We start from the raw sequence: 72089 nt of genomic DNA, 5'->3' as shown, positions 1-72089 counted from the left end.
GATTTAAAAATGCTTCATTTCCTTCCCTGTGTATATTTGTATATCATATCAATATGCTTTGTCTAGTTTCTTAATTTCAGACTCAAAATAATGTATGATGTTATTCCTGAAATATACTTAAATAAATGTTAATGTCAGCGATGTTTTCTTTCCATTATTTTTCAACTTATTTAAAATTCATAAAATAATTAATATTTTTTTTTCCTTTTTTTTAAATCCCACATATACTAGTAATTGATGCCAATGTTGTACAAATATATCAAGGACGTTTGGCATCCTCTGCCAGCTTTTACCTAAAAGATCATCGAAGAAGAGAAGTATCTGCTGGATGGATTTACCTGTTTCAAATATTTGTTGACGCTTTATCGTTAATCTGTACCACCTTTTTCAGGAAGACGATATCTCAGTAAAATAAGGGCTAACTTTCAGTTTTACATGTGAAGTTACACAATTTCATGTGTTTACCCATTTATTCAAAAAGGACATATGACTTCTAAACACGCAGTTATTAATTTGTCGAGGACGTTTAATGACATTTATAAATGCATTTTTTTTCTCAGATTACATAGCAATCCCACATTATTACTGTCATTCTCTCAGTGAGTTACGGAGTTTGGTTATTTATTCATATTCTATACAGTGTTATGACAGGGAACTTTTTTATATTTAAATTTCCAATGTCTTTGTTCGACACAAAATTTCAAATAGTCAATACACTTTATTTCTCCATCAATGCACTGGTTCATCGAAAGACGCGGTTAAAAAAAATCACGTGCAGGGCGGGAAAATAAAGATAAAAGTCGGGGCTTCCAGCACATTAATTGGCGGAATCAATACCATGTAAATATAAGGAATAGCTGTCAGATTTTTCAATTTTATGACGATGCTCAATCGATTGACCACATCATGAAATAGAAAAATAAGACAGTTACAAGTATTCCCTAAAGATATGTAAGGTATGACCAACACTATAAATAGATTGCATTTGAATAATAGCAAAAGACATAATCGCATTATTTTTTAGTTGTTTGATTGATTGATTGTATATTGTTTAACGTCATTCTCGAGAATTTTTCACTCATATGGAGACGTCACCGTATGCCGGTGAAGGGCTTCAAATGTTGACTTTTACTCGGCACTCAGGGCCATGGAGCAGTGAGGGATCTTTATCGTGCCAACGCCTGCCGCTGACACGGGGCCTCGGTTTTTAAGGTCTCATCCGAAGGACCCGCAACTTTCACTTCAAAGTGCCGAGCGCATGGCGAAGGAACAGTTGCTACCCATTTTATCGACTGGGTCAGTCGCGGCCGAGATACGAACTCACGACCCCCCTATCACGGAGCGAGCGCTCTACCGACTGAGCTACCGTGAACGGTTTTTTTAGTTGAAGTATATCATTGAGAGAGTTTGCAAGATTCGAGTTCCCAAAGGTCAGGGCTATATCCTGAGGCGAAATAGTCCTGGTAGAGGGGACTTTGAATCTTCATAACTCCCTCAATGATACACTTTAACCGTTTTATGATACCGATTCAAAATAAAAACTAGTGGATTCAGATAGCTTGATTTTGAAGCTGGGATTAGCTTACTGAACTAACACACGGGGATAAGTCTATTTAGATATTATACCAATGTAAAAGTTATCTAGATGATTACAAATAACCGTGAATTACTTTTCGACGCAGAGATAAGCCCACATGACTTACAAACGTAGGTAGTATATTTACAACGATTTCTAGGGAAAAAGTCACATCTTAAGCAAAAAGGTTAACTGGCGGTTCTAAAAATTTTTCTAGCGGCCGCCAGATTTTTTTTTATCCTAGAACTAACTTACTGGCTTCAATGATATAGCGTATATTAATAAAGATAACTAATGTAAAATTAATGAAAGTAATTTTTTAAGGATTATAACATAGTACATGTAAATATACTGCAATGAAACGTCTTTCTGGGTTATTCTCATGTCCCAGAAATGAGGTTGAAAATCGTCATATTTGCTAAGTTACACAATTTATCTCTTTTTTGACCGTCGTGCAAAATCCGTTTGTATGTGAATATTTCAGCTTTTTCTTCAAACCATTTACGACCAGTAATTCGTCTAACCTCTGAACCAGTTGACACCAATTTTAACGTAAAACATCATTTCTATAAGTGAAGAAATTATAATGGTTTTAGAATTAGGATTGGGCTCTTACGATGAAAGTGCATCAAATATTGATAAAGAAGCTCAATTCTCCTGTATCATACAATGTAAGTATCATGTGATTCTTCCAAACCTTTGAAAGTTGTGGCCCGAAAGTGGGGCTTCAATAAGAAGGCGGTGATCTATTTATTTCATAGTGAAAAACATTATTATTTTGAGAATACAGCTCAACAAACTTTTTAAGCTCACATGGTTTTTCGCACAAGTTAAGGTCGAATTGTTGTAATAAAAAATTACCATTTTCGAACTGCAGTACAATGACATAACCCTCTATTATATTACATATATAATGTCAATCATAAATGTCTTTTAAAATTATTATCTAAAGTTTCCAAAGTGGATATTTTAAAGGGGAATTTAAAAATAAATAGTAGGATGTTTCGACTATACGATTCTACCATATGTTTTTACAAATTGTATAAAACAAGCTTTCCATGATACCATGTAGTTGAAAATTTTAAATTTTCTTTTTCAAAGTGAATATTTTTAAAAAAATCTTCACTCATTTACCATACTCCTCTTGGTTTTGTCGAAATGTAGCACCGAAAAGGAATAACATTGCAGAAGGAAACAACACTTAAGGGTAGCATAATGAAGTATTGTTTATATTTCTTTTAAAGTAAACTCTTTCTATGAAAAGGACAATTCTTCTGCATTTACGGTTTGAAATTTTAAAATTTTGCATTGGGATGAATCTCTCGTTATTCTAGATAATTAACATAGAAAGCAATCAAACAGATGAAAAATACTATTACCACCCCGAGTTAAAGCGTCAAAATGTTTTAAAAAAAAATACAAGTTACGCTAGCTGTGTTTTGCAAATGTCTACGTTTCTGCGAAGAGCTATTGCTTTAAAAAAACGGATAAAAAGACAACTGCAATTGGCAAAAAACCAAAAAAATTCAAATGAGAATAGTTGTTATTTCTCAGCAGTGAATTTATATTATAGTTCTACTTATTGGTTTGTGTGAATTATGTTTTTAGTAAATGAAATAAAACTCAAATTATGTAAACAAATACATGTAAAACGCATTTTGTAGTCTCGATACACAATATTACATCATAACAATGTGACCTTAATTTGAGTGAAAAACCATGTGAGCTTAAAAATTTTGTTGAGCTGTGTAATCTTCATTTGTATTTAATACACAAATTAAAGATTTCCTTCAAAATTGTATACTTCAGGACTTCTGCATCTCGGGTTCTATAGCTCTATTCACCAGAAAAGTTTTTGCGTAAGATATAAATTTACAAATCTCTTACGATAAATCTTATGTACTTTTCATAAACGCATTCGTAGAAGTTATTCAATAAGTGGATGAAAATAAAGTAAAGTTTTCAACATTTGTCAGTAAAGCACATGTTAGGCCTCCTGACAACACATACCGATTGCAAACAATTGTGATGCAAGGAAGTTTGAAATACACGTCACAAGCTCTAGTCTGTTAAAAGGTAGGTCATACGAAAATATTTGGTGAAACTTACATCTTAGATATTTTGTAATCTATTTCATTTAATTTATCGGCAATGCTTGTGAAAAAAAAACATGAATTATTGACGTTGCTTTAGAAAGTTCAATTTATCTTGTAACTTGTTTTTGTGATTACTGTATACAGGTAAATTTTCGCCCCTTTTTATATACACCCCTTTCGCTCTCTTCTTGATTGGGCGAATTTAAAACAAAGCGAATTCAGATAACAAAGCATAATTTGCTAACAAGGACTCTGATTTGATGACCTTAAAACGGGACAATGTTGTTCTCAAGTGTGAAAGGGCAAAAATAACACGAGGCAAAAAAAAAATCTGAAAACAGTATATTTTTACTATAAAATCGATTTAGAAATACTTAAGAGAGGGATAAGGCTCACGGAAAATTACAACAAATTTCGCACTTTCTAGAGAATTCTTTTGAAAAATACTTTTATCGTAAGTTTTAACATAAATTTATAGTAAGATATAGTGAAAACGATTTATCATGTTTTTTTTTAAATTTCTTTTCTCTGCTCCTCTGTTTAAAGATTACAAACCAAGTAACTATTTTCATTGTTATTCTGAACAAGGAAGTTCTTGAATTGTAAATTCCAGTGTCCAGATAAGACGTTTCCATCGATTAAAGTAATAATCGTATCACAAGTTCCATCATTGAAAACTTTAATAAAAAATATTATAAAGATTTTCTGTAAAGTAGTATTCTGTTTTTTTGATCAGAATACCATATCTGTTTTAATTTAATTTTAAGATAAAAGAAACTTATATCAACAAATGTTTATTCATGCAAGTAACAAAAATTAAAAAAAAAGAAAAACAAAAAATGACATAATATTTTTGTTCATAGACTCTTTCTTATATTGCCAAAAAATAAAAATGTAAAGAATATGCTCAGTTTGTTAGTAGCATGTTTATTTATTACAGGCATTTAAATACTATCTTTAACTGTTACAGTTCTAGTCCATATTTTTATCACCAAAGAGAGCGAGTAGAATTAGTTTTATACTGTTATATATTTATAAATATATTAGGGATGGGAATCAGACACTGAATTTTTGTTAGTCTGTTAACCCAAAGACTTTTCGACTACTTAATCAGATATTTGTAACAAAATACACATTTATAGATATTCTTAAAAAGAATAATTTTGTTTCCTACCAGAAAAAATAACAAATTGAAAAATGAATAAAACATGAGATACATGTAACATAAACTGATAAGTTTTGTGACCAGATGTGACACAAAGTCATCCTTAATTGTCACCATGAACAAACTTGAACTGTCAAAATGGCATGTATAAAAATATAATTCAACAGATGACTGCAATAGATAAACAATGTTATCCGTTTACAATACTTGTCAGTGCCTTAACTTATATCCTTAAAAAATATAAGCAAGGCTATGTAATAACATGCTATTTAAACAGCAACTGACAAACCCGACACCAAAATTCGGAGAGTCCAACTTAATAATCTGCAAATAAAATAAAACATTATTATAAAAAAACTTATCAACATTCATAATGTTTCTAAATTTCAAATAAAATTTTAAGAACATTTACAGATATGTCTGTTATTTCTCATTGATCTGACTGATTATTTGGTTAACAGGTTACAGTACTCCTGAACAGGGCTGAAATTGCAATTAGAAGTTTAAAGAAAGATGTATAAGGTACACAATAAAAATGTAGTAAAATTCCTAATTTATTGCCCCGAGATTCCATTTTTTTTAAAATGGAACACTGTAAAACATCTATTATTTCGATAACGATATCTCTTAAGCCGATAAAGTTCAGAGATATACCAGGGTTCTCAATAAGCCGTTTTACCTGGTGTCACGCCACATAAAATATGGGATGTGCACAATGGTAAGCAAACTAGAAGTGTATGCTTGTGTGTCTAGTGAGGAGGGGCAATGATGCGGTCTTTTCTTTACGTGGTATGTAATACTATGAAGAAGTAGAATCAATTCATTTTATTATTAGAGAATGAAAGAGAGAGAGGGGGGGGGGGATTTTTTTTTCTTTGCTAACTACTCAATTAAAAATCCAACTCAACCTGGCTAACAAAACAGTGTGTTTTACATTTTACGTTCTTGTCCTTTGCTTAGTCTACAATCAATAGAAACAAAACATTAAATTCCAAAAAATATGCCATTACATTTTGCAATATTACATTTTGCTTTGATCCCAATGCAAAATCTAATGACGCAAAATGTAATAATCGTAAAGAGTATGTTGTTACATTTTGCGTTATGACATTCTGCTTTAATTTCGATACAATTTGTAATAACACAAAATGCTATAATCCCGGTTTATTTCATTTTACGTTTTTATTACATTTCGCATTGTTACTATTTTTTTCAATTCACGACAATTACAAATAAAATTGAAAACATCAGTGAAATGATGGTTTAATAGTTATACAGATACATGTAAATATGTTTCTAAAAAAAAAAATTGCAATGTCACTGCAATTCAAATCATTATACTTGTATAGTCCTTGGTCGTTTATCTTTTAATGCTTAGAAAAGTACCGTATATACTCGCCTATAGTCGGTATTTTGGGAGTTAAATATTGGTCTAAAACTCTATGTCCGACTTATAGGCGAGTCATAAAGAGACTGGTATTTTTCTGGAGGCTAAAAGGTAGTATCTTATTTGCATGTCCGACGATTATCAAAGAAAATGTCTGGATATATAAGATAATTTATGTATTCTTGGATTTTACATATAAATAACAACTATTTACATATTTTAATAATTTTAAGTGAGCATTGTCTTTTTCATAATTTAAGATTAAATATCAGTGTCATTTCGAAAAATATTAATTGAAACCAGGTTAAAACATCAATGGATTTACTTGAAATTGTCACCAGATTTTGGCAAAAAATTGTACCGACTTATAAGCGGGTCAATAGCAAACCCACTAAAATAACGTCAAAAAATACAACCGACTTATAGGCCGACCGACTTATAGGCGAGTATATACGGTAATTAATCCTTCAAAATATAATTTTATGACTCTAAACTCCTTTTTAATGTACAAGATGACATTTCCTCATTGCGTTATCGGCTATGTGGATGTTATCTGGCATATTTGGTGGCGGGCTTGCATATATATTTTTCAATAAATACTGTAATAAAAAGAATGGAAGATGTTTATCATGAACAAGAATGAAGACAGATACGAAATTAAGCACAGTGTGTCTTATTAAGGTGTTTGTGAATCTAATAAAACATGCTATGTCAAATTTCTTATATTTTGCCAGTTTTTGTCCAATTAACATTGCTGTATGTCGCCTCTTTCTTCATATTTGTTATTTAGGCATTGAATTTATACTCTGGGAGCACTTTGGTCCTACAACAAACTTGGTCGTGCCGACAAATTGAATACCTGGCGTTAGCGGTGTTAGATATCTGTATGTCTGAAAAGTATTTGAGTGAAATAATCACATCTTTGACATTTCTTTCCTTACCAATTTACCTTTAAATTTTGGCATTATTGATATAATTTATCTACTCATTTTACCCAACAGCACAAGCTAAAAAATAATTAAGAACTGCAAACAAAAATTATATTCAGACTTTATTTTGCTTCAAGTAAATGTTCTAAAAAGTACCAAAAATCAAATTCAAAATCAACGTATATTTAAACTATTTGACTTATATCTTCAAAATGAAAGCAATTTTTTATCTTGAAAAACTATATAATGGAGCTCAATGTTAGTAATACGCCATTTTTGTCGTTTTTTTTTTTTTATTTTCCACCATGCATAATACGTAATATCTTAAGAAAAGTATTTGTGTAAAGATGTTGTAATTCATATAATTTTTGTAAGAAATAATTTTTTTTTAATTTATAAAAATAAATTTATTTTAACAAAGAAAAATGTATACATTTATGAAAAAAATAAAAGAGAGATATATAGTTTTCTTTCATTATGTACTGTTGCGTCATAAGTATTGACCTTTCCGCACTAAGACAAAGCCCAGTTAGTACTGACTAACATCTAAATATGATACAATTTTGAGGAAAACAAGCATTTTGTTTTCATTAGTAACATTGTACGCTGATTAAATCTTTTCTTCTTGATTCTGTTACCCCACTCCCTCTCCTTTCCCCGTCAACAACCAATCCATGAAGAACATAGGAATTGCTTAACATAAATGCATATAATTTACGCATTTAGGTTTAAGTTCAGATTTGGCTGAAATACTGCCCCCAACCCCCCCCTCCCACCCCCCCGCCCCCCCCCCTCACCCCTCCAAAAAATAGACAACACAATTAACCAACAAGACAAAGCTAATCCTTTATTTAAGAACACAAATGTACTAGTAAAATTAAGAGCTCATTGTCATATGCTGAATGACGTTTTTCATACCAATTGTTGGTCCATTTTTATAAACTGAATTGACAACAGATTTTTCCGTTATTTCCTGATCATGAGAAGGAGCACACGACGGGTGTGACCGTTTAGCAGGGAATGCTCACTCCTCAATGGCACCTGCTCCCACGTCTGATGTGTCGGAGGTCCGTGTTTTCTCTGCTTCTATTTTGTATTCTTGTATGAACTTTGAGATTGTATACTGTTAGTTATGTCCATATCTTTCGGCGCCCGCGTGGCACAGTGGTTAGAGCGTCTGCTCTAAAGTCGCGAAGTAAGGAGTCAATCCTTACGTCGCGGGTTCGAATCCCACTGTGGGACGTGGAGACCAGTCCTTCGGATGAGACCGTATAAACCGAGGTCCCGTGTCACTGTAGGTGCTGGCACGAAAAAGATCCCTCCATGCTCAATGGCCCTAAGTGCCGAGTATAGGACAAAATGTGCAGCTCTCCACCCCCAAGTAATGGCGTCTCCATATGAGTGAAAAATTCTCGAGAGGGACGTTTAACACTATACAGTCAATCAATCCATATCCTTCTTCTCAAGTGTGTAGTTGTCCCATGTTTCCTTTGGAAATTGCATAAACTTTATCAAATTCAGTGGCTACAGTACCCGCATCGTTATTCTTTACAAATCTATCGTGTCCTATCGTGCGTGTATCCTATCGTATCGTGCGTGTATCCTATCGTATCGTGTTTTCTGTTTACCGTGTTTTGCGTTTTCTATCGTGTTTTCCGTTTATCGTGTTTTGCGTTTATCGTGTTTTGCGTTTATCGTGTAGATCGTTTATCAGGTTCTATCGTGTATCGTGTTTTGCGTTTACCGTGTATATTCGGAAATCCTCGCTTTTTATCTTTTCTACAAGAAGAATCTACCGTGATATTCCGAGTTTCTTTTTCGTTTTGTTAACTAAAATAAGATTGTTTTAACCAAGAAAGAGAAAAGATAGTTTAATTCCTTAGTTTTTCATCATTGAAAGAAATATTAAAGCGTGGAAGGAAAAGAATAAATATATGAATAATATAATTAATAAATTAAACAATTAATAATAAATTTAATTAAGAAAATAATCATATCATAGACAATCAGAGAATCAAAATTAATTTTTGAAAATGAAATAATCGAGTCCCTTTTTTTTAATTCATGGAAATCAGTCACGAGGGGTTGATTCTCGGTAAGTCACAGAAAATTTTAATAATAATTCGCAGAGGATTTATATGTGTCTTTTTAAAATAAAATCTTCATTTTTTTTTTCTTCCGATCAATCGTCTAGTAATATTAGGAATGTGTTTTCGCCTCTGATCTGCATGTACATGTATGCACAATTATTTAAAATCTTGATTTTAAAACAAATAATAACGAAGCTTTAAGCATTTAAGACATTGATCCAGATAACTTTAACACAGATTTTCTCCGTATATGTACAATTTTTGGAATTTATTTTAGCACTATCTAATTAGTTAAATTTCTTAATACGTCTCAATTCAAAAAAGAATAATATCAAAATTATAAAATGTAATGCATGAAAATGCTCTACCCGATTTATCACACAATTCATGGCAGTTACTATAAAATAGAAGTTTTACATTAATTTTATCTGGCATTAGAAAATCTAAAAATAATAAACAGGGAAAAAACATGATGGATTTCAACAGCTTACGTTTTTGGCGTGGAAATAAACTAAAATATAATGCACCAGCGTATAAAATCGAAGAGCTTTCCCTACCATTAAGCTGACACTTATGTGTACCTATCTAATCAGCACACTGCCTTTCTGTGCGGTCAACACCCCTTCCCCTTCTCCCCTAGCCCCCTTAATGATAGCTCGGCACGTGTGTATTCACCGTCAACATACCTGAACTGCTCTCTCATCTTGTGTCAAACAGTATCTATATTCGGGATTGTGTTCTCACCTTGCGTGAACTACATGTACACTCATAACAGATTTTTTTTTTCTAAATCAATAAAATAATTGTACATTTTATGAATTTGATGAAAATTAGCTTGAATTTAGATAAAACAAAATCACATAACTCTATCCGCTGATTTATTTTATCTGTAGGATGTTTCCATAACTTTTTGCAAATAAGTCTTTTAATGAAATTAAAAAAAAAAAATACTGCACTTATGGTACATGAACTTTCGGATCATCGGTTTTTCTTTCGGATCACCGGGTTTTCATCGGGTTACAGACAGAATTAATTCTAGGAAACAATTTCTTTGATCGTAGAAAAGATTGAAATAATTCTAACATTTTAAACTATGAGGATTTGCTCGCATTATTTTTTCTACGGTATTTTACTATAATCAAAAAAAGAAGTCTGATTCCGCCGTGACCATGCAAGACGAGTAAATGTATTGCACCCAATCAATCTTTAGTATTAATCGATTTCATTCCATACGAATATATCTTTATTTAAGAAGTCAATATTTATTTTTGGCTACATGTATTTGGTTAGATGATGTTTATCTAATTTTAAATTGGTTAGGAACTTTCAACATCCCGCCCTTCGAATACGCCGTATAAGAGATTACCGGGTAAGTCTAAAATAATTAATTTTCAGGGTTTAATAATTAATTTGCATTAGAAACAGTACACACAAAGTTTAGTAGAAATGATTTATAATTATTTAGTCGGAAAATACGCATTTTACCCTTTTAATATTTGTTTTTAAATTTTTGTGTTTTTTGTTGTAAAGGAAAAAAAAGTCATTCAATGTTCGTTAATTAATACGAGGCTTTAAGTATCTGATATATAAACGTTTACATGTATATAAGTTAGTGCTTAGCGTAAACGTACATGTACATGTAGTTGTAGCAGGTTCATATTCTGTTGACACAGTTTAATGTATTAATGCAGAGCGCCATTATATTAACAATTATTAAGATTTCTACTCAGGAAATTAATTTTCTTGAAATATACGAGGGTTGTTCGAAAAGTTCGTGGACGATGCCCATCTTCGTTATATTACTCACTGGAAATTCAAAACAAGCACATTATAATATGTAAAAATATTTGCTTTGTTGATGTGTGAAATTTCATTCCATTCGATTTAACACAAATAAATTTACTTCATTTTAAAATCAACATGTTTTGTACCCGTGGAGCACACAAAACGGCAATGTAACGTCAAGACATAGCGTCGAAAATTTATAATAGATACTATACCTATACATTTCACACAGAATATTCCAATGCCCATTCATTAAACTATTTTTCTAATTCTTGAAATTTGTTTTTTTTTTAAGAATTGATCTCATATTGTATAATTTTCTTTTGTAAAGGTTTCAATTTTTTTTAGAACTTAACTCTGCTTTCTCAGATTAGGCAACTCTGAAGCGCCTTTGTCTTTCATTTACGTTTCAAAATTTAAAGTTTTCAGTAAAATCGTTTCTTCACAGGTCATCCTCATCCGATACAGAGTCCCTTTCACTCAAATATTGCATGTACTCTTTGTATATACATGTACAACTCGCTTGTGACATATTTTCTTGATTCTTTTAACATTTTTAGAGTTTATTCAGGATTTTTCCTGAGAAAAACACTAAATTGCTTCGGTACCTGCTGCTCCGTGATGTTCTAAAACGTCATCATTTTTGTCCTTTTCAATAAGGACAACTTATCTTCTCAAGTTGATTTCTTTTCAACAAAGCAAAATATAAAACCATCATTTGGTACACGTATCGATGTAACAAATTTTAATTTGAATTTCTAGGTAGTTTTACGGTTTTCATCCAGTTTACAGAGAATATGACTATAGACATTATTTATTGTATTGTCTGTAACTGACTAAATTTTGACCTGCTCCGCGATCCGATTTTTGCATTTTTAAAATCTGGATAAGTTTTTAATTAATCATAATATGTTGTCAAAATTCATAAATATCATTTGGATTTATTGTTAAATTATTTCTACCAAATTTGGATAACATATGACGCCAAATAAAAAAGATATGGCAGTTGTCCACGAACTTTTCGAACAACCCTCGTATAGTTCTTTAAAGCTGATTTCTTTGAACCAGTATTCCGGCCGGTCTTCTACATGTATTTATTCCCTAAGATTTTAATATTTAATTGCGATTTTTGGATATATACCGCAGATTGTAAGCTTTAGACATTAAATACAAATATTTATTTTATTGCGTAAATTTCTTCCGTGAAGGAGTCTTAGTTCAACCTTAAGATGAGAATTCATTTACACAAATAATCGTAAATCCACACCCTTGAGTAGAAATAATAATTAAAAAAATTACAGTCTCCATTTCATAATAATCCATTTCATCAATGTCAAAAAATATGTATAAAGACACAACTTTTGTAAAATTACCAGTCATCTCAATTTGTTTTATAATGATTAAATGTACTGCATAATTTAGATTTGAAGCTTTGCAAGTACTTAAAATAAAATATTGTAGTAACTAAACAAAATAATATTTTCGTCTTGTCAGAAAACGTTTCGCATTTTGAAACAATCCTATCAGGTTTTGCGTTTATCCTATAGTGAAGATTGTTTATCAGGTCTATCTTGTTTTGCGTTTATCGTGTTTTGTGTTTATCGTGTTTTGCGTTTCTCCTATCGTACGTGTATCCTGTCCTATCGTGCGTGTATCCTATCGTATCGTGCGTTTATCCTATCGTATCGTATCGTATCGTGCGTGTATCCTATCGTATCGTGTATCCTGTAAAGAATAAGGATGCGGGTACTGTATCAAGGTAGCTCCGTTGCTCATGGAAAGCTAATAGTTTTTCTTTGTGCACATGTCATAGAAAAATTGAGACAGAATAATCTGAATCAAGGGTAAGGACATTGCTTTTTAAGGATGTGACTGTATCCCTGGGATATATGCACCTAATCATTTTTATTCTTGCTCTTGCACTCTTCACTTCCTAGGTTACAATTATAACTTTACTAGTACATAATTGTAGCAAAGATTTGATAATTTTATTTAATTTGGGTATAAAAGTTAATTTGGGGTTTGAGTAAATAAGGGAAAGATACATTTCATTTAAGGAAACTGACAGATCATTTATCAATTAGTGCAATGATTGAACATTCATGTAAACTGCTTATTGACAAATATATTTTCTTTCATATATTGGTAAGTATCTAGAGTTTAAAGTGTGTTGTTATTATATAGCTAAAAAATTTTCACATAATTAAAAATAATTATTCCAGCTAAAAAATTCAAACAAATATATATATATATATATATATATATATATATAACTCTGATTTATGGACTAGGGAGACCAGACCTTTATATATGGCTTAAGGAGACAATATACATTTTTTTTAATTATGCATTTTTCTAAAGAGGAATACCAGATCCATGATCTATAGACCACCATTTAGCCTACTCTTGCCTCATTTTTTCATTAAACCTGCCTACTAAAAATATATGAAAAAAGTGGTCTCCCTAATATTTTATGTTTCTCTCATATGGCTTATGGAGACCAGTGTATATTTTCATAAATATAACTTCTGGCTTAAGTAGACAATTCTTTTTCACAGTAATTTTGTTGTTTATACATTAATTAACAAATTGTATCCATCCAAAATAGTTGCTGATGATCATCCTTCAAGGTTAGCTGAAAGAAATTTGTGCTAATATGACTCAACATGATCAGTTAGGTTAGGTAACCTTGTACATGTTGTATATAAAACTATAGTCATTGCATTTAAATCTTACAGAGAGAGAACAGTTTATAAGCGTACAGTAGCTTGTTGTTGTTGTACAGTGGTAAGGGCCTTTGCTCAGGAGTCTATGAGTTAAGAAGTTAAGAGTTAAGAAGTTGATCCTTATGTCATGTGTTTGAATTCCACTCTGGGAAACAAATATCTATATCTGTTTAAATACTTTGTGATTGAAGAAAATTTCTATTTGTTTTCAGTCTCTGTGATGACTCTTTGAAAGTTTTCCAATCTAAATTAACAATTTTTTTTCACAGTTAATTGGATATAAAAGGAATCGCTGTCTAGCTAGAAGTTGTAGACTATGCCAGGGCTTCTATTAACTAGACAATGATACCTGTAATACAGTTGACCAGTTGAAACCATGACTACATGTTATGCATTTACAAAAAATTTCAAAGTTATGATTAAGATAATAAGATTCAGTAAAAGCTATGCCCCATATGCATGAAGTTTAGCAATATGTGGATGCCATGTTCAATATGCATATTTGCAATCAATAAACATGCAGAGACCAAAAACAAAAAAAAAATCAAAATAATTCAAATGCTTAAAATTATTTTATTTTCACCGCATATGAAAATACAGTCACATAAGCATATCCTTTGCTTATTAAAAAAAAGTAGTTGTTTAACATTTAATACCATACCAAACTACAAGATAGTGCATATTTGACTATTTAGACTTTTATTTCATTGACAGTTCAATATACATGATATACCAGTCCGATGTGCCACTAAACTAGAATAAGCTACATGGTACTTTTTACTTTTTTACTTCTTAAAAACAGAATAGTAATCAAATCAAAATTATGACACATCTAGTGATTGCATGTACTAAAAACTTTTATAAAATATCAAACAATTTATCAAAAGAGCTTATACAAATTGAATAATACATTCAAAGGTACAAAAATCAAATGGTTTTCATCCATACTTTTACATTAAAGATGCACTACAATTAGTTAACTTGCAACTTAATGATAAATTGAACTTATTTAACAATTAATTTACATGCAAGTTTACACACATGTACTCATATCTGATTTTCTAGATGAATTATTTCACAATATCAAATTTGGTCTATAATAGTTTTTAATCTAGCTAGGAATTTCTCATTCTTACTTAAATGTCATGAAATAATTGAAGTATGCGAGCTACAAATTATATATTTAAAGATTGTACTAAAGTGTTTATTGTATTTATTATACATGACTGATGACCTAGTAAGACATACCAGTTAAGTCCAGATTTCAGCTCAAAGGCTTCAAGATTTCTAGTGGATCTTTCTCTCATCAATATTTTTCACTGAATATTTTCAGTTTTTTTTCAAGACACTGTCTTTTGTCAAGGTCTGTAAGCAGTATGATGCAATCCACGAACTCCTTGGGCAATTTTAGAATTTCTGAATTTCTCTCTTACCTGGAACAAATAAAAGTTTTAAAGTTCAAAATACATTAAACTTTAATACATGAAGAAAACTAATAAAAGTAATGATGATTGTAATAGAACTTTCAGACGTTAGGAAGCAACTTCATGTACCTAATTTAAAAAAATCAAAGATTGAAGTATTGAGAGTCACCTGTATTCTTAACAAGGGATATGTTTATTTGACAGACAGATGAATGAACAGACTGATCACTATGAAGCATCAAATCTTTTTGAAATAATTTTACTGTTGATATTATATAGGAACTAGAGTATTTTGAGGAATGTATAAGTAGCCTGCTATGTGGCTTCATTAAAGAGATAAATAAATCTAAGAGTGGCCAGATATTAATATAACATAAGCATGGAGCCTTGGAGGTTCATGCATTTGTCTGCAAGGAAAAAAGGACCAAACGGAAAAGACTGGGATAGAATCTGGCAATCAAATGAATAATTTAATTGAAATTATGAGAAATAAATATTTATCATTTTATTAATACACATGTAGGTGCTTCCAAAAATCCTCAGAAAGAAAGGGTTTCAAAGTATAGTATCATGAGCTCATAAAAATGTATAAATGCTAATTAAACTCTCTCAAAATTTGAAAGCCATAATTTAAAACAAACTGTACAGAATATGTTTTGTAAAGAAGGGCAAGTCAAGTAAATTGTAATAATAGCATATTCATTTTCAATGACAATCAGTGCATGAGCTAAATAAAAATGCGATTGACTTGGCGCTTTCCTCTTGATTAAATAACCAAATTTATCGGCAATATAATTTTGCGAAGTAGGTCAAAGGTCATGGGGTCATTAGCCATGGTGATTTACAAAAGCCCTAGTGCCAAGAAATATATTTGCAAAATGTCAAAACCATACCTCTTACAGTTCTGGAGATGTAAAGTGTGACAGACGGACAGACAGGCACCAAGTAAAGTTATCTCTAAGTGTTGTTCTGCTCTGAAAGTGACACAAAAATGAAAGTAAGTCAATTTTTGACCAATCATATAACTTCAGTGACAAAAAGTACTCTAGTTTAAGAGTTGTACATATATGTAAGTTTATTCTAATTATTTGAGAATATGTTGACACCATTGGTCTGATATAAGTAAACAAACAAAAGAAATAGCAATTTACTGACTGTAAAACATTGAACTCAAATTTTAATCAGTGAAACCAGAATGAAAATCTTATATATATATATATCAAAACTTCATAATTATAAGAAGGATATTGAGATAATAAACAGTATTCAATATCAAATCCATAAAACAATACAAAATAGGAGCAGAGAAAACAGACTTCTGAAACATCAGAGGTGGGATCATGTGCCATGGAGGAGTGAGCATCCCCTGCTGACCAGTCACACCGGCCGTGTGCTTAACGTCACGACCATCAAATAACGGAAACATCCGTCGTCAATTCAGTGTATAAATAACAACTAACAATTGGTATGAAAAACGTCAGTCAGCATTTGACTCGATGATAAATTGTATTTGCTGACAAGCCATAATATCAACCATAAAACTTACAAAATGATGACCTGGAACAAGACTGCTGATATTCTTGTTTCATTAACTTGTTTGTCAATAATTTACCTCCATTTAGAAATCGTTCGTATAGCATTTAAGAAACAGACAATTCGTTTAATGATTTTCAAAGTATCTTTGGAATTGGGTTTGACTAAAATGACGTCAAATGTGTAACCGGCGCACAGAGATGTTATATTAATTGTTTTGGATATGGTTTATATACACCAAAGACGGGAAAGAAGAGTACATAAGTGACATTACAAACTAGATTTTAATAAAGAAGTAATTTTAAATGTCTTGAGATTCAATGAGAGTTTCTCCTCTATACCAAAAATAGTATGTATACTAAGAATAAGAGAACAGTTATTTATATCAGGCAATGCAGTCACAATGAAAAGCTTTCTCGCTAGTTCATGCTCATTTTACTAATTCACACATCAGTGCATTAGCCAATCAAAGCATGTCAGATATGCAGATTTACATGCATACACATGTACTTGTCTTTATTCCATATATGCAAATATGGAAAATATGCAAAAAAAAAATATGGAAATGGTTACGAAGTTACAAATACTTATACTAGTTCCTGTTTAGTATATTGCAAAAGGAGGTATTTTGAGGTCTAAAGAAAAAATCATCTGCATAACCAGCTACTTGAACTGAAAAGTAGGCGAGTACCCGGTTACTAAAAATCATCCGATTTGACAGCACTAATCGTAGGTCAACTCATACTATAGCTAGTACATTTAACTAAAAGTGCTCCCTTGATATATTATACTTTAATTATTTTCTACAAACTTATTATACCCTGAAAAAAAAGAATAGAGAGTTTAAATGACCAGGACTACAAGTATAGAGATTAATCCCTACCTCAAAAACAGACTGCCATGGGCAGTCAGCAATTTCAAACTCTGATATGAGATGCTAAACATACTAATTGTCCAAAATTAACAATTTAATACTTAATGCATATATAATATATTAACATTCTTAAATTCATGATTCGTATATGTAGATTGAGACAGATGATAAAATAATTTCTAATTCTATATTTCATGATAATTTGGCTGTTGACTTGTGTGCTTGAATTGAAAGAACAAGTCAACGACCACTATCATTCAGAGTATATTTTGATTTTCACACATTAAGATACTTACACACATAGATACTTAAATTTACATAATATACAGTATGCATAAGGGAGACCAGATATATTATTACTGCATTAAGGAGACCAACTACTATCCACATGCAAATCAGCATTAACAACTTCAGATATATTTCAATACCCTAGTTAATTACATGCTTTAATTATTACATGAACCAAATTTATGAGGGACATTAAACAACAAAGAAACCAAAAAAAATGCATGTCAGTCTTTAGATTTATATAATACAGGGTGTCTGAAAAGAAAGGTAACATTTTACCATTTTGATTACTTCGCTAAATCTCGAGCTATTTCTGTGAATCGGATATCATTCGAAAGGGCTCAATGCGCCAAAAGCAGGTCAACCCAGGTCAAGTCGGAAAACTCTACAAAAATGTGAATAAGCTTCGAGAAATGCTCTCTAAAAGTCACAAAAAATCAATTAGATGTTCCTCCTCAGAGACTGGAATCCAAAATACTTGTGTTCATGACATATTTAGGAAGGATCTCAGACTTTTTCCATACAAAATTCAGATAATGCAGAGTTTGAGTATTTCAGATCAGGTTCAAAGACTTGATTTTTGCGTTGGGCAGCTGACGTTGCTGACAATTAAGCAGATGCATTTCAAAATGTTTGGTTTTCAGACAAATCACATTTCCTCCTCTCTGTACATATATATAAACAAAACATGAGATTCTAGGGAAATGAACAGCCTCATTGTTACACAGAGAGACCATTGCAAAGTGAAAAATTAACTGTTTGGTGTGCCATATCATTACATGGAGTGATTGGCCCTTACGTGTTTACAGACACTATTAATTCACAATGATACCTGTCAATTTTGAAAAACAAATTTGTTCCTGCGCTTCGAAAACGAACAGCAAATATGCAAAATGTATGATTCATGCAAGATGGTGCTACAGCACAAACATCATGTAATATTGAATTAGATTATCTCAATGAAATCTTTAGTGACAAGGTAATTTCCCAGCGATACCCAAAAGTGCAGGAGTGTGGACAATATTGGCCTGCACACAGTCCCTATTTGAACCCGTGCAAATGCTTTCTCTGGGGATACCTCGTCTTGCGTTTACAAACTAAAACCGGTGGACACAAGATGCTTTTGTCAAATATTAAACGAGACTTTAAGATCAGCAAAGAAATGTGTCAAAATGTTATTAATAATTTCAAAGTGCGAGTTAGGGAAGGGAAGCTGGTGAAAGGACGTCACTTAGAGAACGTCATTAATTATTGAAATGACGATTAGTACTATGTACATAAAATGCTGCAAAAATAATACAGTAAAACTCGGTTATAACGTAGTCGCTGGGACCTTTGAAATTACTTCGCTATATCCGTAATTTGTTATAAACGTATAAGAAATCCATTAAATTTTTATAGCTGGGGATCCAAAATGACTTTGCTATATCCGTGAATTCGCAATATCAGTGTTCGCACTAAACGAGTTTTACTGTATTCTTTGACATATTAATTAAATTAAGCTATCAGATTAAACTTACTTGCTTGCTTTATATGTGTACATATTTTGAAATAAATTCTTCTATATTAAAACTGCATTCTAAAAGTTTGAAAGTGTTACCTTTAATTATTTTCCGACACCCTGTACATGTATATCGTATGCATAAGGGAGACCAAATGTATTATTACCTATTATTATGCTTCCTGTCAGTTTGTCTCTATACAACCCATATCCTACTATTCTGACATAGTGGTCTTAGGATTTAAATAGCATAAGCATACTATGCCAAAATAGTGCATGGACTTCCTTACTGAATAAAATTCTTCAAAGCTCACGCCGGGAAACGAACTCACAACCGTAAGTTTGTCAGTCCGATGCCTTATCGATTATGCCACAGACACGATCACTGATTGGTGGCATTTAATTTAATATTTAAACTTAATTTATCCAATTGACACAATAAGGAGAAATAGACAAATATTATTTGAATAGTTTCCAACTAATTACATACAGACTGTTAGATGAACTGATGTCATGGAGTCATTAAAAGCTTTTTTATTTAACTCTTAATATAAGGATGTGAAAGAAAAATTTCAATGAGAATTGACGTATGCAAACAAATCAGTCGTAATAACAAAACAGAAAATAAAGATGAGTTGCTTTGGGACAGAAAATCCTGACTTATTTAGAGAAAATAATCTTATATCCTAAAAAAAACCTAAGCAACTTTAGCATGAAAATTTTGAATGAGTTCTTGCAAGTGCATCGTGTTAGCACCGATATTTTCAGGAAAAAGTCAAATTGCCACATAAATAATCATAACAGTCAGCATAATAATAACAATAGTGTTGCATTATGCATGATTGTACTATGCCTAAGCAGTAGGCAATGTTTGACACATAGTGCACTCACCTCTGGCTCGTGCACCATGTCTACTATTTAGGCATAGTACATACATAATGCAACACTATTATCTAAATGTAAGAGACCAATCCAAATGTAAGTCAATATTCAAAACTTGAGATTTTAATACTCTAGTAATTATATGTTTTGTTAAATAAACTAAATATAAGAGGTTCATTAAACAACAAACAAAAATACATGTTGATCTTTAAATTTGTATAATATACTGTATGCATAAGGGAGACCAAATGTATCATAACTGCATTAAGGAGACCAACTACTTTCTACATGTAAATCAGTATTCAAAACTTGAGATTTTATAATACCCTAGCAATTAATTTTCATGTTTTCCAAAATGTTTATCCCAACACGATAGTTCACTAATTTACTTTAAATTGTTTGTATTTAGATGACCTTCATCAATTTATCTCAGCCAGAATTAAAACAAAAAAAGCTTATCACACAAGTGGGCAAACACATGAACAGAAAGATGGATATGATGATTCCTATGTACATGTATACATGCATGCTTATAATCAAACAATACACACTGGTATCAAATTTCAATTCAATATATGCAACCTCTGTGAAGAAAATTTAGCAAAACTAGTGATGGACTACCAAACCTACCAACAACACAGCAGCAAAGCAATATGTCTTCCCTTTTTAGAAAGGGATGCAAGCATAATTATAAGTGTACTTTTAATTGAATTAAAAACAAAATTACCCTTTGTCAGAATATAGATAAGCAGGAAGGCTGTTTTTCCTCATTTTTTCCATGTTAAATTCAGACTGTTCTTCGAAAGAATCTGGCATACACCCCTGCAAGAGTAAACAAGGAAGATAATAAAGAGCTCCTAAATCAACTGCACATTTTTTTAAAAAGAGAACAGAGATAAGTTGTTTAAATAACCAGGACTACATATACAGAGATTAATCCCTACCTCAAAAACAGACTGCCATGGGCAGTCAGTAATTTCCTACTCTGATATGAGATGCTTAACATAACATTGCTTAAAGGCACAGATTTTAAGCAACGCCTTCAAAAATACCTGGTCTAGGTAGCCCTTTCAATCAAGTGCGTGAAAGTCCATCATTGGATGCTGGAACTTGATTGTAATTTACTTACTGGTCTCTGTGTATACCCTGCACACCTTGTTTGGGACTCGTGGTGACCCTCTAATTAACTTTTGATCCTTTGATTTTTACTGAACATGGTATACAGAAACTGTATTACTATGAAAATTTTATATTGATAATATATGAATTAAATATACCTTTAGTATTATAATATAATATGCTTTTAAAAAAATTAACCTTTAGCACATAAAACTTTTTTTGAAATTGAAATTTCGATATTAATTTTAATATGCTAAATGGTAAACCTAAAGTGGAGATATATTTCAATACCCTAGTTAATTACATGCTTTATTACATGAACTAAATCTAAGAAGGAATTAAACAACAAAGAAATAAATAAAAATACATTCCAGTCTTTAAATTTATATTGTATGCATAAGGGAGACCAAATGTAATTTTACTGAATTTAAGAGACCAACTTCAATCCACATGTAAATCAGTTTTCAAAACTTGAGTTTTTTGTATTCTTATGAAGTAGAATATATGCCAAATCTTATGCGTGAAAAGAAGAAAACACTTGCTGTGGCCTTCAACTCGATCTTCAGATATATCGACAACATGTTGACAATTAACATTGGTAGTTTCCATTCCTACTTCAATACGATATATTCAGGAGAGCTTGAGATAAAAGATACCACAGACTCTGGCACATCTGTTTCTTACTTGGATATTTTACTTGAAAAAGATGTAAATCACTGTTAATGGTAACCTAACAACCTAGTTATATGATAAACGTGACGACTTTTGTATCGTCAACTTCCCTTAAATATGCAGCAATATATCTTCATCACCTGCATACGGAGTGTATGTACAGTGAAAACTGTCTAATCCGACACCTGAATAATCCGATACACTGTGAATTTCGATGTTAAATTCTTTTCCATTTGAGTAATTTCCTTGTTTTAACACTGTGCAGTCTGACACTCTGTCTATTCCAACACAAAACTGCTCTCCCCGTGCATGTCGGATTAGACAGGTTTCACTATATCTCAGTTGATTCGATATGCAAGAGCATGCTCTACATACAAACAATTTCTAAAAAGAAGTAAATTATTGACAAGCAAGTTCAAGTTGATGAAACAGGAATATCAGCAGTCTTGTTTAAAGTCATCATTTTGTAAGTTCTATGGTTGATACAATGGACCTTGTCAGCAAATACAATTTAACATTGAGTCAAATGCTGACTTACGTTTTTCATACCAATTGTTAGTCCTTTTTTATACCGTATTTGGCCGAGTATAATACGCATTGATGTAAAATACGCACCCCCCTTTTTGAGTCTGAAACTGGGGAAAAAAACGCAGTTCGGATGTATTATACGCAACAGAAAAATTTACCAAGCGATGTTCTGAACTATGAAAATCACGGTAATTTGTTACGAAAATCGGCGCGAGGATTAGGTGTCAAAAATTTACTGAACACACTTTATTAAAAATACACACTTTATAACTTTCTCTTAATCCTGACATTCCGTATCGCGGCAATCTGGAGAAAATTATTTATTCATTTATTTCAACAAAGCACAAGATAATGTTGCTTAAAAGTATTAACAGGTTTTTTTAAAGAATAGTTACGGTGATTTTGAAATTATGCGTTGCCATATTCTTAGATGAAATAATTTTATTTCAACAAAGCAAGAGATATTGTCGAAAGTTTTATCAGTTGTCATATTTAATTTTGGTTCTAGATAATCATGCTTAAAATTATCTTACAAGTTACAATATTTTAACAAGAAACGAAATTGAAACATCAAAGTATTTATTTCTTTAAGAAGACTACGATTTTCCTCTTCAGAATCTTCGCGGATATCTTATTTTCTAAATGATACCACTTTTATTAAAAGTTTTAGCATAATTTAGATTTCATTTCTCAACTCTCAATTATTTAAACAAGAGGCCGATAAGTATAAGATAAGGTAAAATTACATTTAACAAGTGTTTAATTGTTTAAGTGCCGTAATCAACACATGTTCACCATGCTCACACATACGAAAAGTCATAAACCGACCCCCAATTTTTAACAAAGAAAATAATCACAGCAATTAACATGGCAGTAAATAATCAGTGCTCTAACTGTAAAAACATTGCTTTGGAGTCGGTAGACAATTAATTGCCCCGAGGGGTGTTGATAGGTAATTAACATTTGACCAGCGCACGTGTGTCACAACATTGGCTTCCTTTCATTGGAACGTATGGAGGGGTGTTAATATTGTTGCAGATTATCACTGAGTTATTTTAAACCTAAAATTAATATTAATTTTATTGTATTTCATCAAAAAATGATTTATTACTTTGTCTGGCAGATAAGGTGCATGTGCACTATCATTCCGGAAGCACGTGACATAGCTATGAGTGAACGTCTAAAAATAACATCGGTAATGGCGGCCTCCTCGGAGACAATCAACATGCAGCTCAAATTACTTTTAACTTACTTTTTCAAGTTATTTGGGCATAAAAAGATTATGAAAGTGACATTTTTAAGAAGCATACCTTCAAACAATAACTTTCCGAAGTTTAAAATATGGCAATTAACAAAAGAAATTGCATATGTCTCTAGGTAATTCTACGGTATGTACGTATGATAGCCGTGTTTCACCTGAAAGAAAAACTTGTCAAAATCCCATTGTGATGTAAAATACGCATCCCTTTCTCACAGAAATTTATTTTAGGAAAAAAGTGCGTATTGTATTCCCCTAATTACGGTACATTGAATTGTTGACGAATTTTCCGTTATTTCCCGATTATGACAAGGAGTACACGGCGGGTATGACTAGTCAGCAGGGGATGCTCATTCCTCCATGGCACCTGATCTCACCTCTGATGTTTCGTCGGTCCGTGTTTGCTCTGCTCCTATTTAATGTTGTTTATGGACTTCAATATTGAATACTGTTCGTTATCTCCATATCCTTATTTTATTACTCTAGTAAGTTTTACACTGTATGCTTTGTTAAATAGACTAAATATAAGAGGGACATTAAACAGGTCGAGGAAACTACCTTATATGAATATTGTGGCGATTGCGCACAGAGGTTCTCACAGCAAACAATGGTGAATGAGCCGAAAAGCATGATGGTCTACTACATGTTTATTTTTACTAAAAAACACATGGGTCAGGGAAATTTAGGATGCGATTTCAAACGACTACAGGAAAGTCAGCAAACAATTTTTTTGAAATGTGTTATGAAAAATACGTAGATTGGGTACTAATTAAGATTCTTCATGGTGACATTAACAAAATAAAGTAAGTTTTCCTTGTTAAATAGTACCTTGAAATACCCCTCTACTGCTCACAAAGTTTGCACATTGATAAGTTTTTTAACTTGATAATCATTAATTTGCTATGTTACTGGTTAAATTTATTCAGTTGTTGCTCAGTTATTTGTAACTAGAAATTAAAATTCGCATTTTATAAAGAAAAAAAAAGAATATCTTAAGTTGCATTTTTTTATTATTTACCTGTAAGTTATATAAACCCTCATGCACACTGATCACAGAACGTGAGTAGCATATATTTTGAAGTTGTATACGTTGGAAACATTGACAATACGTAAGCACACCTCAGAGTTGATTGTTTTTGGACCAAGTAATAGTCACGTAAAATGACTTTTCACTGACAGCATAACACAGGGAAAGCTGTCAACAAACGGACTTTTAAAATGGAGTGGAGAAAACCCTAATTTTTACCATTGTAAATCATTTGTATATAAATGTGAGCATGTAATTAGTAGATAATGATATTCATATTGTATTAAGTGTGTAAAATGCTTGGGAAAATGCATCACGTTTTTCCAAGAGCAATTTAAAAAACTGGCCTTTTAGAAACACACATGTAATATTTTTTTAGTAAACCATAATGCAACTCATTGAGCTGATTGGTCGATTTGTCAGTCACGTTGGTTCCTCACTAAACATGTAAATTTATTCCAACTTCACAGAAAATAGTTTCCTCGACCTGTTAAACAACTAGCAAAAATACATGTTGATCTTTAAATTTATATAATATACTGTATGCATAAGGGAGACCAATTGTATTATAACTGCATTAAGGAGACCAACTACTATCTACATGTAAATCACTTTATCAGTATTCAAAACTTGAGATTTTAATACCCTAGTAAGTTATATGTTTGTTAAATGAACTAAATCTAACAAGAACATTAAACTTCCCGTGAGGATCAGGGTTAGAATAGGTCCTCAGTACCCCCTTGCTTGTTGTAAAAGTTGACTAAATGGGGCGGTCCTTCGGATGAGACCGTATAAACCGAGGCCCCATGTCACAGCAGGTGTGGCACGATAAAGATCCCTCCCTGCTCAATGGCCCTGAGTGCCAAGCATAGGCCCAAATTTGCAGCCCTTCACCGGCAATGGTGACGTCTCCATATCAGTGAAATATTCTGGAGAGGGACGTTAAACAGTATACAATCAATCAATAAACAACAAATAAAAATACATGTAGATCTTTCAATTTATATAATATAATGTGTGCATAGGGAGACCAAATGTATTATAACTGCATTAAGGAGACCAACTACTATCTACATGTAAATCAGCATTCAAAACTTGAGATTTTATAATACCCTAGTAATAAAGCTACATCTTTTCCAAAATGTCCATCCTAATACAATAGTAATTTACTTTAAATTATTTGTATTCAGATGACCTTAATCAATTTATCTCAGCCATAATTAGAACAAAAAAGCTAATCATACAAGTGGGCAAACACATAAACAAAGAGATGGACATGATGATACCTATGCATATATTAACCCATGCTTATAATCAAACAATATAAAAAGTGATCAAAAAGTTTGCGAACTAATTGAATAACTTCCATAAAAGAAACAATATATTTTGTTTCAATGTCGATTATATTTTAAATTATTCCTCTTTGATTTTAATGCACATCAACCACCTGTTACACATGCACGAATCACATGATATTGGTGGTCACGTGACCCCCTCTGTAGCGTTCTGTCACAAAAATTGAAAGATTTTTCTGAGTTTTATATTTCTTTCCATGTGAGTAAATTTTTATAACAATAACAGTTAATTTGTTAGAAATGGTCAAACCTTGGCAACAGAATGGGTGGATAAGAATATCCTTTCAAAAAATAAGCATGGCGACCATTAAAACACAAATCTTCTGTCTCTGGAGACCTTTATTCAAGGTGAATAGAGAATGGGTGCCTCCTTTTTATCATATCTAATATGTTTAAAATGTAAAGTAAACGATTCTTAGGTATTTAAAAATTATATTATTCTTCAAATATTCAACTATTTTTCAAAGTGTAAATTGGAGGTCTTTGATAGCAAAATGCTTAATTAAAATCACATATCTTTTCAAACTTGCTTTGACTGGACAAGATCACGAGTATCATTTTTAACCTTCTGCCTTCCTTCACTTAAACGATCAATCCAATCATTAATCAAATTCATAGAACCCAATTTATCTTAATAAGCTGTGTACAAATTATCATATGATACTGCAGAGGGATTTCTAAGATATACAATAAATTGTACAGTCGTTTGTTGAACGAGTTCGACTAAGACAACCATTAATCGTCACAAGTGACCTATATAGTGACGTTATTTGCACATTGTGACGTCACAAACAAGGAGAAAAACTTTTTTCAGCATATGCTATTTATAGACCTTGTGTATGGCTATGTGTGTAAGAATTTTCATTCTAATCTGAATTGTGGTTTTGTAGATATAGAGATAGTTCGCGAACTTTTTGATCACCCCTTGTACACCAGTACCAAATTTCAATTCAATATGTGCAACCTCTGCGAAGAAAATGAACTAGTGGTGGACTACAAAACCGACCGACAGACAGCATCAAAGCAATATGCCCTCCCTTTCTATGAAGGGGTGGGGGAGCATAATCATATGTGCACTTCTAATTGAATTAAACAAAATTACCCTTTGTCAGAATATAGATTTGTAAGCAGGAAGGCTGTTTTTCCTCATTTATTCCATGTTAGATTCAGACTGTTCTTCAAAACATTCTGGCATACACCCCTGTAAAAGTAAACAGTGCATGTAATAAAGAGCTTCTAAGTCAACTGCATAAATTTTTTTTTTAAAAGATCCACTCTAATATAATGTAATTTACATTTCAGTAGAATGATCAAGAAATCAATTGTAAGCTTTGCCAAGCTATTGGTCAAGAGCTGAGGCCTTAAAATGCATGTAAATCTAGTGCGTCTGTCTTTGTATCTGATTCTAAGGAGACGTAATATGCATGTACAGTAAATCTTGTTCTGCTATCTTTGTGTTTGATGCCAGTGGCCTTGTTTAATTTTAACCTGCTAGTGTACATTTTAAACATCTAAACTTTTAATTTTATTTAACTATGAAATGAAAATATAAGTAAATGTGGGATAAATTCTGCATCATCAGTTTGCCTATCACGCAAATTATCCCACGTTCCCAACCCTCATTGATGCCCTGGCATACTCTACTAACTAGACTGTGATTCCTTAAATAAATCAATACATTACACCAATTGACCAGGTCAATAAAAAATCTGCAAATTGAAAAAATATAAAATAAAAGCCGCCCGCCCGCCTCGATTTTTAAAAAAAATTTGGATGAGAATCTAGCAATTTATTTATCATGGCCTAACTTAAAATTTTTTTTTTCAAAATTCATTATTTATAGTGTTATTCTGTTATCAAAATAAAAAAAACTATACTGCATATACTGGCTTTTAATGTGGACTGGTGTATTTTTTCAGGTTATTTCAAGTTTTGAAGGGATTTGGTATTTACCTGCTTATAAGGTGGTGCAACTTTTTGACAGAATACATTGACCATTTCAGATCAATGCTCTGATGTTTAACTTGGATTGGAAATACTAACCTTTTTATGATTTGCTTATAAGTTTGATATAGAGTTCTGGACCAGAATTTAAATCCCTTCAAAATACTTATAAGCATGATCATAAGTGAGTATATACATTAACTGCTTTATACATGCATTAGGTGGACCAAATGCATTTTTGCAATATTACAAAAGACCATTGCAGCAAATGAAATCAATGTATGAATTGTATTCAAAACTATAGGTGTACTAATTGTCTAAAGTATATAGCATGACTACATACACAAAGACTTTAACTTACAGGATATTTACATATACCCACATGCCTAAATGTAACAACATGTAGTTTCAAAATTAATAATTTCAAATAAGTTTAAATTAAAGGGTTTAAAAAAATTTAAAAATAAGTCAAAATATTTTTGCTTTCTAAATATGGATGAGAAATGTCTACATGTAAATCAATCTAATCAAAATTATATGTTCCGAATCTGCTACCGCTTCTCAAACATCTAACAACATCTCATTCAGTCACGTCAGAGTGACCTTTCGATTATGAATGCACATAAAAAATTTGACCAATCAGATTCAAGCTTCAGTAAACAATTCTAAAATTAGTTCCACAGCTATATATCATAATTGATACTGTCTTACGTTAAATTCAAGTTATTTCAATATGAATTCAATGTATATTTCACCAGTCTAGCATCCTTAAGTGAATAACGCAAATGAAAAAGCACAAACTATACAAGATATCCCGCATGTCACATTCATAAATAGCACAGCTTATGCAATGCATATTTTGTTTACTACGAAACTCCTCGGGCATTTAACATGTTTAGGTTTGGCAGTGTAAAGAGGAAACCTATTTGAACTATAAGCCAAGATTTCAGAGGCAACGATTTCATTGGATAATGATTTATCGAAAGGTTGCTCTGATGTAATCCAGAATGGAATGTTGTTAGAGCGGATTCGGAACATCTAATTTTAATAAGATTGCATATAAATATGGATAATAATTTTTCTTTCTTAACACATTCACATGATGCATAGGATATAAAACTATTTTTCTGAGTCAGAAAATAACAACATATTGAAAATATGAACCTATTTCCAGTAAATGTTATTTATTCAACGTGTAAGATAAATGTACTTAATATTTAAACAAGAAATAAAAACAAAAAAATTAATATGAGTTGCAAAACAATTATTTCTTTGTAGAATTCTTGCATATTGATTTTTATGACTTTTTGATAGACTTGTTAAAGAACACAATTAGACGCATTGTAACATTATCACATTATAAAATATTGATGGTTTTTGCTCAACACACAGCCCTAACAAAAATGATATACAAAAAAAATGTACAAGGATTCTGACATTTGATTGAACTAACACAGGACTTCACGTACCTATCAATTATACCGAAATTTTCATTAAATAAAAAAATACGTAATAAGTATCAAAATAACACAAGGAGTGCAACGCATTCTAGGTCACCTGGGAACCCCTCGCTTAATATCAAGGCTGTTGCACAATTAATCTTCAATCAAAAATTATAAAACACAAACCAATCTTTTTGGTAGGGACCATTCTTTATGGCTCTTAATGCATGATTTCAAATGCATGTTTTACAGCAGCAGCGGTGACATTTCTCCACAACTTCGCTCAAATATCCGTTGTCCGCGACGCCATGACGTGACGTCACGGGCGCATCCATTTACCCCAAGAGGAACAAAACTGCTTGAAATGCTAATCTAGACGATTGAGGTTGTATGCAAAAAGAAACCAGAGACAAGTACTTGTACTCGTTTCTAAATAATATCGTAATCTCTAGTTAATCGTGTATGATTGTTTATTTTTTTTTCCTTTTGGGTAAGTGGACCACCCATGATGTCACGTAGGGCTGGGCAATAATATCGATATTTCAATATATTGCAATACAATGACAAAAAATATCGTATCGCAATACGATTTTGTAATATCGATATATTGGCAATATGCTTAGATTAAGGAATTTTGTCATTAAATATAAAAATGAACCTATAAAAGTTTGTTATTAAACCAAACAGTAATACAGAAGTTGTTTGTGGGAACATTTTAGAGCATAACTTAAATGAATTCAACAAGATTTTTTTCTGTGTTGGTTACTTATCAAAGTTATGTACATTCTGCATGTAAATCAAAGTAAATATAGTAAGAAAGTGCCATTTTTATTACATTAAAAATATTGCAATACATATTGCAATACAGTTAAAAATATCACAATATATCGCAATACGAAATTTCAGGCCAATACCCAGCCCTAATGTCACGTCATGGCGTCGCCGACAACTGTTGCACTCCTTGTGTTATTATTATAGGTATTACGTATTTTTTTTTATTTACCGAAAATTTTGGCAAAATTGATAGGTACGCGAACTCCTGTGATCATAAACTGCACTTTCATTTTCAAACTGTTGTTAGGTTACTGGTATGACTACGTTGTTTGTTCATTCTTGTTCATACAATTTATAAAAGAGTATATTAGCAAAAGTAATTATCAATTTACCTTTCTTGGAACAAAAACATGTTGACCCTGGAGTTAAGATTTCCTCTTTTTCCACTGGGGTCCACAAAATTCTATCATAGACCCTGCAAATAGACATTAGGTATTTAATGGAAATAAAAAAAAATGGAATTAAGATCCATATATTTCTAACATGTCTATTGTCTAATGACTGACATAATGCAAATTCAAAGTAAAATAATAATATATATGTTTTAATTATAACTTAAGCAGACCAATTGCATGATAACATCCTTCAGGAGACCAACTTTAATCAACGTTTGAGAACTATTTGCGAGAACAATAAATTTGTTTATTATACCTCTGTAAATTTGTTCAGTATAAAAACATGACGAATAAACATGCTATCTTTTCCAAACAGCCCCTACTGTGAAATAGTTTTTGTGCTATCTGCCCATGGTGAAACAGTCATCAAACTATTCACCGGCAGCATTCTGTTTCCCTCGTTTTTCATCTCGGAAAACTTCTGGTTTTATACGGATTGTGACGCGTATATATATTATGACGTAACAAAAGTTAAGTCAGCATAGGTATAATATGGAATATCATAATTGTGGACTCCCAAAAGTTAACAAAAGTTAAGTCAGCATTGGTATAACAAAAAACCTATTTACTGGCTATGAGGACAATAGCAAGTTTATTGTCCCCCTCGACAGCAAACTATTTCCATGATTTCCCGAGGTGAAAGTGCTGTCTTGGGGAACGATAAACTTGCTATTGTTCTCATAGCCAGTAAATAGGTGTATGATATTTTACAGCATTAAATATGAATATCATTTGACATTTGATGAAAGTAAAGTGAAAAATTGGAATTACACTTTTTATGTTTAAGTTTTAAGTACCGCGATATAATGAGACACCAGTAAACATGTATTGTCTACTGATAGTCCGAAATTTCTAAATAAAAAGAGATCGCTATAAATCTATATAACAGTAAAGTTACTTAAGGAATCAATGTCTAGTTTTGAGGGTATGCCAGGGCATCAACAATAGTGGGAAACATGAGATAATTTGCATAACGGGCGAAGCCTTTTATGCTTAAATTATCCCAGGTTTCCCACTATTGTTGATGTCCCTGGCATACTCACTAAACTAGACAGTGATTCTTATATTTCCATTTTTACTTGAAAAAACCATCTTAAAATAAATCGAAATACCGTCTTATTGAGTAGATTTGAAATGCACAAAAAAACCATCAAATTTTACTATTAAAATATAGTCCCAAAAAAAACACGAAACAAATTTATTGATAATTTAGTTACTGTCGTGAAATATAAACATTTATAGAATAAACAACAAAAGAATTTTAAATTATGATCAAAGTAATCTTGTTAACTTTAATTATATATGTGACCTAGATTTAGGTTGTGGCAAGCACGAACATATATAGGCACTATGTCACTTCTCCGCCGCCATATTGAATGGAATATTGCAGTTGATGAAACGGGGGTTGGTCAGCATGGTCAGGAAACCGATTTGTATGGGTGTTAAAATAACATTATTTATTTTGTTTGTTGAAAAGAAATATCATATCAAATTATTTAGTTCAACAATTTAACAAAACATCTATTTTTTCTTTAGTATATTTATACACCAGTGATATACATGCAGGTTGACACCTGACATTTCAGTAAAAGAGATTATACATACCACAGGGTATTACCATGAAATTAACAAGATTCACTTTTGTAGTGTTTATCACAGAGAAAACAATTGGAAATGGAAATATATATGGTAAACTAACATAAAACAAGATTACGAGAATTATGTTTACAAGGTCTGTAGGTAATGTAAACAGGTAACATTTCATGTAAACACACGCTGGCTGGTGGCAGAGTCACTGCAAATACATGAGCCATATTCATGATATTAGGCCTAACCAACTTAGGCCTATGAAATTTAAAATGTAGTCTCCTAAATATTCATCTGCACACAGAGTATTCCATAAAGATAATAATTTAAAAAGTGTCAATATAAAATAAACAAACCTCAAAGTTGTTTCGAGGCTCTTCGTTCTTCCCTGCAATCCAACATTCTGGTTCTCTGTCACTGAAAATACAGGAAACAAGGCTAGGTTATTCACTCGTGCACAGATTTGTTGACTTAATTTTTAAAGTACGAAATAAACTTATTGTAGAAGTTCGGGCTTTACGGACCGTGGATATCGGCCTGGATAGCTCAGTGGTTAGAGCACCTGACTAGTAATACAGGGGTCCCGGGTTCGATTCCCGGTCCAGCCATATGTTTTCTTCGTGCATTTCTCCTTTCCTACTACATTTGGTGGCCAGTGTGGGGGGCCTTGTTCAGGTTACAGTGTATGTGTAAATTAGTAATTCCTGACAGGGCCCTAGAACTTGTGTCTTCGACCTGTTTAAGGAGGGAGGAATGTAGAAGTTCGGGCTTTACGGACCGTGGATATCGGCCTGGATAGCTCAGTGGTTAGAGCACCTGACTAGTAATACAGGGGTCCCGGGTTCGATTCCCGGTCCAGCCATATGTTTTCTTCGTGCATTTCTCCTTTCCTACTACACTTATAAACACATAAAAAAGAAGCAATTATGCTCAGATATTAAAGAAGAACACGATAACCTACATAAAATGAATGCACACGAATCACAATTTATCAATCAATGTTGACAAAACACGTGTGGGAAAAGTCGGGTGAAATCAACCGACATAAAAACAAAAACAAACGGTAGATCCGTGTCCGGGCGATTCCAGATGTCGTGAGACGATTAAAACAATACTATCTCCAAGAAGTAACAGTATTTATTACCCACAAACCTGGTTACACACAACAAAGAAGGACCGGAGAGGAGTCTGGCACAACATCAACATGTGTTTAGTGGATGTAGTTATAAAAACTTGGCACTTCGAGCCCGATGATATTTATAGAAAAAGGGTACTTGTACCACAACAAAATAAAATAAAATAAGAAATTAATAATTTTGAATTGTTTTTAAAATAACCATAAATGGTTGTAATTTAATTCTATATCCATTAAAAAATGCATATAATACAAAAATGTACGTCCAAACAATTTATTGTTTCACTCCCTGTCACATCTTCAGAAAGGGGCACCCCGCAAGCATATGCCTAAACTGATGTAGGAATAAATTTTAGATAAAGGGGGGGGGGGGGCAAACCCAAACATTTTCAGTTTCATTTCGTGGGGAATGGGGGGGGGGGGGATGGGTTAAACCTCAAACGATTGTCACTGAATTGCTGAAAATAATGCAGGGAACTACATGCTATAGGCTGAGAAAATGATTTGTTGATTGGATAAAAATACTTAACAAATCACTATATATTCAAAATATCATAATGCTATGAAAAAATGAATTTCTAACACCTTGAAATATAAACTTTTCGTGTACAGTGTAGGAGTGGAGAGTATAGGCCTGCCCAATACGTAGGGGGGGGGGGGGGGGGGTTACATGTAGTACAACCAAACACCACATTATCAGTTTCAGGTTGAACGAGGCTACCAACAAAAAAAAATTGTTGATAAGCAAATGAAAAAAAAAGATCACGAGGCAAAATAAAAATAGAATCATTTAAGACTAGGAGGTAACTTATTACATAAAGCTTGAATAGGTGCTTCAGCCTGAGAGTGACTGCTTTTTTCTACAGAACATTCGGCTTTATTTTTAAATTTTGTTTGTGGACTTGCTTAATTTAAAATAATGAAATAATATGACATCATTTAACTTTATTTCGAATTTCCTTCAGGTTCAAATACAGAACCATACTTTAATTAAAATCTTACTTTCATTATTCAAAATTTAATTACCCCACCCCCCTTTCCAAAAAAGAAATCAATGCTCTTCTTGTGTATTTTAAAATGCAACTTATTACTATATTATTTAAGTTACTTACCGCAATACAACTCTTTCACAACATTCATGGTGTTCAAAGGTCATTCTCTGAAAACTGAAGAGGCATTCCGATGGTATTCGGAACAAATGAAGGAAAGCACTTGCTAAGAATTCAGAACTTGATGCATAAATTTAGAATATTTTTCATCTTTAGTTTTTTAACATAAAAAATGGAAAAATAAGTGGTAGAAACACTCATTTAAAATAATTTAATGCGGAAAAAATTATATATGCAAGATTTTTTGTTAAATTGCACGTTTTCCGTGGTCTCCACAATGCTGAAAAAATATCCTTTGAAATCTATACACAGGTAATACATTCTTTTCTTTTTCAGGTAATATGATAGAAATTTGACAACTTTTTAATGTTAAATCGCAGACAAAAACATCACTTTTATCTAATGGAAGACTGTTTATATACCAAAAACACGACATTTGCAATACTCATGAGGTCAAAATATTAGGGAGACCAAAAAAGGTCGCCTTAATCCAGCGGTCTCCCTAAGCCAGATAATATATCTTCCGTGGTCTCCCTAAGCAATATTTCATATATATATATATATATATATATATATATATATATATATATATATATATATATATTTGCAAATGCATACATTTGTTTGGATTTCTTTTTAATCTGATGGGTCGACTCCAAAGTAACAATGACAACTCTAATTGCCAGAAAAGCAAGATGGAGTTCTTACGTATGTATCTACGAGGGCTGTTCAATAAATAATGTCCTGAACTGTATAACATACAATACAGATATCATATGACATTAAACTTGACTTTCTCTCATTATTGAATCTTTACTGAATTTATAACAGTTTATGTGACAACTTTTTATCACAAAGTGTCATCGTGAGAAGCTCGGAAACAAGGGCTATTCGAGACACTGCATTATAAATGAATGGTAAAGAATCAGTAAACTAGAGTGAAAATAAAGGCTACATTAAAGCTGCTGTAAAACTTGTTAAAAATCCCAAAGAAATGTTCACTGAAATATGTGTCATTTACAGCAACCGATGCCTGTTTTATAGACAAATGAGCAGGTGGATTTCAATGATAAAAAATTATATATAATGGGCATCAAAAATAGGTACCCTTCTTGCCAACAAAAATTATAACAACTTATGTATTGTTTGCCAGATTTCAACAAATAATATTTGATCATGTATGATTGACTTTAAGACACATGGCAAATTTGATAGACCATATCGGGAGTAATTCACACTGTTTTTAAGAAACGTTTAACAGTAAAAAAGCTTGGAACTCAAAGGTCATCCTATATTTTGAAAAATGAGTGAAAACGACAGCGTGTACCAAAGTCTTAACAATTATTTTAAAATATCAGTAATTGTAGTTATCCACGTTTGTTTTATATTTTAACATATATTGGAACATGAACCCATTGCTTAAAATCATCAAAACAAAATTTACAATAAGATGTACTTGATAAAAACTGCGAAGGTCTCACAAAAGCAAAGGTATGCAAGAGCACAAAGACAGATTTATATGCAATTTTCTTAAATATTAGTGGTATTTTGTTCAAATTCGTATTCGGGGAGACAGTTTAATATCTGGTGGAGTCTAGAAAGCATTTTTTTCGCAAAAAGATCGAAAGGTTTATTAGAGCAAGGAACCAAAATCAGGAATCCACTACATTGAATTTCTTCATGACAACGTCCAAACCCGCATGCCCTGAAGAGTAAAGGGGTTTTCGACATAAACAGAAAGTTAATGTTTTTTCACATTAACAATATTTGCCAGATCTTTGAACTTTTGACTTGTTTCTATTTCCAAACTTGAAAAAAAAACACCTTTTAGAAGGAAAAAACAAGTCCAGAAAATCATTGGATCTGCCATTTTCCAGTATACTAAGGGTCATACCCAAAAATGAGTTCTAAAAACAATCAGAAATTGGATAAAAAATGAAACAGACATGTGTTTGAATTAAAAGAGATTAATAGGTAAAATCATGAAGACTAAATCATTGAAAAGCGTCGTTTGCTTCTTTCTGAGCACCGAGGACATTATTTATTGAACAGCCCTCGTATATGTTATACACCTTGGTACATCTCATTCAAGTTGGGTGATTAAAGGTGTTGGTTACGCATCTTTCAAAAGAGGAAAATTATTCTGAGAGAGCTTATCATAATTTTTGTACAATAAAAAAAGAATACAAGAAGTAGTTTTAAACGAAAACATAGCAGAGCATTTTATGTAAAATAAAAAAAATGATAATTTACAGCTGTATACTAGTCATGATCTAATTTAACTTACCTGAAAAAATTGTGCCTACATGATAAAAGCATGTAAGTCCAAGAAAAAACAAACAAGAAGTCAAACTTTTTTGCTTCCTGCAGTTCACATGTCGACTTATTTGTAACAAGACGTTAGATTAAACATTTTTAAAAAGTCAGCAATTTAAAAAAAGGTTTTAAAAATCGTCAGTATAACAAAAGGCAAGGACATGGTGCCTTTGTCTTTCTTTAAAACGTGACTCTCAAGGGGAGGGGCAAACTATTAATCAAAGAATTTTATTTACAAAAATTGGTTTTCATTTATTGTACTGAGGTAACTACAGTTTACTCAACATGAAAAAATGATATTTGTTCGCAAGTTCTATTCATTCACCAAAACGTTTTTTGACCCACTAATTTAAATGGCATTCACTAGCATTGCACCGATTCCTCTGTATAATAATTAAGGCACGAAATCAATATTCTATTTCAAAACTATGCATTCGGTCCTTTTGCTTTTTTTTAAATTTATTTAGAAATACATACAGTATATACATGTAAGTTAACTTTGTGTCCATGCGACGTTTGTGGCAACGCACTTTGAAAAAATTACGCACTTTGAAAAATTTTTTCAAAGTGCGTTAAATTTTGGGACCAGGTTAACGCACTTTGAAAAAATAATTTTTTTTTCAAAGTGCGTTAATATCGACCATATTAACGCACTTTGAAAAAAAAATTCTGCATGGCTTAGTCAATATTCCTACAAATCTTAGGTATGATAAATTATCATTTGAACCTGATTTGATACTTTTTGTCCCCCGCTTGAAAAGTGGGAGATATTAATTTGGGTCTATCTGTCAGTCCGTCCGTCTAGCTGTCCGTCCATCCGTCTTTCTGTAACGCTTTCGTTTCCACACGATATCTCGCCAACCCTTTGAGCTTTTGCAATGAAATTTAACATAACAGAATCCCTGTGGCCTTAGGAAGACCCCTTTTGAATTTGGTGTCAAAACGTCAACATTCAATGTCGTAAAGAACTACGAACGATAGTATTGTTCTTCCGCCTATCTCTTAGTCAATTCTCAAAAGTTAACATATTGGAATGATTCTAAAAATTTTTATAGATATTTATATGAATTTTCATAAAACCTTTCTTATTAGGGATACCAAAGAGAAATAACTCTATAATTTTGGCAAAACTTGTGTTTTTAAATACCTGGAGTTTAACAGAGAGATCATCAGATATGGTATCAAATTAACATCGAAAAGCAGACAGGTACTGTAGATTCCTTAATATAAGCGAGGAATTAATTTATTTTGCGAGAAGTATCACTCGCGAAAAAAATATTACTCGCTTTTATTTTTCTGGTGCTTAAATCTATGTAAAATCTGTTCATTAACCGTTCATTTGCGAATTATAATTCTAGCGATTTGACGTTTGAGAGCCAGTTCGCGATAAAAAACACTCGCGAAAAATTAGCAATTTACAGCTAGTAATTAATATTCTGATTTTCCTGAAAATGAACATAAATAGACTTTGAGATTTAAAAGAACAAAATTTCGATTTACTACAGACTTCCTTGCACAGTGCTTATACTGTTTTTAGAATGCTCTTTTTTTCAAATATCATTGACACTTAAAGTTACGAGTTATAGAAATAGATATATCTGGGTGGGAATGATAAAGAGTTGAGCTGATAGACCTTAATTCAGCCAGTCTTTTCTTCGTTTTCCGTTTCTTGGTTTTCTTCAATCCATCAGTTTTTGGAAAGAAGCACATCAAAGTAAGGGCACCGCAAAGCGGAGCATTCCTTCCCAAAAAAGCATGTTCAGTAAATCATTTAACATTGATCCCGATACAAATTACGTCAATATTCCACACAGAAAAAACTAACATACACATAAAGTAATAACACACATAATCGCATCACTATATCCCATCATACGTTGCGAGGGGATAATACTGTTGTCTATTTCTAAAATAAAAGTCTAAATCCTTTTGTTTCATGAAAATTTTTTCTAAGTGCGTTAAATGTTTACATGGTGTAAAATTATGATGTACAGTTTTAACGCACTTTGAAAAAATTTTTCAAAGTGCGTTGATTTGGTCCCAAATTCAACGCACTTTGAAAAAATTTTTCAAAGTGCGTTAACCTGGTCCCAAAAATTAACGCACTTTGAAAAATTTTTTCAAAGTGCGTAATTTTTCAAAGTGCGTTGTAACAGACGTTAAATGTACGTAAATTACGAAAAATATCTTAATATAAATCTTCCTATAAAACACCCTTTTCAGATTTAATAAAAAAAATGATAAAAAGGTAACTGAAATGCATGTATTTTTATGCCCCGTAAGCGAAGTTTCGGGGGTATATAGTTTTTGTCGTGTCCGTCTGTCTGTCTGTCTGTTTGTCCGCAAAAACTATAACCTTGCCCATAACTTTTGATTTAGTAGACCTATGACATTCATATTTCACATGTGTATTCCTTGTGACAGGACCATTCTTTGGGTACCACCAACATTGACTTTTTGACCTTGACCTTGGAGTTTGACCCACTTTTACACAAAAATTTTGAACTTTTACTTTGGCTATATCTTTTTAACAGTAGATACAAGGACATCTATACATGAGATATGTATTTTCTGTGGTAAGACTTTTCATTGGATACCAACGACCTTGACCCTTTGACCTTGACCTTGGAGTTTGACCTACTTTAAAATATAACCTTAAACATAATTCTAAATGGTAAGAACTAGGACTTTCATACTTCACAAATTTAATCATTGTGACAAGACCTTTCATTCGATATCAAGAACCTTGACCCTTTGACCTTGACCTTGGAGTTTGACCTACTTTTACACAAAAATTCCAAACTTTTACTTTGGCCCTAATTTTTATATGATAGACACTAGGAATTTCATATTAAAAATATCAATTGTTTTTGGCAAGACCTTTCATCTGAAACCAACAATTTGACCTTTTGACCTTGACCTTGGAGATGTCCTTACTTACGAAAAGAACTTTAACCTTGGCCGTAACTTTTAAACGGTAAGGGCTAGGGCTTTCATACTTCAAATATGTTATCCTTGTGAGAAGACCTTTCACTGGATCTCAATAACTTTGACCTTTTGACCTTTGTGTTTGACCTACTTTTACATAGAAATTCCAAACTTTTACTTTGGCCCTAATTTTTAAATGATAGATACTAGGAATTTCATATTATAAATATCAATTGTTTTTGGCAAGACCTTTCATCTGAAACCAACAATTTGACCTTTTGACCTTGACCTTGGAGATTTCCGTATTAACGTAAAAACTTTAACCTTGGCCATATAACTTTTGAACGGTAAGGGCTAGCGCTTTCATACTTTCAATATGTAATCTTTGTGACAAGGCCTTTTTTATGCGCCCGGACCGAAGCGAAGCGTATATTGTTTTTGTCCTGTCTGTCTGTTTGTCTTCAAACTTTAACCTTCGCCATTACTTTTGAACCATGAATGAAAGAGAACTAATATTTGGTATGCGTACTCCACTAATTAAGCTCTTTCAAATGACACTAAGGTCAATGACCTTGTGACCTTGACTTTGACCTATATGCTAAAAATAGCTTTTTCTGCAAACTTTAACTTTTGCCGTAACTTTTGAACAATAAAAGATAGAGACTTTATCTTTGGTATGCATACATCACTGACAAAGCTCTTTTAAATGATATAATGTTCAATGACCTTGTGACCTTGACAGTGACCTATACGCTAAATATAGCTTTATTGTCGGTAAACATTAACCTTCGCCATAACGTTTGAACGAAGAAAGATAGGGACTTCATATTTGGCATGCATACTTCACTAATCAAGCCCTTTCACATGACACCAAGATCAATGACCTTGACTGTGACCTATATGCTAAAAATATATATATATTTTTTTAATTTGTTGCCACCGGGCGCATAGTTTTTCACAGACACATCTTGTTATTTATTTTTTTTAAACCTACGACCTTGACCCTTTGACCTTGACCCCATAGTGTGTCCTACCTTTTAAAAATGTTAACCTTGGTCATAACCCTTGAACAGGTGGTGCTAGGGTTTTATATTTCACATTTGTATTTCTTGTGAAAAGGCCTTGCTTTAGGTACCAACATATTTGATCTGCATTTGAGAAAAGTTAACCTTCGCTATGTTGCCATACGGGGGCATCAGTGTTTCACAAACACATCTTGTTTTTCTAACAAATGCCTCTAAAAGATAACAATTCTCAGAGACCCTAAACTTCAAATCGCATCATCTGGATTGAATGTGAACTCAAATACATCTAAAGATTAAGCTGTGAAACAAGACACTTAACATTTCAACAGATTATTTTTTTAATTGTGGAAGAAAATTACAAAGTTTTTTTTTTATTCACTGTGATTTGTTGAGAAAAATGAAACTCCATGTTCCCAATCCGACCTCGACACTCTTTCTTAACAGTTAAAAATGTCTAGCTATTAAAAAGGCCTTTCCTCTCATGATTTTCCATTTAAAAAATGTCTGGAATAAGGCAGTTTCTATTTTTATTTAAAATAATAAAGCAAATAGAAAGTTCTTTTTAATTTCGCTTTTCTGAACGTCTCAAAAAATACGCCAAATATGGCCTTATTTCATCCAAAGACTTTTTATTGATCTTTTTAATAATACTTTGCGAAGTAAACCATAAGTTTCTATCTTAATGTGAATTGACCAAAAAATCCATTCCATGGTTGACAATCAATTCATACCTTGAAAATTGTTTTTAAGTCCTTTTCAGTTTTCCTTTTTTTGTCATCAAGTGTTTTTGCAAAATACTTTTTCAAAATGAAACAAAGGAAACGTTAAGAAAACCTATTTATATCTTTTCTCTTATTCAATTCTACTCAATATGGAGAGTATTCTTTAGACTCGATATGGAAATTTCTCGTGTTTTGGCAAACAATGTTAAGTTAAAAGTGTGTGAAATCCAATGATCTCGCCGATGTTTAAGCACCAAAGCTATAAAACCAATTAATGTGAGTGCAGAAAAAAATTGAAAAAATAGCGAGAAGGATCTTTTAAAACCCGTTCTTCTACACTTCTTCTGAATCAAATCCAAGGAAACACCTGATAAATGTATATTATTGTTTATTTTTCTTTGAGAAAGAAAATATGATTTTCATTATTTGATATGTATTTGAAACTACCGGAAATTAAGGCTAATTTTTTTTCAATCTTTTCTAAGGAAATATGGTGTAAAAAAATAAGTTTAGAATTAAAAACAATCTGTGGGAAAGACTTGTAATGACACGTTGCGTATGTGTGTGAATAGATTAATGGGATATATCGAACGAAGGTAGGAATAAAAATGAATATTGTTTTTTAATGAAAAATCGTCGATACATCTAAATGTCGAAGGTCATAACAAGGAACATCTTTTCATTTAGAAGATTTTTTTCATTAAAATCTGCTTCGTATGAATACTAAAAAGTTTGCCAATAACGAAACTTAATAATAATATAAATTATGTGGCCCTAAGGTACTCCAATCCTCAGGTCATGAAAATCAGGAGTTGGGTAATTGAAAAATTCTCATTAGAATGTATATTTTTATGATTTTGTGATTATGTACCTGAATTATATAAACCCCTTCCTGTAAATATGTTGAATTACTGCAATACATTGGTTCCACCAATTTATTACAACAGTTAGCCTACATATCTATGTTCCCTTCAAATTATTTTAGGGTGTCCTCTAGAACGAAAATATAAAGTAAGCATACTTCAAATGGTTAGCTTCCTCTATGTGGAAATACATACGAATATTAATACAAAAAGAGAACATGAAGGGAAAAATAAATCAATGGTATATCTAAATGAATAAAACTTACCAGAAAGAAACTTGCAGATACATAAAAAGAAGTCCATCAAGATATACACTTAGATCCTGAAAAAAGATGTGATGAGGACGACATGTCGCTAAGCCGACCAGGGCTATAAAAGGTGATCAGGTATGTTCACAAAAGATGTCTTACGCATCTACTGAATATGTTAAAAGAACACCATCTTATCAGTCAATACTTAGACCCTTCAAACTTCCTATCTAAAATTCAAACAAGAAGGCGGGTAGAAATTATATCAGAAAAGATTTATGAAATTGCATTTAGGTGATCAGTATGCAAAAAGTATTATCTTTTCTTTCTTTCAGTTCGATGGATTCAGTTTTGCGTGCTTACATTCTCTGACCCACAAACTGAGAATATAGCAGCAATTATCAATGCCGTAACAAGTCTTGAAATCAATATTGTTCTCATCAATATGGAGGTTAACCACTTTACTCTTTTCACGGATATTTTTTTATCTTCTCTGAAGGTAATTTCACCCTCCTATGATGTCACAGCGTTCTGCAAAAACTGTAATTAGCTAGTTTCAATTCATACCTAATAAAACAATATCTTTAGAAAGAATGCATTACAATAGGTGTAATGATAAAAATTGTTGAGTAAAAGAATTTTAAAAATGCATATTTTCTATATTTAATCAATTATTCAATCTTTAAAAAATGTTGACAAAGGCAATAACTCCTTCTCAGGTCTCTTCATTCATTGTACTTCTGATGTAAAATAGTTTCCCTGATATTCACAATTCAAAAGTATCTTATAAGTAGGAAGTATATTAAGGAACATTCTGCATCAGAATTATGCATTTTAACCGGTTTTTACATATTTTTCGTTATACCGTTTACAAAAAATGTGTGATTTTTTTGTGTTGACATACACTTCTGTTCATTAATGTTCGCACCTTCAATAATATGGTGACCTATATATTTTAATTGGAAAATTTAAAGTATATTAAATGAAAATAAATGCAGTTTTTGTACTTTGAACCATTAAAATTGTGAGGGTGGAAACACCTTAAGCGTAAAAAATTATAATACATTATCCGAATGTTGAAATCTTAATTGATTTTTAAAGTGGTTTAGAGAACATAAACTAATAAAAAAAAACACTTAAAACTCTCTCTCTCTCTCTCTCTCTCTCTCTCTCTCTCTCTCTCTCTCCATATACAATGTATGAACATTTTGATTTATAAGAAATAATATTTATTGAAAAAAATTCAAAATTTAATATACTGCTGTTTCCTCGGAATGAAAGAAAATCACATTCAAACATCTTTAAAAATACTAAATATTGGATAAAGAGGAAAAAGGTAGCATTTTTGTATAGAGAATTTTACTGCAATTTTTTTTTTACCCTTTTAACAAAAAATTCTAGTAAAAAAGTTTTATGTATAATTTATTTTGTGAAATAATGAGACACTACTTTTATGAATGAATTTTTCGGTTTGAAAACACTTGTGATGACTATCAATTTTACTCTCATTTTTGCATGAAAGAAAGATTTTTTTGAATGTATTTAGAAATCATACAATAGGAGTTGTGCTTCAAATCTTTGCTATAATTAGTAATACACAACAAAATTGCTATTTTTCTTAAGTATGAAGGATAAAGTTATAAAATGAGTAAGGATCAATCAAACGCGTGTAGAAAGTTTCAATAACTCCCACAAAAATAAGATTTTATTATATTTTCGTAAGAAATGCTATAGCAATATATAAGTTATGATATTATACAAAAAATTCGAGAAAATATGCGTCTATGCACCTTTTAAGAGAACACTGGTGTAATGGGTGGGTAAGTATTAAGCACAGAGATACTAAAATGGTGAACCCACATTTAGTAAGAAATGCCCTGACATATTCATACAATGTACTTTGTTCTTTAACATAAAAAAGAAAATCAATCAATTTAAATGAAAAGCTGCATATGTGATTTTTAAAATACAATTTGCATAATTTTTAAGGGAATGATTTTATTTGATCTTAAACCCTGTGAACCTAAAAGGAGTTTATCAACTCTGCATTAAGGAAATCAGACACACTTGTTTTCTTTACTCTCCTTTAATTATTCGTAAAATATACTTTCTAATATCTCAAAAACGAGGGTTGTTCTGTAAAATTGTGGGCAAAGCGTTTTTTCTCAGACAATAATGGGAGCACTTAGCTGAAATTTTCAGCAAATGTTTATCTATCATATTTAAGTGCATATTAATTGTACTGATAAAATCTAGACAAAAATAAAGATTTTATTTTGATTGAATGTGCACAGGCTTCGGTCCTTCGGCGCACGATCAAAACCAGGGTTTCATTTGAGAATACACGAGTATAATTTCGAAATAAAAGTATTAAACAGAAACAAATGAAGTTCAAAATTATCCAATTTTAATTCACTATCCATTTTGTTGTCTTTTTGAAAATGTCAAGGCATTTGCTTATTTTTTGGCTGTTTCCTGAGTAATCGAAAAAGGAAAGTGAAAAATACAACACACGAAAAATGGCAACGTTTGATGATAATAATAGATCTCGCAGTTCAATTTGATTAGATGTAATAATGACTCCCTAATAGTGATTGTAGGCATTTTATCCTGTTGTTTAACTTTCTTGTTATGGCAACAAAGTATGCAAATATTTGAATTTCATTTACATCTTTTTATAAAAATTACACTTATATAAAATAAAATTTACTTTCTGACTGCTATTGACTAATAAAAATCTGACACAATGAAATTTTTTATTGCTAAATAGAAACTGTAGATTTGATTCCTTGTTGTAAAAACAATAACAAAGATTTTGGAACACGTCTGTATCTTCATGGAGGAAATGGAAATAATCTCATAGTTATAATCAGGCATATCGATAAATCAGCAATGTACAAACAGAATTATATGTTTAGAGTAAATTAAATCAATACCAATGTAGTCCACTGAACCCAAATATGTAATTAATATGCTTCCAGCTACCTCTGACAATACTCAATATTTTTTTTTATCCATGTACATTTGCTGTCAGTAAAATATATTTTACAGGCTCATTGAAGGTACTTCTGATACTTAAACTGAGGTTTTACTGGGAGTAGATCCAATTTTTAGTTACCCGACCTTGCATGCCTGACTTAACAAAAAAAAATATAGAAGTTGAAACAGAATAAGGAAGCTAATTTATCAACGCCAAGCTCTATCAAACCGATGCCCCTTTGGATTACCAAGTTGGTTATGTGCATAACAATCAGGGACTTGTATGTCTTAGAGAAGCACGTAACTAAAAACTAAAGAAGTCAGAAAATCGATTTAAACATAAAAGAAGAAAGTGTACAAAGTCGTCTAGATCTTTTAAAATTCATTTTCAGGAAAAAAGCACAATTGACAAACAGACATTCTTGTACTTTACTAGAGATTGGATGCACATACAGTTCAGGAAAACAAACAGATTTCGGTGGTTTTATTGGGAGTCCTTTTCATACAGAATATGCGGCTTGGTTGAACCCCCCTCTTTCATATCTGTCAATTTCTTTTTGTAGAATGTAAAAAAAGGTTATCATTCACATATCCAATAATTGTAAAACTAGAAATTGTAAAATTAGAATTAGGGACATTTTTATAGAAAGATATATCAGTAATGATATTGTAAAATTGAATGAATATAAAAAGAAAAAAAAAGAAAGAACATTTCAGTTACATTTGCGACTATATTTTCCAAACCAATTCAAATCGCATTCATTTAAAAAATGACGAGTACATTTTTTTTCTATTCCTGTTCTCATCAATATAAAGTTTTGATTTATACTTACCAGAATAATGAGCCTGGTTTCCACACCTAAAAATTGCTAAGTGGAACTCGATAGAGGAAGCAGGAGAAGACGAACTAATTTCTAGAGCTTGTGTCTTATCCTTTTGGCTTTGTCAATAAAATATACTCAATTCAGTATGCTGGAGCAAGACTGTTAACAGAAGCATGAAAAATTTTGCAAAGAAGAGAAAAATAGGTTTGCTGACCAAGTATTGAAGTATATTCTTTATCAAAATAAATTGAAAACTAGATACGCCACTGTGTGAAAACTATATATATAGTCATACAAATGACACGTCTCCAAGGATCGGATGTAGCATCAGATCACGATTTACATTATTTGATACACATTCAATTATGTCATAGAGGCATATGCAAATAAACAGGATAGAATTATTTTTTTAAGAAGTACTACCTTATATGTTAAAAGATTAATACATGTACATGTAATTATCAGTGAAATCTAGAAGAAGCGGCGCTAGAATTTCGTGAATTATGGATGTCCAGGCTTTTTGTTATCATTGACAGCTGCTTTTTCAATATAAATTTACTTACCTTGCCATTAGTAATTTGCAAAATTATTTAAGTATCATGTTTTGAAAGATGCAGTCTGTCTCATAACTGCAATGGTGTGTGCAAACAAATAGAGTAACGCGCGTTAGCGCGTTACGAAAATTTGTTTGCACACACCATTGCAGTTATGAGACAGACTGCATCTTTCAAAACATGATAATTCAATGCTTATATTTACATTTTTATCCCCTGTATTTTCCGTAATTTTGATTTTTCTATTTCAAATTCCCGACTTATCCTTCATTGCAATTGATAGAACAGCCTTTGGAACATTTTAATCCGGAAACGAAAATATTGCACAATGATAACAGATAACAAAAATCAAAGTTTTATTTATTTTTTCAATCTAAAATGATAAACTATATTTTTGCAACAAAGAAATACAAATGAATCGTATAACAGACATAAATTTTTCGCTTTGTTTAAACAGTAACTGCGTAGTCTCTGTATTCATATGCCAGACAGACTTTGGTGATTCGGTCTTGTGTGTTATGTGTATAAGTATATCACTTGTAATTTTATAATGCTTTTTATTAGGGTCAAACAAAGTAAATGTAAATATTGCAAGTTATTTAGTTTAAAACATTCTAATTGTAAGGATAAGTACTCTGATTTTGACATCAAAAAGATGTTTGAGTTTCTGATTGACAATATCTATGTGTTTTTTCGGAGATCAGGTCATCCAACAATCTATTGGAATTCCCATGGGTATCAATTGCACCTTGTTATCAGCAGATCTTTATTTGAAATCATATGGAGCAAAATTAATCCAAAATTAAATTCATGAAAAGAAGAAAACACTTGCCGTGGTCTTCAACTCAACATTTAGATTCATCGATGACGTATTGTCAATTAATAATTGCTATAGCAGTTCTTATGTAGATACGATATTATCTCGGAGAACTTGAAATAAAAAAAAATACCAGTGAGTCTGACACATCTGTTTTATATTTGGATATTTTACTTGAAAAAGACGTTGATGATAATCGAACAACCAAACTCTAGGATAAACGTGATGTCTTTAACTTTTCAATTGTCAGCTTCCCTTACTTATGCAGCAAATGCTATGCCTTCATCATCTGCAAACGGAGTTTATATCTCTCAGTTGATTCGATACGCAAAAGGATGATCTACTTATTTACAATTTCGAAAACGACGTAAAATATTGACAAACAAATTGATGAAACAAGAATATCAGCAGTTTCGGTTAATGTCAGCATTATGTAAGTTCTATGGTCGATACAATGATCTTGTCAGCAAAAACAATTTATCATTGAGTCAAATGCTGGCTGACGTTTTTCATATTTATTATTACACATGTTGTCCATTATTTATACGCTGAATAAAGACTTTTTTTTCTGTTTTCCCCTATCATGACAAAGAGCACACTTCGGGTGTGACCGGTAAGCAGGGGATGGTCACTATTTCATGGCACCCGATCCCACCTCTGATGTGTTTGCTCTGCTCTAATTACGAATTGTTTATTGGACTTTTGAGCTTGAAAACTGTTTGTAATATCCATATATTTCATGAAAGATTCAAGGCAACTAGTAAAACATATATCTGAACAGCACCTTTTTTAACAAAAAGGCTATTTTCAGCTTTTCAAATCTTAAAAAAAAAGTTTTTATCATATTTTATGACAATGTCATACGAAATGGCGAACACGAAGTTTTTATTTAATTATTACAAATGAAGTACGAACTAAAATTCACAGTATTTATGATAATCGCCTAAGTTATCTTCAGAATTTTCTAATTAACACAAATTCTTGATCAAATGTAAATCGTTAAAATAAAACACCTGTATAGAATTTTTTTTTTACTTCATGCTGAGACAGGTTAGGAATGTGCGTTATTTGCATAGCAATCCCGCCCTACTTAGTTTCCGTATCAATGTAAGTTGCAATCACACTTAATTGGAAATAATTTTGGCTCTTATTTTGCATAACGTTTTACTTTAAATGTTCTACGTTTCATTAAATGACAGAAATTTAAATGGGTTATTAATTAAATTCATCATCAGAAGGGTATGACATAAAAGTCGTCGTAAGCGATACAAACAGTTTACCCTCCAAAATATTAATAGTCGAATCTTCTATGCTCCTTGTATGAAAATTGAATGGAATGAAAAAAAGGAACATTTGTTGATACGAATTGAATAAGATCTTTTTACATTTAAACCAAATTATGATGAGGCGAGATCGAACATGATCTCCTGTACAAAAGATATGACGTTAATAAACGCTGTTAATTGATTTATACATAAGCAATGTGTTCAACATCTTGCAATATTAAAGATACCAAATAAAACAGCTGTCATGCGTAACCTTATTTTTATGATTAAATTTATACATATATAAAAAATCTGTTTTGACCCTAAGAAACATTGAAAATGTTAATACAAATATTGACGAATAAGCAGATATTATAGGTCACACATTGCTTGAAAGTAGAAACTGGTTGTTAAAAAATGAAAGGGAATTTCAAAAAGTAGATTCTTTAGCTTAATAAAATTAATGTAGATACATGTAAAAAAAAAATAACATGTCTTAACTTTTCAAAAATGCTTCTACCTTCTATAAAACTTTGTTTTCAAGAATGATATCAGAAAGCTGAAAAAATAGAAATAAATGTATATGATTAGTTAATTTACTAGTACACAATATTATTCAAAGCAATTTTTTTCTTTATCAAATATGTTCTTCTTTTTAAAGAAATAAGAGAAAGAACCATAATACAGCTATTCTGACGATAAAACAATAAACAATTACCATACTGAACTATAATTTTGTTATGGTAATAATTGTACGAGGTGGATTTTACCATACTTGATTGTAATTTTCTTAAAGTAAATATTTGTAAGTGGATCTTTTTAATTGAATAAACAATGAAATGATATAGAAGCATGACAGAATTGTAGTGTATTACTGATAAGAAGGAAAACTTACAATTTCTAAATCTGTGATTAATTTCGCCCACTGTCTGGTTTGTTTTTGCTGAAGCGTATCTACTTCAAAGCAATTTATGTATGTCTGCCTAATGCCAGTAGAAAATAAGATAATCAGAGAGTTGAATGGCATTTATTTTCCTGTAAAATATTGCACAAAACATGCGGCTGAAAATAAATGACAGAGGAAAAAACACAATCAAATTTAACATTCCCTTTAAAACACAATTACAAGTACAACTGCAAAATAGAGTACATGAAAATGTAAAAGGCAGTTTTTTGTAAAGTGGTCAGAAAAACATATATACAAAATAACATATAATGTCAAGACTACTTAAGTTCCATTGCTTACATCTGTATAGAAAATGTAACTGTACATCATCAAAAGGCAAAAATGCAATACTGTACATCACCAGCTTATGTGACTAGAATATCATACGCAGACTACACATAGATGAGTAAAAAATATATAGTCCTATCACAACTAGTACCCTTGATAAATACCCCTATGGGGGGCGCTATCCCCCCGGGCACTGTAAAAGACAATTACAAGTACAACTGCACAATAGAGTACCTGAAAATGTAAAAGGCTGTTTTTTGTAAAGTAGCAGAAAAACATGCATACAAAATAACATACAAATATCACTGATACTATATGTATATATAAGGAGGAGGGGAGGGTGGTGGTAAGCCTGAAATTCTCTTTGTTTACATAATACGGAATGCGCATGCGCATCAGACAAAGTAACTCGTTCCTAGATTACATTAAAAATAGTACAAACAAATACTCGACCACAGGGGATGCAACATACATAAATAATTTATTGGCATAAATTATGTTTTTCAATACCTGCATCATTGATCCATGCATTATGTCTTGCATGCCAAAGAATAAAGTTCACATTGGTCCATCTTTAGCCCTGTGAATTTCTAAAAAATCGGAACTACTCAGTTTTAGTTGAAAATATGTTATATTTCACTTGGACCCTTGGTGACTTCGTATCAAATAAATCAAATTTTTCCTCTTGTATTTGTACTATGACGTCATGAATTTCGTCATTTTTCCTCAAATCTTGAAAATTTCGTTAAAAATGACAAAAAAATTTAAACTGTTTTTAAATATTTTGCATAGCCCCCAACCTCTGATCTAAAATGTTGAATTATATAATGAAAGAACTGTTTCAGAAGATTCTAATCCATGAAAGAATTTTTGGATCGCGGGGTGGGCTCATATTTTTATCAAAAGTTGAAGATGCTAAGTTCACCCATTTTCTTTAAAAATCAAGAACATTTCAGTTTCACAACGCCTGAGTTTCCAAACTTGGACTCTTATAAGAAATTTTTTTAATAGGAAATAAAAGCACTAAGTCTCTACTTTATGTTGATGATCGAATTAGGATGTAAGGACTTGGTCGTTTAATCGGTATATTGACAGGGCCATTTAATGGAGTACGTGAACCTACCTCTTTACATCAACTTTAGCAATATATCATCAAAGGATTCGGAATATAAAATATTAACGTTTCTATTTTCAAATGACCATTAAACAAAAAACAGACTTCGTTGATGTATATCAAATCAATCAACTTAACAAAAGTGTTATGAAAAAAATCTCATAATAATGAAAGAAAAGGATAATTAACAGACCAAAATAACAAAGATAAGGACGGTTATTTTACACATACTTTAAAATTGTCTTTAATGTACCTCAGGCTGTTTCATTGCTTGTTCATTAGAAATCTTTAAAACAACCAGGAATGGTCTTTATAGTTTTTTCTCTGTATACTCATCCAATATAGGTCTCCTTATGAAAAATGAAATGATATATCAACATTTAAAAATATCCTCGAATGATCTTGCAATCTTCACTCTGATATTATTATATTTGGGAATGTGTGCATGATTGATTAATTATTGTATAATGAATTACTACCCCTTAGCAACTGATCCTCTGATGTTTTAGAGGTCCATGTTTGCTCTGGTTATTAATAATGTTTAAAACATGATTGTGACGTAAACCTTTCGTTTGTGTTGTCCATTCTATAGCTTAGTGTTGAGCTAACTCCCCTAACAATCTAGTAATGGACTTTTGAGCTTGAATACTGTTTGTTGTCTCCACATATTTCACCTTTTACGAAATTTTTTCATTCCTACGAAAACGAAACTTAATCAGTATAACGCGGATTTTATATGATTAGGAAAATGGTATTTATTCCGGACAAGGAGTCTGACTATCTAATTTGTGATTTCACGTCTGTGACGTAAAAGGTGCAGCACACGTTCAAAATCGATTTTTTTTTTGTGATCGCAATGCGATTATCGCATAAAATAATTGCCAGTTCAATATTACAACGTGTCACTTCTGTTTATCGTGCTAAAAATTCAAAAGTTAATCAGCATATTTCCTATCAGATTACTCTTTTTTTAATGGCATTAACACTACCTAACTATGAAATATCATAGACATTTTGGGTCAAATGTATTGAATACCTGTATCCTACGCTGCAGTAGAGAAATATTAAATACGGATAATCAAAGCCTAAGTGACTTCTCTAATAAATAATAATGCAGTTTTGTAATAGCAATTATACGAAACTTCAAAGCGCTAGTATTTCTTTGACTGTATATTGAGAATATGAAATATTAAAAATGAGTTGTTACTTATAAGAAAGAGAAATAAATTGATCGGGGATCATCAAAGTAGATGTAGTTTGTCTGATATACAGTTATAAATCATAAAAGGGTCAAATTTTACTCCCCAGTAGTTAACTGTACTAATTCAGTGCAGTATTACTTGTTTATGTCAATGCCATTCAGATTAAAGGAAACAATAGTGGATTTGCATATAAATGATAAGTAAACCCATTCCACTCTTTGTACATCGGTCTTTGAGCTTTAAAAGTACAAAGTTAAAGTATTTTTGCCTCAGTTTTATCTTTCTATTATTTGAAAATTTAATAAAAATTGTTATAAACAAACGAGAACTTTTTGTATTAAATATGAAAAATACTTGTTTATTGTCTATTCAGTTGACCAATCATTTACATTACTTCAATGCAGATGGTGTCTAAAACCCATCAAATCATTTGTACCTAATGGGTTTAAAATATTGAAGAAAAACTGTAAAATATCTGATTAATATATTCAATTATTATTATCATTATTATAATACAAAATTTATAGAGCGCCGTATACAATGAAAACAATTACTCTAAAGCGCTGTACAACATAGTTAAAAATACATTTATAAATACAATATCAAAATAAAAATTTTGTTGAATAGCATAAGAAAATAAAATTTAGTATTGAGGAACCATTATAAAAATTAAAAATATTTTTGAAAAATGATGATTAACCGATATCAAAACAGGAAAAGAAAAAACTGAATACAATAGAGTATAAAAAATAACAGAAGATTAAAAAAAAACCAAAAAGTCAGAGATCTTTAAACATAAATAAATAAATAAATAAAAACAGTCTATATTTGACACATAAAGATAAAAAATTAACAGAATGCCTCCCTAAAAAGATGAGTTTTAAGATGTTTTTTAAAAGTGTTCAAAGATGTGGAGGTTTCAATTGTTAACTCCCCTTACTTATACAGCACTATACCTTTATCACCTGCATACGGAATTTATATATTTTAGTTGATTCGATACGCAAGGGCATGCTCTATAATATATAATATATGAATTTATAAAGCGCTAAATATTAATAATTTAACTCTAAAGCGCTGTACAATAAAACGCAGTAAACATAATTTAAAAGCTATGAAAACTTATATAAAATATCCTGACATATTCATACAATATACTTTGTTCTTTAACATAAAAAAGAAATTCAATCAATTTAAATGAAAAGCTGCATATGTGATTTTAAAAAAACAATTTGCATAATTTTTAAGGGAATGATTTTTATTTGATATTAAACCCTGTGAACCTAAAAGGAGTTTATCAACTCTGCATTAAGGAAATCAGACACACTTGTTTTCTTTACTCTCCTTTAATTATTCGTAAAATATACTTTCTAAAATCTAAAAAACGAGGGTTGTTTGGTAAATTGTTGGCAAAGCGTTTTTTCTCGGACAATAATGGGAGCACTTAGCTGAAATTTTCAGCAAATGTTTATTTATCATATTTAAGTGCATCTTAATTGTACTGATACAATCTAGACAAAAATAAAGATTTTATTTTGATTGAATGTGCGCAGGGTTCAGTCCTTCGGCGCACGATCAAAACCAGGGTTTCATTTGAGAATACACGAGTATAATTTCGAAATAAAAGTATTAAACAGAAACAAATGAAGTTCAAAATTATCCAGTTTTAATTCACTATCCATTTTGTTGTCTTTTTGAAAATGTCAAGGCATTTGCTTATTTTTTGGCTGTTTCCTGAGTAATCGAAAAAGGAAAGTGAAAAATACAACACACGAAAAATGGCAACGTTTGATGACAATACGGCGCACCGGCGCTAGCAGTTCAATTTGATTAGATGTAATAATGACGCCCTAATAGACTTTACATTAATACAGAAGTAAAGAAAAATATCACATAACAAGATCCTTAGTATACAGTTGACATGGGAGTTTTCTGAGTGAAATCTCGGAGCATAACAAAACATACGGAAAAACCGTTTGGTATGGTTATAGCAAAAGACGATATCACTGTAAACCGTCGATATACGATTGCTTATGTAGTTGAAAGAAGGTTAGAATACTGTCCATAACTTACAAAGAAATCATAAGGAGGTCTCATGTTTATGCGAGATTGGTTCCTTGTCTGTCAACTTGAGTCGGGCTTATCCAACTTTTCTGGCAAAGAGAAAATGCTTTATATACTATAACGTTATCAACCAAGGGCAGTAAGGCGATACAACACATAACATAAAATCTCACAATTTCTTTATTTATGGATATATGTATTTGAGATTTGCTTTGTTCATTGATGTATAATGTACTAAAGGATAATGAACATTTTAGAACCTGTGATGATTATTATTATTCAATCTAAACAACCTGCCCACGATTTTATCCCTCCTATATGTGTGATAATAGGCATTTTATCCTGTTGTTCAACTTTCTTGTTATGGCAACCAAGTATGCAAATATTTGAATTTCATTTACACCTTTTTTATAAAAATTACACTTAAACAAAATAAAATTTACTTTCTGACTGCTATTAACTAATAAAAATCTGACACAATGAAAATTTTTATTGCTAAATAGAAACTGTAGATTTGATTCCTTGTTGTAAAAACAATAATAGATATTTTTGGAACACGTCTGTATCTTCATGGAGGAAATGGAAAGGATAATCTCATAGTTATAATCAGGCATATCAATAAATCAGCAATATGCAAACAGAATTATATGTTTAGAGTAAATTAAATCAATATTAATCTAGTCCACTGAACCCAAATCTGTAATTAATATGCTTCCAGCTACTTCTGACAATACTCAATATTTTAATATCCATGTACATTTGCTGTTAGTAAAATATATTTTACAGGCTCATTGAAGGTACTTCTGATACTTAAACTGAGGTTTTACTGGGAGCAGATCCAATTCTTAGTTACCCGACCTTGTATGCCTGACTAAACAAAAAAAACAAAAAAAAAACAATAGAAGTTGAAACAGAATTAGGAAGCTTTATCAACGCCAAGCTCTATCAAACCGATGTCCCTTTGGATTACCAAGTTGGTTATGTACATAACAATCAGGGACGTGTATGTCTTAGAGAAGCACGTAATTAAAAACTAAAAGAAGTCAGAAAATCAATTTTAACATAAAAGAAGAAAGTGTACAAAGTCGTCTAGATCTTGTAAAATTCATTTTCAGGAAAAAAGCACAATTGACAAATAGACATTCTTGTACTTTTACTAGAGATTGAATGCACATACAGTTCAGGAAAACAAACAGATTTCGGTGGTTTTATTGGTAGTCCTTTTCATATATAGACTATGCGGCTTGGTTGACCCCCCCCCCTTTCATACCTGTCAATTTCTTTTTGTAGAATGTAAAAAAAAAGTTATCATTCACATATCCAATAATTGTAAAACAAGAAATTGTAAAATTATAATTAGGGATATTTTTATAGAAAGATATATCAGTAATGATATTGTAAAATTGAATTAATATAAAAAGAATGAAAAGAAAGAACATTTCAGTTACATTTGCGACTATATTTTCCAAACCAATTCAAATCGCATTCATTTAAAAAATGTCGAAAAGCAGTCCCCGGTATAAATCACAATTCCCGGTATTTTCATTTTTTTAAAAAATACATGCACTCTTTTAATAACTTGTTTATAGATTAAAAGATACCGGTAATTCATTAATTTCCAATGATTATTCACATAGTTTATGTTACGGGAGAATGGTAGCATAATTCTATTTCATGGTCATTTAATAAATTGTTGGGTTTTATTTGAGGGTTACATGGAATACTTTTTTTTAGCGTGGTCCTTATAAAATGTGTAGCATTTTTCATCAAAAAATCTTATATCTAACTGTAATGATTATTTTAAATAGTACCAATGCAAATTTTGAGTACATATTGAAATTTAACATTAAATAATTAAAAAAGGCCCACATGTAGCTATTTTTTTCTTATAAACTTGTAGTTTATTTTTAGGGATAAAAATTTTCTCATGAATTTCTCATTTATCAACTTTTTAAAAATTTATTCTAAATACACTTTAATTTGTGTAAATATACATTCCCTGAAAATATCAATTAACTATAATAATCTCTACTTATTAAAAGAATGTAAGAAATCCTTGCTTATTAAACAGTTTAAACTCCTCTCTGCTGCAAGTAAACAAAACAACAGGGAGCCTGCAAATTCAGAATACACAAGGGGCGGAGCTATCATGTCACTCGGAACCTTTTTCACACATGAGTGAACAAAGCAGTCCCAGGAAGCAGTCCCAGGGGCAGCCGGGACTGCTGGGACTGCTTTTCATAGCAGTCCCAAAGCAGTCCCATAGCGGTCCCAGAGCAGTCCCACAGCGGTCCCAGAGCAGCCCCACAGCAGTCCCAGAGTGGTCCCGAAGCAGTCCCAGGGACTGCTTTCTGGGACTGCTTTGGTGTCAGGTTGGGTCTGGTCGGTACTGTAATAATACAAATAACACGTCTCCAAGGATCGGATGTAGCATCAGATCACGATTTACATTATTTGATACACATTCAGTTATGTCATAGAGGCATATGCGAATAAACAGGATAGAATTATTTTTTAAGAAGCACTACCTTATATGTAAAAAGATTAATACATGTACATGTAATTATCAGTGAAATCTAGAAGAAGCGGCGCTAGAATTACATGAATTATGGATGTCCAGGCTTTTTGATATCATTGACAGCTGCTTTTTCAATATAAATTTACTTACCTTGCCATTAGTAATTTGCAAAATTATTTAAGCATTGAATCGTATAACAGACATAAATTTTTCTCTTTGTTTAAACAGTAACTGCGTAGTCTCTGTATTTATACGCCAGACAGACTTTGGTGATTAGGTCTTGTGTGTTATGTGTATAATTATATCACTTGTAATTTTATAATGCTTTTTATTAGGGTCAAAGTAAATGTAAATATTGCAAGTTATTTAGTTTAAAACATTCTAATTGTAAACATAAGTACTCTGATGTTGACATCAAAAAGATGTTTGAGTTTCTGATTGACAATATCTATGTGGTTTTTTGGAGACCAGGTCATCCAACAATCTATTGGAATTTCCATGGGTATCAATTGCACCCTGTTATCTGCAGATCTATATTTGAAATCATATGAAGCAAAATTAATCCAAAATTAAATTCATGAAAAGAAAACACTTGCCATGGTCTTCAACTCAACATTTAGATTTATCGACGATTGTCAATTAATAATGGTTATGGCAGTTCTTATGTCGATACGATGTATCCCGGAGAACTTGAAATAAAAAAAATACCAGTGAGTCTGACACATCTGTTTTTATATTTGGATATTTTACTTAAAAAAGACGTTGATGATAATCGAACAACCAAACTCTAGGATAAACGTGATGACTTTAGCTTTTCAGTTGTCAACTTCCCTTACTTATGCAGCAAATGATATACCTTCATCATCTGCAAACGGAGTTTACATCTCTCAGTTGATTCGATACGCAAAAGGATGATCTACGTATGTACAATTTCGAAAACGACGTAAATTATTGACAAACAAATTGATGAAACAAGGATATCAGCAGTCTCATTTAAAGTCATCATTTCGTACGTTCTATGGTCGATACAATGATCTTGTCAGCAAATACAATTTAACATTGAGTCAAATGCTGACTGACGTTTTTCATATTTATTATTATACGTGTTCTCCATTATTTATACACTGAATAAAGACGGATTTTTTTCCGTTTTCTCCTATCATGACAAAGAGCACACTTCGGGTGTGACCGGTAAGCAGGGGATGGTCACTATTTCATGGCACCCGATCCCACCTCTGATGTGTTTGCTCTGCTCTTATTTTGAATTGTTAATTGGACTTTTGAGCTTGAATATCGTTTGTAATCTCCATATATTTCATGAAAGATTCAAGGCAACTAGTAAAACATTTATCTAAACAGCACTTTTGTTACCAAAAAGGCTATTTTCAGCTTTTTAAATCTTAAAAAAAAGTGTTTATCATATTTTATAACAATGTCATACGAAATGGCGAACACGAAATTTTTATTTAATTATCACAAAGGAAGTACGAACTAAACTTCACAGTATTTCTGATAATCGCCGAAGTTATCTTCAGAATTTTCTAATTAACACAAATTCTTGATCAAAAGTAAATCGTTAAAATAAAACAAATGTATAGAATTTTTTTTTACTTGATGCTGAGACAGGTTAGGAATGTGCGTTATTTGCATAGCAATTCCGCCCTACTTAGTTTCTGTATCACTGTAAGTTGCAATTACACTTAACTGGAAATAATTTCGGCTCTTTTTTGCAAAAAGTTTTACTTTGAATGTTCTGCGTTTTATTAAATGACAGAAATTTAAATGGGTTATTGATTAAATTCATCATCAGAAGGGTATGACATTAATGTAGTCGTAAGCGATACCAACAGTTTACCCTCCAAAATATTAATAGTCGAACCTTCTATGCTCCTTGTATGAAAATTGAATGGAATGAAAAAAGGAAACATTTGTTGATACGAATTGAATGAGATCTTTTTACATCTAAACCAAATTATGATGAGGCGAGATCGAACATGATCTCCTGTACAAAAGATATGACGTTAATAAACGCTGTTAATTGATTTATACATAAGTAATGTGTTCAACATCTTGCAATATTAAAGATACCAAATAAAACAGCCGTCATGCGTAACTTATTTTTATGATTAAATTTATATATGTATAAAAAAAATCTGTTTTGACCTTAAGAAACATTGAAAATGTTAATACAAATATTGACGCATAAGCAGATATTATAGGTCACACATTGCTTGAAAGTAGAAACTGGTTGTTAAAAAATGAAAGGGATTTCAAAAAGTAGATTCTTTAGCTTAGTAAAATTAATGTAGATACATGTAAAAAATAACATGTCTTAACTTTTCAAAAATGCTTCTACCTTCTATAAAACTTTGTTGTTAAGAATGATATCAGAAATCTGAAAAAATATAAATAAATGTATATTATTAGTTAATTTACTAGTACACAATATAATTCAACGCAATTTTTTTCTTTATCAAATATTTTTTCTTTTTAAAGAAATAAGAGAAAGAAACAAATAGGCTATTTTCAGCTTTTTAAATCTTAAAAAAAGTTTTTATCATATTTTATGACAATGTCATACGAAATGGCGAACACGAAGTTTTTATTTAATTATTAATAATGAAGTACGAACTAAAATTCACAGTATTTCTGATAATCGCCTAAGTTATCTTCAGAATTTTCTAATTAACACAAATTCTTCATCAAATGTAAATCGTTAAAATAAAATACATGTATAGAATTTTTTTTTTTACTTCATGCTGAGACAGGTTAGGAATGTGCGTTATTTGCATAGCAATCCCGCCATACTTAGTTTCCGTATCACTGTAAGTTGCAATCACACTTTATTGGAAATAATTTCGGCTCTTATTTTGCATAACGTTTTACTTTAAATGTTCTACGTTTCATTAAATGACAGAAATTTAAATGGGTTATTAATTAAATTCATCATCAGAAGGGTATGACATAAATGTAGTCGTAAGCGATACAAACAGTTTACCCTCCAAAATATTAATAGTCGAATCTTCTATGCTCCTTGTATGAAAATTGAATGGAATGAAAAAAAGGAACATTTGTTGATACGAATTGACTGAGATCTTTTTACATTTAAACCAAACAAGTAACAGCTTTTTAAGAAGCTTGCCAGACTAAATCAATCAATTTATCTGCATGAAGAGTGATAAACCTTTTGAGCAATACTTTGTGGGTTTAAAAAATATTCTAGGTTTATATTTTGAAAACCTTATGTAATTGAAATCTTCATTTTACTGAACTTGTAGAAGAATCATCTCTACACTGCATACTAAAGAACTTTGTAGTTGAAAGGGGGGGGGGTCTGCAAGTGGAGTGATCTGCCCTGGATCTAAATTTGATTTCAAGCTACATTGTAACACCTATTATAAAATGTGTTATCAAATCACGCATTGTGAACATTTTTAAGGATGGATATAATTAAAAACACATTTTGTTGGAGTGTATTTTCTCCTCTGAAGTAAACAGCTGTAAGGTGTGTTCATTATTTTTTTTTTCTTAAAAGGGGAGGGGGATGACACTATCATATAATACATGTTATATTGAGAATGAAATAAGTAAATTCAATAGTTAGGCTATCCAAGATTATTCACAACCTTTTTATTTATCGTGTGCATCTGAACAAAGACATATACATGTAATAGATCAGCCATCTGGAGACGATGGCGTGAACTGCGTTGTTTATTATTATTGGACTCGTCCATTTATGGAATAAACCAATCGGGGATCGGTAAACAAATTAGAAACATCATTTCTTTAGTGTTACATGTCCATATACCATGTATACTGATGTATACGATATGTTGTTTTAAAGAGTGGTATAAAACTTGTAGTTAGAATTTCTGAAGCATTAGAAGAAAGTTAAAAGGAAAAACTTTATTTAATTCCATGGAAGTTAGCACACCCAGTCATACAATAGAACAATCCAAGGAAAAGGCGCGAAGATCGCTTACTAGTGACATTTGGCGCGAAAAGAGCGATTCACCGCTTTTGCAGTAGTATAGAAATGCAGAAAAAAGGATACACGGACATGTTGAAACGGCAAATCATATGGAATAAACTGTTCCATGCAAAAAGATTAAAGGAAGTAAACACTGCAGTATTTCGCATCAGTAATATCTTTCTTTTTTCTTAAAACTGTTTCTTTTAAAATGCAGGTAAAGAATTCCAATGTAAATCAGCTTGCACAAAATCTAGCTCTTTAGATATGGTCGCACATTTTCGGATCTTGGAAATATCAATCCTTATACTGCCTGACGCCGTGACGTCAGGCAATTATGATGAGGCGAGATCGAACATGATCTCCTGTACAAAAGATATGACATTAATAAACGCTGTTAGTTGATTTATACATAAGCAATGTGTTCAACATCTTGCAATATTAAAGATACCAAATAAAACAGCTGTCATGCGTAACCTTATTTTTATGATTAAATTTATATATATATAAAAATCTGTTTTGACCCTAAGAAACATTGAAAATGTTAATACAAATATTGACGAATAAGCAGATATTATAGGTCACACATTGCTTGAAAGTAGAAACTGGTTGTTAAAAAATGAAAGGGATTTCAAAAAGTAGATTCTTTAGCCTAGTAAAATTAATGTAGATACATGTAAAAAAAAACATGTCTTAACTTTTCAAAAATGCTTCTACCTTCTATAAAACTTTGTTGTCAAGAATGATATCAGAAATCTGAAAAAATAGAAATAAATGTATATGATTAGTTAATTTACTAGTACACAGTATAATTCAACGCAATTTTTTTTCTTTATCAAATATGTTCTCTTTTTTAAAGAAATAAGAGAAAGAACCATAATACAGCTCTTCTGACGATAAAACAATAAACAATTACCATACTTTACTATAATTTTGTTATAGTAATTAATTGTACGAGGCGGATTTTACCATACTTGATTATAATTTTCTTAAAATAAATATTTGTGAGTGGATTTTTTTAATTGAATAAACAGTGAAATGATATAGAAGCATGACAGAATCGTTGTGTATTTCTGATACGCAGGAATACTTACAAATTCTAAATCTGTGATAATTCAGTTCGCCCACTGTCTGGTTTGTTTTTGCTGAAGCGTATCTACTTCAAAGCAATTTTCAATACCTGCATCATTGATCCATGCATTATGTCTTGCATGCCAAATTTACATCAACTTTAGCAATATACCATCAAAGGATTCGGAATATAAAATATTAACGTTTCTATTTTCAAATGACCATTAAACAAAAAAACAGACTTCGTTGATGTACATGTTTATCAAATCAATCAGGTTAACAAAATTGTTATGAAAAAATCGTCATAATAATGAAAGAAAAGGATAATTAACAGACCAAAGTAACACAGATAATGAGGGTTATTTTACACGTATTTCTGAATTGTCTTTGTTGTACCTCAATTGCTTGATTGCTTGTTTATTGGAAGTCTTATTGAGAGAGACTGCTTAAAACTACCAGGAATGTTCTTAATGGGTTTTTTTCTGTATTCGCAAAAATTACTACTATAGTATTAACTATTATAACGGTAAAGGGCTTCAGATATAAACCTTTACTCAGAACTCATGGTCAGTGAGAAGCAAAAGTTCTTCCTTGTGCCAATGCCTACCAAATAAGGTTACTTCGATGTTTAAGGTCTCATCCAAAAGACTCAAGACCTTCACTTCTAATGACGGGCGCTTGCCCGTGTGACGTAGTGGTTAAAGCCTCTGCTGTAGAGTCGCGAAGTAACGAGTCGATACTTACGTCGCGGGCTAGAGTGCCACTGTGGGATGTGGAGACCGGTTCTTTGGATGAGATCGTATAAAGCGAGGTCCAGTGAAGCAGTTGATGCTATCTCCCACTGCTCAATGGCACTGAGCGCCGAGCATAGAACAAAATTTGTAGTTCCCCATGGCCACTTGCAAGTGGTGGCGTCTCCGGATCCATTTGAGTAAAAAAAGTCTCAAGAGGGATGTTAAACAACAAAAAATCAATCAATCAATCGGGTGCTAGCCTTTATCTAATTCTCATGTTTGATGCAAAACCGAGAAAAGAATTGAACCGGTTATCTCTCTATCAGAAAGCGAGCACTCTTCCACTGGCTACTGCTACTGGTCTTTGCAGATCGATTGTATGTATGAATCATTTATTTACATTCAAGCAACGTATGTACAATTTTAAGATTCACTATATGAGAGCATTTTCTCTTCGATATCTCTTGTCAAAGCAAATTTATTTGATTAATGTACTTTAACTTTTTTCTAACTTCCTGACGACCCTTCAAGTTCTGAAATTACCAACACAATGTTAAACTCAAAGTGTACGGGGATTTAATATGATTAGGAAAATGATTGTTTTACTGGACAAGGAATCTATCTAATTTGTGATTCCAAGTTTGTGACGTTAAGCTGCAGCAAGCATACGTTCAAAATCGACATTTGGGATCGCATTGCGATCATCTCATAAAATAAATGCCAATTCAATAACAACGTGTCACTTCACTTTATCGTGCTAAAAATTCAAATGTTACACCCATTCTCAATATAAGGGCTCAAATGATGTCGCCTCATTTTCATTTAAAAGAAATACCACTGATGTAATTTTTAAATCAACATTATAAATAGTCATATAACAATGAATAAGAATTCATATAATTATCGATCTGAAAGGGTATTTAAGGAGTTCCAAATTCAAATATAGTAGCCTATTTGAAATGTACGTTACTGTCGCCGAGGCAAATATTATTCTGAATCCCCTCTGTGTAATATATAGTTTTGATTCTCAAGTAAAAATTTTCTGATGAGTTAAACCTTGTATTATATATATTTCTTTTCATAACAATAAATAGATTTTCTTTGTGATAATAAATAATTTTTATTGTGCAATGTCCCTGTCGCTTAATTCTATTTCAACCACATTACAAGCAAACACAAAGATTATACACCTGATAGTTTTGTTCTCCTTTATTTATTGATGGGCTAAATTTGAAATTTCAAAGGATTAATTACTCCTACTTAGATAATGTAACATAAAATTGAACAACTTGAGCAACTTTTATAAATATGTTTACGGAATGAAAGACATTTTCAATCGTAGAGATAAGAAAGAAATGTACGTTACCTATATTCTTCCATTAAGAATACATATTAAGTAGAAAATATGAGACGACTCTGAATAAGCAACCCTTTGTATCCTGTAAACTGGCAAAGACGTTTTGCTTAACACAATTAAAAATTATTTTTTACATGAAAAGTGATCATTTGAAATGTACGTGACTGAAATGTACGTTACCATGAAATTCGAATTAAGTGAATCTCACACGAATTTTCATGTATTCTAATACTTTCACACACTCGAGTGTGTACACAAAGGAAAGTTTCAAAGGTTGGAGGTCGGCTAAATCCCAAAATTAATGAAAAGAAACGTCTCTGCTAACGAAAAAAATATATTAAGGTCAATTATTATGTAATATAATTTTGATACCTGGTATATATTTCTGAATACGAAACCTGTTTGATGCATTTCTTATGATATGCAGGTTCAAATAGTATCAATATATTGCGCGTCTAACCTATGCTTGTGGAAGAGAATTGATTTTTATATTTGAAATGTACGTTACGTATGGTAACGTACATTTTATGTATTTCTAATTGATATTTTTTTTTTAATTTAGTCAATGAATTGCGTTTACACGAGCGAAACAAAATTATCGTTACAATCCATTTGACAACTGGCCACATCTAAATGCACCCCAATCCTCGTAAATGTTTTAAACTGTTACCACATGCTAGAAAATTTATTTCTAAGTGTCTTAAATTCATCTTTGGCAACCTTTTTGCAGTTTGTTTACTTTTCATGTGCGACTTTTCGTCAATATTAATTGAATTGTTGTTGATAATTTAAAACAAGGTATGCATAGGCTTATAATTGGTAAAAAAAAAAAAACAAAACAAAAAAGGAAAAGAAAAAGAAACAAAACAAATAAACCCAGAACACAAGACGGTCACATACATTTCAAATACTGAATACTCAGTTTTGTTTGAATCATTGCTTTTTGGGTTATATTTTTCCAGATCTGCTGAAAAGCACGTATGTTTTTGTTTTGAAAAACGATGTTGCAACATACTAAATGAAATTGTTAACAAGACTGTCGATGGATATATTCGGAATAGATTTATGGTAAGTTTCAATGGCCAAACACGAACATTTGTTAGATCATAGCAAAATACATCTGACTCTTATATTTTTTTGTCTGTAACCTTGCACACAGTTAGAAGTAACAAGGCTACGACCGGTGTCAATTTCAGCGAATCAGCACAAAAGAATGGTTATGAACTGAGGTGGAGGGGACTCCCCAATAATATGTGAAATGAACGTTACCGAAGTGACGTGACATTCATGTAGTTGATGACAATAACCTCGTTTGTTACATTATGATTTCTTACATTACTGCCTTAAAACCTTCATTGATATGATTTTTATGTCAATAATTGCTTTTTTTTTTCAATATTTTCTTATTACTAATTTACATATTATTACAAGCTTGAAATGTACGTTACCTACTCATATTCTGAGGTAATCGTGTCTTTATAGTGGTGATTGTGACATATAACACAATGTGATTACATAGAGAATCTTTTTTAGAATAAACTGAAACAAAACGATGAATTTTTAGATGAATTTTAGATGAATTTTAAGCTTTTTATTAAACATAAATATATCTTGAAATGTACGTTACATTTACATAGTTTTCTAAATCGGCATGGCTATATGTTAAAAAAGACAGTAACTACAAAATAGAATTTTACTACATGTACATGTTAGGTTCCAGTATCTATTAAAAATGACAAGATTCCAAACTGATCGCTCTTAACAAAACAGAGAGAAGAATTTAAAGCATATATTTAAAAAATGTTTTTACACATCTGGATCAAAAAGTAACCTTTGTTTTTTGAAAGGAAAAATCAAACGCACGTTCGTATGCCGAGAAAATATGTTGCTGACAGAGTTGGTAGGATGTGCTGGTGTTAAGATGAGATATTCCAATTGTGATTTTAATGACTACATTTTTTTTGACATATATTTTTGGACATTGAAGAAAGAGTAACGTACATTTCAAGCTACATTTCTGAGTAAAATTACCCTCTACTTTATCGTCTTGTCATTATTTCATGTATTTTAATTTGATGAAAAAAATCTGGAAACAAAATCTTCAGATACTTTCTTTCAAAGGTAATTGATAGAAAAATTGTTATCTTGAACTTCATTTTTTAAAAAATCAGAGAGGCATTTGTGCCCTTATATTGAGAATGGGTGTTAATCACCATATTTCCTATCAGATGAACCTTTTATATATTTCAATGGCATTAATACTACAATACTATGAAATACCACCGACATTTTTAACCAAATGTATTGAGTGGCTGCATACTATTCTGCAGCAAATTAAAGAAAATACTAAATACTAGTATGGCCAATCAAAGCCTGATTGACCTCCTTAATAATAATGCAGTTTTATAAAAATAATTTTACAAATTTTCAAAGCACTAGTACTTCTTTGACGGGAGATTGAGAATGTGAAGTAAAGTGTATGTACGAGTAATAAAGTAAAAAAAAAACTCTTTATCTAGCAGACCTTACTGCTACGGACGTACAGAGAGACATACAGAAAGATGAACGGACAGACGTACGGACACCCCCATCACTAAATACTCCCTGCATTCGAGTGGGAGGTATAATTAACTGATAACTGATTTTTTTCTTAAACCAAGAAATATAGCTTGATCGGGGATCATCATCAAATTTCACATTTGATTCCTTGTGACCTTCCTTGGGATACCAAGAAAAACTGCGAATGATAGTATTGTTCTCCCACCTACCTCCAAGTCAATTTTCAAAAGTTAACATATACAAGGAGTATAAAAAAGTTCGTGGACTAGCACCATAAAATTAAAACCGCTTCAGGTACATCAATGAATTTTAAAATATGTAGTAAGCATCATCTTTTGCATCTATAGAACAAACCACAAATCAAAAATTTTATTTTTTTTTCAATAAATTAGTAATGTTTTTGTAAGCCATGGTATGGCCAGGTGGCGCAACCTCGAACATGACGTTTTTTGACCTAAATGTAACTGAGGGAAAGTTTAAACAAGTCAGGCCTTGAAAATAACGTCAGAATGGAGGAAGGGGTATCTTTTCCAACATTCTATAATGTTTTGCCCCTGAAAAAACTGGTTTAAACCTAGGAAATGTTTAAACTGGCTACGGAGAAATAAAATGCATCCAGAGTACTTGTTTTTTAAAGCCAAAACAGATTCAGAAAGAACAGGGATGTGCAGGTAATGTCGATTTGTAGCAAGGTGTGAAAATCAATCACGTCAAAAATGACGTTGATCCTGTGTTGTAGATATTTTAAAAACTCCAAAAAAGCAAAATATGTTGGATCTTTCCCATTGTATAAATCCATTGGCAATGTTATATGCATTCAAAGCCGATGTTCATAACATTGTAAAGATAAACAAGACGAGAATTAAGGGGGGACCTATGTCATTTTTATTTAAAACTGTGATATAGGCCTAACATTGCTACAGTCTATCACGTACACAATTTACAAAAAGAAAAAAATGTAAACATCATTAATAACAGTTTTGTTTCATTTATAAGAGTTTGTTAATATTAAAATTCTCTGTCTTTGGTTGATAATTTAAAGCAATTTCAGTTGTGAAATACATCGAAAATATGCTGATATACATGTAAGAACAAAAAGATAAGATGAAATTCAGCAAAAGAAGGCGGCATAAATCAGGAAAATATGGTATTCTCTCGATAAAATTAATATTTAAAAAAAACGTTTTTCGGACATAGGTCCCCCTTAAGTCATTACTCAGCTCCATGGAATCTCATCAATATAAGTGTATGAGGTAGAAGAAGACATTGAAAAACAATGACCTTGTCGGACGTCAAGAATTTAACCTGCGACGGCACCAGGTGATCATGTAATGTCTTTTTTTTAATAGCCTCAGTCCACGAATTTTTTGATAACCCCTAGTATTTGAATAATTTTTAAATTATTTTTCATATTTATATAGATATTTATATGGATTTTCATTAAACATCAATGATTAAGGTAGGATTCTTCTCATATTTTTTGTATTTAGAAATTCATGAAATTTTCACAGAATCAAGAGGACAATATCACTAAGTGATGATATCAGTGAAATTAAATTGGACCGTTTTATATTAAAAACAAGGTCGGGTCAAGATCATTACCTTTTTCCTGGACATTAATAATAAAAAATATTAATGTTGCCAATTATGCAATCCCTTCTTGTTTTTCAAAAGATTGAATATTTTTCTCTTTGCATAAATAGATATTACCATAAAGGGCCTAAAAGAAGATATAACTAAATTGACATAAATAATTTAACTAAAATGGATATTGGCTAATCCGAATTTTTTTTTCATTCTTTAAGATATATTAGTTATTTTTATATGCTTCCTGTATTTAATTTTTTCTCATTTTCACATATGGTAAAGTTGTAACATAAAGATACAAAATGATACAAAAACAAAAAGTTTTAATCGTTTACTAAGAGAAAAAAATACTTTTTTTGTTACTTTTTTTTTTTTTTTTTTTTGCTCTGTAATCAGATTGGAAGCTTGAAACGCTAACATAGTTCTAGTTTTTTTAAAAAATCATTTTTATTTGATATATTTAGGAACTTTAGTCCCTCACTGGTAATTAAACTTACATTCGAAATGTTCTTTAAATCTTTAATTGTGTAAAAATTATAACTAAATCCATTGTTCTATAATGATTTTGAGAGGCAGAAAAGAAGATATTTTCATACGCCACCATTCCGCCAAAAATATAGTCCATGCTAGTTTTCAAACGCTGTTTACCATTTCTATATAAAGTTGTACAACTGTGATAAGGAAAGAAAAATATTGTATTTTAAATCCCTTACACCTAAATATATACGACAGATTAGCAAATGTACTTTGAATATTTCATCTAGGCAGCTACCTTAAGAAAACCACGAGAGATAACTCTAAAATTTTGCTAAAGCTCTTGTTTTTCACTAATCAAAATCAACGGAAAACGGGAAATATTTTTAAAACATCTCCCCCCCCCCCCCCCTTGAAACACAAATTCCTTTTTACAGATAATATGGACTGTCATTTCACAAATTCACACAAAAAATTGGGGGGGGGGGGGGGGGGGGGGAGACATATACTTATAGACCAAAAATGACAAAAATGTTTATATATTTTTCAGCAAATTCCCAAGCGGTTTACAACTAAAACATTATATGTTACTAATATATATCTTCAATTATGCGTAAAAAAGATTTAAGAAACATTTATTCATACCCAAGACTATTTCAAAATATGGTGATGCTTGTAGGCCGAATTTTAATGCAAAAATATCGTCTACCCCCTTCTTTAAAGTACTAGAATATGGGATACTTTACTATTAAGCACTGGTATTAAAGATATTAATCAATTATCATTGAACTATTCTTTTAGATAAACAAAGATTTTATGGCCAAACTGTTATTTATATTAAATTAAAATTAAGTGCATTTGATTGTAAAATGTAGTCGGGAATCAAGAGTTAGCGTGCGTAGTTCTTTGACCTTTTGACCTTGGAATTTTTAATATAAGGCAATATATCGGTGATCATCAGAGCACTTTGTCTGATGTTCAGTTATAAATCATAAAATGGGTCCAATTTTACTTTCCTGTAGTTTTCAGTACTAATTCAGTACAGTACTTTTCGTTTATATCAATACCATACAGACAGATTAAACAAGATTGTAGTGGTTTTGCATATAAATGATAAAGTAAACCCAGTCCACTCTTCTCACAAGCGTATATGAGTTTTTTAAGAACAAAGATAAGGTTTCTTTGCCTCAGTTTTATCTTTCCACTACATTATACTTGAAAATTTACAATACCATTAAAAACAAAAGAGAAGTTTTTATATTAAAAATGAAAAATACGTATTAATTTTTTTTTTTATTAAATTGACCCATCAATTTCATTACTTACTCATAAAATCATTTTTACTTGACTTGACTTGAAAGTCAATCTGCATTTGACTTCACGATAAATTGTATTTGCTGAAAAGGTCATAGTATCGACGATAGAACTTAAAAAATGATGACTTTAAACTAGACTGCTGAGATTATTGTGTCCAAAACTTGTTTATATCAAAACAATCATTCAGTATGTTTCGGGAACATTGATTATATGTATATTAGCTTCTTCGGGATCAAAATATTCTTCCGCTCCATGTTTTCTATTTAATATTCCCAAACATCATGATGAATTTGAATTACCATTCCTAAACTCAATAAAACACTATAAACAAGTATACATAACGGTTTCCAGTAGATGTTTTAATGATGAAATATGGAGATAACAAAAATTATTTAAAGAGGCGTGGTTTTCGCCATTTTAAGACTATTTTGATCTCCTTTAGAAGAGGAGCTCCATAAAAAGATATAATAAAATGATCAAATTTTAAAACTAAAATTTTATGAAATTTTTCTTTGCCAAATGATAGTTGACAGCTTAAGATATCATATCCCAAAATTTAAGTTATATCTGGTGGTTAATAAAAATATAATTTGTTGACCCCCTAGCCTCCTTAAGTTAAAAGTTCATTTAAACAATAAAATCTGGAGAAGAGCGAACACGGACCTTCGAAAACATCAGAGGTGGCATCAGGTCCCATAAAGGAATGAGTATCTTCTGCTGACCAGTTACAATCGCCGTGATCTGGAAAGAGGGAAAATTCCGTAGACAATTCATTGAGTAAACAATGGCCTATAAATTAATATGAAAAAGGTCAGTCAGCATTTGACCTAGGCTTATAATCTGTTATGTTTGCTCACAATGTTTTTGTTTTGACCTCAAAATGATGACTTCAAACAAGTCTGTTGATATCCTTGTTTCATCAACTTGTTTGTCAATTGGTTTCCTCTCTTAGAAAATGTTCATACGTAGAGCATGCTCTTGTGTATCGGATCGACTAAAAGACATAAGCCCCATATGCATGTGATAAGTGTATATTGCTACATAAGTAACGGAAGTTGATAATTGAAAAGTTGAAGTCATAACGTTTATCATAAAGCGTTTATCATTTTGGTTATTAATTAAGCTACTATTAACGTCTTTTTCTAATAAAATATCCAAATATGAAATAGATTATGTGGTATCTTTTATTTCAAGTTCACTTGTATATATCATTTGAATGGAATTTGAAGTAGGATTAGCAATAAGAAATGCCAAATGAAATGCACAGAAATAAATAGCAGTTAATAAAGACTACTCCATAGTTTGTTAACTTTGTTTATAACAAAATAAGGAAGAACCAAAATGGCGAAAAAGAACCAAACGAGTTATCTTTCTTGTACTTACTCTATAAAACATGACAGAACAAGGAAAATAATTTTAAGATTACTTAGACTGAAAACACTAAATAGGATATATACTGATGATGAGTTACCACAAATTACGCCATCCATTGCCATTTTTAAAGCGAAACAGTTGTGTAGAATTTTTATATGAAGAAATTGGGTACGAAAGAGAGTCCCAAGACCTTTTTTGAGAACAGATATGCAGAAAAAAATGGTGTGTTCTGTAGAATTTCTACGTCGATTTGAACGTGAAGGTGAGATGCTCCTAGAACGTGACGTAACATTCCGAATTTAACGCTACGTC

General features: G+C 31.4%; 1 long non-coding RNA gene across 6 annotated transcripts; it reads right to left on the bottom strand.

Moving 5' to 3' along the window:
• Positions 1–14311: 14311 nt before the first annotated feature.
• On the bottom strand, positions 14312–34938 carry LOC134248356 (uncharacterized). 6 transcript variants are annotated; one of them, XR_009988035.1, is made up of 7 exons: positions 34665–34938; positions 32774–32834; positions 30768–30850; positions 27318–27416; positions 20984–21078; positions 16072–16152; positions 14312–15187 (listed from the first exon to the last, which is right to left on the bottom strand). It is a non-coding gene; the product is annotated as an uncharacterized LOC134248356 (long non-coding RNA). The 6 variants fall into 6 exon arrangements; XR_009988031.1 differs by lacking the exon at positions 34665–34938 and adding an exon at positions 33379–34635; XR_009988032.1 differs by lacking the exon at positions 34665–34938 and adding an exon at positions 33462–34635.
• Positions 34939–72089: the final 37151 nt, after the last annotated feature.

The sequence above is a fragment of the Saccostrea cucullata genome, unplaced genomic scaffold (genome assembly GCF_032062105.1).
Source record: "Saccostrea cucullata isolate Sc308-1 unplaced genomic scaffold, CSIRO_AGI_Scuc_v1 ctg11323, whole genome shotgun sequence".
Lineage (NCBI taxonomy): Eukaryota > Metazoa > Mollusca > Bivalvia > Ostreida > Ostreidae > Saccostrea > Saccostrea cuccullata.
The sequence above is the reverse complement of the archived record's forward strand: the minus strand, read 5'-3'. Positions and strand labels throughout refer to the sequence as shown.